The sequence below is a fragment of the Cucurbita maxima genome, unplaced genomic scaffold, assembly GCF_002738345.1.
Source record: "Cucurbita maxima cultivar Rimu unplaced genomic scaffold, Cmax_1.0 Cma_Scf00007, whole genome shotgun sequence".
Taxonomy (NCBI): domain Eukaryota; kingdom Viridiplantae; phylum Streptophyta; class Magnoliopsida; order Cucurbitales; family Cucurbitaceae; genus Cucurbita; species Cucurbita maxima.
Window position 1 is genome coordinate 5,563,949 of NW_019272023.1, and position 72,089 is coordinate 5,636,037.

Below are 72,089 nucleotides of genomic sequence, written 5' to 3' on the forward strand. Positions count from 1 at the left end.
CGTACATGGGCCGTGTGTGAAGGAGTACAACACACCCAACCCAACCCGTAATAGAAAAGCGCTCAATGCTATGTAAAGTTTATGAAAAGTTAGGTCCCGCTCATATATTGCTTTGCATTCCTAACCCCAACAGTGGGGTACTTAGTATTTCATAAAATATTCAAGCCAGTAACGTGCTACCTATTAGATAAAAGTCTGAGGTTTCCTTATTTAGATTTAGACGTTTTAATTAGTTAATTAAATATCTTCCTCAACACGTCAAATAGATTACCAATTAATTTTGTAGGTGGTCATTTTGAAGGAAATGTCATAGATTTAGTTCATAAGGGAGAGGTTCAGGAGTGAAGCCGAGGTTGAGGAAAGAGCTACTTACTTTAACCTCCAGAAATAAGGGAAGGGAATACTCAGGGGGCAGGAGAGAAGTCAGCCACTTTACCGAGTGAAAAATAAATAGGCTCATAGTAGTTAAGGATAATTAATTAAGCTTGTCCGAGTCTGATTCTTCAATCAATTCATTCTCTTTCCGTAAAGGTTCCGGTTCATTAATTATTTAAATGAGGTTCCGGTTCATGAGCTTATCTTTTTTTCGGCTATTGATTTAGTTGGCTACTCTCCAACCATTTTTAAGGTTCCAGGTTCATGAGCTTGCTACTGATTTAGTTGGTTACTCTCCAGCCATTTTCAAGGTAGTTGGCCACCCTCCAGCCATTTTCAAGGTAGTTGGCTACTCTCCAGCCATTTTCAAGGTAGTTGGCTAAGACTACTCTCTAGCCATTTTTAAGGTAGTTGGCTACTCTCCAACCATTTTTAAGGTTATGGTTCATGAGCTTCTCTTCCTTTCCGCTACTGATTTAGTGGGCTACTTAACTATGTGAATCTATTAATAAAATATCACCTTGTCCATATTGCAATTCTCTCTCTATTATTTTTTGGTATTTTTATTTTCTTCCAACAACTTTTCTTTCTCTTTCCTAATTATTTAAATATTTTTATTTTCTTCCTAATTATTTGTTATTTTTTGGTATTTTTATTTTCTTCCAACATCTTTTCTTTCTCTTTCCTAATTATTTAAATATTTTTATTTTCTTCCAACAACTTTTCTCTCTTTCCTAATTATTTAAATATGTGAATCTGTGAAATAAAATATCACCTCTTGCAATTCTCTCTCTGTTATTTTTTTGGAAGCCAGTGGTATATCATTACAGAAGAGCGCCTTATCAACAGGCAAGTTGAATAGCTGAAGTAGTTAGAGCGTTGACCTAACAACACTTAAGGTCTCAAGTTCGAGTAGAAGAAAATGCTAAGCGCGAAAATACACACATCGTGGGGTCCATCCCGATCAGGGAGACAACAAGGAGGGGTCGTCTACTCCTCATTGAGGAGGAATGAATAATAATGGCTCCTGCGGAAGGAGCTCACTGAGATCCGCTTTAAGGACGGCTGGTGAATCGGGGCTCGCCAACAGCATCACCACTCTTGGTAGGAGCATCAGTGAGACAAAAATCATGAACAAGATGCTAATCCAGTGCTCGTACTGTGGCATCCAGTGCAGCTCAACAAGGCTAACCTTGTGAGCCTGGGTCAACTTGATGAGGCCGGCTGCCTAATTTTCATCTAGCGCGGGATACTCAAAATCTGCGATGATCGACCCCCTTTCCGTCTCGAATGTCCTATCGCACTAATGAGCCGTTGAAGCTGTACACGGCGATATGAGGCTTGGTATAACAAAAAAATCCACCTGTACATCACTTTCGAGTATTCGGCTGCATCGCATACATGAAGGTAACGCGTCCCCACCTCGCCAAGCTCGATCCAAGGGGGCTGAAGGTCTTCATCGGCTATAAACCCGGGGGCGAGCTCACGTGTCTCGCAACGTCATCTTCGACGAAAGCACCTTCTGGTAGTGGAACGAAGTGATCGAGGTGACCACAACCCAAATCAATTCCCGGTGGAGTATCTTGTCACCGAGTCGGAAGAAGGAGGAGCCCAGAATTAGGAACCGTCTCTGCCGCCAGCAGGTGCACCCTCTGAACCAGTGGAGTTCGCAACACCACGGACTACGGATTCGACGCTGGATGCCAATCATGATGATGATCGAGCTCGAAGAAATGGCCGAACTGCATGCCATTAGTGCCAGATGAACCGAACACCATATGGACGTGAAGTCTGCTTTCTTTAACGGAGAGCTAAAAGAGACCGTCTACGTCGGACAACCACCTGGCTTCCTGGACAACGACAACCCGGGTAAGGTACTACGCCTACATAAGGCATTCTACGGGCTTCGACAAGCACCACGAGCCTGGAACGCGAAGCTCGACAGTACCCTACTGTCACTGAAGTTCAAGCGTTGTGCCTCTGAGCATGACATGTACATGCACGGCCACGACGAGCAATGAATGATCGTGGGAGTGTATGTCGACGACCTCATAATCACTGGAGGCAACATTGAAGTCCTCGGAAGATTCATGAGGGAGATGTCAAAGAACTTCAAGATAAGCGATCTTGGAGTACCCAGCTACTACCTCGGCATCAAAGTGTAACAGAGTACTGCCGACATCACCATCTATCAGAGTGCATACGCAAAGAAGCTGTTGGATACTGCTGGGCTAGCAGACAGTAGCCCTACAAGGACACCAATGAAGGCCCCACTCCAGCTGAGGAAGGATGGCACTACGACGGCAATCGACTCCACCAATTACCGCAGCATTGTCGGGAGTCTGCACTATCTGGTAAACATTCGCCTTGATCTTGCTTATTCCGTTGGATACGTTAGTAGGTTTATGGAAGCACCTAGGGAGGAGTATCTAGTGGCTGTCAAGCGCATCCTGCGCTATGTAGCCAGAACCAGAGGCTGGGGTGTAAGATACTGCGCAGGGAGAGGAAAGGAGAAGCTTAAGCTGGCCGGCTACAGTGATAGTGACATAGTCGGTGACGTTGATGATCGTAAGAGTACTAGCGGGATGATTTACTTCCTCTCAAGTGGCGCGATCTACTGGCAATCAACTAAGCAAAAGGTAGTTGCTTTATCTTTTTGCGAAGTAGAGTACATTGTCGCTTCGACGGTAGCAACACAGGGGGTTTGGCTTGCGCGCCTGATGGAAGAACTCATCGGAAGAGAAAGTGATCCACCAATACTTTATGTGGACAACAAAGCTACGATCTCCTTAATCAAAATTTCGGCTTTGCACGACCGAAGCCAGCACATAGAGATCAGGTTCCATTACATTCGGGAGTGTACAAATCGGGGCCTTATCAAGATTGACTTCATCCGAACAGAGGAACAGCTTGGAGACATCTTCACCAAGTCTCTGGCACGGGTAAAATTTGAGGAACTTCGTTCAAAGATCGGAGTTCAAATAATAAGGTAGATATACACAGGTTTTAGAAGGAGATTGTTAGATAAAAGCGTGAGGTTTCCTTATTTAGATTTACATATTTTAATTAGTTAATTAAATTGACCGTTTGACAAACACATATTACCAATTTTGTAGGTGACCATTTGGAAGGAAATGACACAGATTTATTTGGCCACTCCCAATCATTTTTGTATAGTTAATTATTTAAATAGGTGAATTGTTGAGAATGAAAATATCACCAAGCAAAGTCAAAATTGCAATTCTCTCTGTTCTTTTTTCGTATTTTTATTTTCTTCCAACAACTTTCATCTCTCTTCCCGTCAAACCATTTCCTCTCACTTAAAAAGGATTTCAATTGCTGATTATCTTGCAGGTCGAAAAACAACACTGCCTAAATTTTTCAGGCAAAGGCAAGGCGCCAATGTACGGTTGACTGACGTTCGAGGTGAGGACACCATGGAAGTTGGAGAGGGGATATTTTTAGGAGTTTACCTTTATTGGACTGTTTTAAGTTATAGCATTGCTTTATTTAGATTCATTTTTAAATTAAGTTATTGAAGGTTTAGGAGATAGGTTGTTTTGGATTTATGAATGTTTATGAACGACTTTGTTTTGTTTTCAAGGTTATTTATGATCATCTTCCGCGTAATGAATTATGCATGCTTGGGTGACGTCACTAATTAGGTTTAGAAAATTGGGGGCGTTACAGTTGGTATCAAAGCTCTAGGTTATAGATCTTGTAGACTGGTTTTACGATGTAGGCCTAACGTACTTCAATGGTTCTCCAGCAAACGCACCGTCACCGTCAAATACGCCTTTTTTTTTTTTTGAAGTAAATCTTCTTAGTTAAATGATGTATGCAATAGTGAATATGTATTTTGTGATGAATGACATGTTATACATGTTTTATATGTTGGCACGAGTTATGATAATTCATGTGCTGTCGGCTGGTTATGATGATGCTATAGTAAAATGTACGAGTGATTTGCATAATTACAAATGTTTATAGAATCTATTAGATGAGTATGTGACTTAGTAGTTACGTTCACTATTTAGATGCCATCTAGAACTCGAGGAGGAGGTGGTAGGGGACGACTCTAGCTTAGGGGTAGAGGAAGGGGTGGAAGGGGACGTAGTTTGGGACATAAGGGTTTTTGTAGATCAACCTCTTTCGTCACCAGCACACCTCAGGCCACACCAAACCCTACAACTGCCCAAGTAGATGTATTGCAAGCCGTGATACAAAATCTGGCTGCCAACCAGCAAGCAAATGCTTCTACATCAACCATGGAAGCTAAGTACCTACGAGATTTCAAGAGGGGTGACCCTTGAACATTTAAAGGGACATCTGACGATCCAACTGTGGCACAAATGTGGTTGAGATCCATTGAGACTGTATTTGGGTTGACCAATTGCCCTGAGGCCCATAGGGTGGAGTGTGCTACGTTTATGCTGCGTGAGGATGCGGAATTGTGGTGGCAGGCCACTCGTGACATTATTAGTCCTAAGGGAGGTGTAGTCTCGTGGGCGGAATTTAAGAGTGCCTTCACTGAAGAATATTATCCAGAGGACGTTCAGCTGCGAAAACAACAAGAGTTCACTCAATTGAGTCGAGGGGGCGTAGTGTTACTATTTACGCCAGAGAATTTTCTAAACTAAAGCGATTTGCCCCAGAGTTGGTGAACACAGATTACAGGACAACAAGACGGTTTGTGCTGGGGTTAGACACGAAGATTTGTAACACTATTGAGGCAATTGCACCTACCACTTACGCTGCCGCTCTGAGAGCAGCTAAGTCTATGGAAGGATTTGATAGTTCTAGTGAAACCCCTTCATCGTCAGTGGGACAAAAGCGTCGTCACAAATATGAAAACCAATTAGATGACAAGCCTAAGTGTAATAAGTGTGGGAAAAATCACCGAGGTCAATGTTTAGGTCACATTCGAGTCTTTTTTCGGTGTGGAAAGGAGGACCACATGGCTAAGGATTGCTCGGGAGGTGGCGCAAAGGATTTTGGGAACTAGTAGGGGAAGTTACTTAATAAAAAGAAGGGGATGAGATAAGAGAAAAGTATGTAGAGTTTTTCTGGCTATAGAGACTTTTAAGGACGAAAGTCTTTTTTAGGTTTTTTAGGAGGGGATAATGTAACGATTCAGATTTTCCATTTTTGACTTCTTAAGATTTTATTTTTATTTATATGCATTTTTTCTAGCCGAAAAATGTGCCGTTACTACCAAAAAGTCATAAATACGCTCTTATATTCCCATATTTAACTCTCCTCTTTCCTTGGAAACAACTTTGACTCTCCAAACTCTTTGGGTTTTCTAGGGTGTCTGAAAGTACGGAAAAATTGAGAGGGGTACCCAGGAAAAACGTGTGGGTTGGTTCGCTGGGTTTTCTTCCGTGAGTGGCCTGAGGGAGAATCGACTGAAGCTATCGGTGTTGAATACTGTTGCGCGTCTGTCGGAATAAGCGAGGGGTGTCGTCGCATCGTCGGAATCTGGGTTGTGACGTCGTCGTTGGCGGCGCAGCGACGATTAGGGTTTTTGCGAGATTTCGGTAAGGAAGACGAAAGAAAACGGGTTGGGTTCACGTTCGGCCTCTGGACCAGCCCACGGAACGGACGCGGGCCCTGTGCATTTCGGCCCAACAAGGACGCGCGCTGCAGCCTTGGTCTCGGCTCCGCACGCGTGCTCTCGGCTCGGCTCCGTCAAATCCCGCGGCTCGGCTTGGCGGCTTAGTTGGTCGGCTCGGCAGCTTGGCTTGGCGGATTGGTAGCACTGTAATATATCGATTCCCATGTTTTCGGCCTTTCGAAGCCGTTTCTACCCTTAGTTTTACCATCCGAGGTCAGTATGGTTCCTAAACGTTAAAGACAGATTAGTTCGGGGTTTATTTTGATAAATAACATGAGGTTTAACTAGGGTATGTTATGAAAGGGGTTTATTTTGATAAATAACATTAGGTTTAGCTAGGGTATGTTATGAAAGGTTCCTAAGTTTTTATGTGGTTATCATAACCGGCGGGATTAGCTCGTTGTGAGTGACTTCAACCAAGACCATCGGGGTAGGTGACCTTAATGTTGGAGTTAGCTTACTACGTGTTGTATAATGGTGCGTGCCCTGTGGCCCCTGCATGCACCATATTTATGTGATATGATTATGTGTTGTATAGATTATGTTGACTGTTGATTGTGTATGTTATGTGATGTATGATTTATGTTGACGATTGACTGTTTATGTTATGTGAAGTTATGAATGAGATGTTAGTAATATCTGCCATGAAAATGTTGATCGATGCCATGGATACACGTAGTATTATCGAGTCATGTCATGTGATGTAACTGAAATGAACTTTCATGTTATGTAATATGTCATGTAATGTAAGTCATATGATGTAAGAAACGTAAATGCGATGTTAACACTGCTTATGTAATGTATTGTTAGATATGTTAAGGGACCTCATACATATATGTATGTCACGTGCATCGAGATTCTTCCCCTTTATGATACGAAAGAATGAACTACGATATTTATGTTCGTCATGATATCATGCGGGCCCTTTTCTGTTCTGTGGTGTCCGGCAACGTGTAACACGTGTGCCCGACCAAGTCAGGCCCAGGGAGTTTGTATACAAGCTCGCCTAGTGGGTCCATGTACTCGGTACATGGACCGTGTGAAGGAGTACCACACACCCAACCTTACCCAGAATAGAAAAGCGCCAAAGACTATGTAAAGTTTATGAAAAGTTAGGTTCCGCTCATATGTTGCATGTGTTTGCATTCTTAACCCCAACAGTTAGATGACTTACTGAGTATTTCATAAAATACTCCAGGCACGTGCTACCTACATTTTTTAAGTAAAGGCAAGGCGCCAATGTACGGTTGACGGTGGAGCTGAGGACACCATGGAAGTTGGAGAGGGGATATTTTTAGGAGTTTACCTTTATTTGACGGTTTTAAGTTATAGCATTGAGTATTGTTCATTTTGAAAGTTTATTTTTGAAGATAGGTGGTTTTAAATTTATGAATGATTATGAAAGACTTTGTTTTATTTTCAAGGTTATTTATGATCCGCTTCCGCGTAATGAATTATGTATGCATGGGTGACGTCACTAATTAGGTTTAAAAAATTGGGGCATTACAGTTACGGTGGTCGGAAATTAAATGGAGGAGCGACGGAGAAGGACGTCGGAAGGCTTCAGGAAGAGAGAGAAAAAAAACAGATGGAAGGATGGAAGGAGTGAGCGAGGAAGAAGGATCCATGGGTCAAAACTGGGTTGGATACACCATACCCATCTGCAACGGCCCAACGATCCACAACTGCCCATGGCTCAACTGACTAGTGAACGAACGTGGCCCGCACGCCCAAGAACAAGACCCGACTCGTTCGACGACCCACACTCGTCTCCAGCTTTCTTGCACGTGCGTGTCGCGTGTCCCCTCTCGGCTTGGTTCAACTTTGGCTGGAAAAATTTATATTTTGCTTGAGTTTTAGTTTTTAGTACCAATTTCCATGTTTCACAATGAAATGTATGACATGGTAAGATAGGAAAGGAAATGAGAAGTTTTGTTATGCACATTTCCTTAATAATATTATGAGTAATTTATGAAATCTTATGCATGCATGTTCCATAGGATATTATGTGAGGAATGAAGTAGGTTGGGTGCCTGATTTGTTTAAAATGAAAAGTATAGGAACCTCATGCATGAGAATACTTTCCCTTTATAAAGACGAGTATGAACATGTACACTATCAGGACGAGAGGATCATCATGCTTGATATGGTGCACGATGGTCGCTGTACCTCTGAGCATCTGACTACAACCCAGAAGAGCTAGCCCAACGAGTAAATCCAAATGGTATATGAGCCCGCCAGGCTAGCCCATGCTCACACGTGTAGGTCGTGTTTAGAGAAGTACTACATATCCAATTTGTAATGACCCTAGTTTTCTATTCATCTAAATTTTCTACCGTTTTCCTAACATGATTTCTTATGTGGAATTAATCATTTAAAAATCTTTCTAAAACATTGTTGTGGACATATATGTTTAACAAAAAGTCTTTGATACATTCTTAAAGAAATAATAAATTAAAATAAACATAAGAAAAATAAAACAACAATACCCTATACTAACCTATAGCCTACTAAATTAAATATAACTATTATATGCATGTGTCATGGTCTTTAAATTTGCATACAGGGGTGACTTGCCTTTACCTGGAAAATAAAAGTAGCACATGGTTGAGTATTTAAGAAATGCTCAGCAAGTGATCCTGCTATTGAGGTTAGATGCAAATACATGTGATCATTAATGAGACCTATCATTTACAACCTTAGATGACTATTCTAAGCGATCATTAGATGTGTATTTACTATTCTACACACGAACCATTCGTATGAATATGGACCCACCAGTTGGTTCTTACACCTTGTTAAGAATATTTAATAATAAATTATAGTTTGCCATATATATTATATTTGATATTTTATTATAAGACAAATATCTAATATTTGCCTTATTATCATAGGTATCTTTCCATTTATTGTTATTTCTATTTATTACTATTTTCATATCCTTGTAATTTATTTGATTATAAATAAGATAACTTTCACACCATTTTGGTGTGGTGGATTAATCAAACATTCACACACCTCCTATGCCCCTTCCCTGATTGGGCTAGCATTCTCTAGTGCTATTGCCCGACACCCTGTAGAAAAAGTGACCGTCGTAGCGTCATGATAAACATAATGAACATTTTTCTTTTCGTAATGTACGCATCCGTATCCATCGTAAATGGAAAAATTCCCCGATCCATGAGGTCCCAACATTTTTCATTTACGAAACCATAAAACACAACTCCTTCAATTTTCTTTCATATCATATCATTTTTATAACATAGCTTCTAAAACATATATCAAGGTTGTATATCATATAAAAACATAAACATATATACTATATATCTTTCACATCATTCATCATATTACGTCATATCATGTACACAACATGTCCTTCAACATACCATGTCATATCATGTACGTATCATGTCACAAATAATATCCTAACATGTATAATATCGTCAAGTATATCATATCATAACATGTATCATATCATTAACATATCATCTCATAGCCATTTCATAACACAAACATAACATTTCATAAGCATCTTATACATATTAAACATATGACACATGCAAGACCACAGGTCACGTCATTATACAGAACATAACTTCTAATCATACAGATAGTAAGACCACTTACTTGGTGGGCCTTAGCCGGTGTTCTCCTTAAACTTAAATGCTTGATTTCCTCCTTCAAAGTTGTTCCAATTATCGTCGAGGCATTTCGTCCTATTAAAATATTTGCTCAATAATCTTAGTAACGTAGAGTTTCTAATTTAATTTAATTTAATTTAATTCAAATGAAGGAAATAGCCTTATAGAGACCTTAATTGGTTAAATAAGGTCAAATTCGCTTGAAGAGCTTTAAGAGGGTCCATTGAATAGGGAACGGTGCCAAATTGTTTAGACTGAGCCAGATAGCTTGAATTTTAGCCTTGGAGCCACCAAGCCGCTAACGGAGTCGAGTGAGCCAAAGGAGCCGACACGCATCAAGTGTTGACAAGGGCTAGAGCACGCGCAGTTCGCTGATTCGAGTCGGGTCGGTCTCTCGGGTACTTGCGGGTCACGTTTTGGGATTGCGTGTGTGAGTCGTTAGTAGGGGTGTACATCCAACTCAACAACCTGATAACCCGAATCAACCCAACCCGAACTATAAGGGTTGGGTTAGGTTGGATTAGCATTTCGAGTAGAGTTAGGTTCATTTTTCTGAACCCGAACTAAATCGGTTCGATTTTCGAGTTCGTAGGTAAAACTCTTGGGTTGACTCGAGTCAAACTTAAATATATAAAATATATTAAAATTTTTACCTTGTTATAGTGGTACTTTGGTCAGTTCAGGAGACCCACGACAAGTTTGAATCCAGGTAAGTACATATTTCTTTTTCTTTTTTTCTTTTTTTTTTTTTAACTAATATATATATATAGATATATTAATTTCAATTAAAATATTTATATATATATTTCTTATTTTTTTTATATTTCTTTTACTTTAACCAATTTTCAAGAAAGGTTATTAGTGGTCTATACCGTATGTTTAAATTAATCATTTTTTTTATTTTATTATATTTTTGTTTACTAACCAATTTTTAAAAAATATTAGTATTTAGCTGTTCTTATAAGAACGTTGAACTATTTTATATATATATATATATAGTGTTAAATATTATATGTATATATACACCATATCTTTATATATTTTTATTTTAACTGAAATATTTATATATATTTTTTCTTATATATTTTTTTATTTTCTTATATTTCTCCTACTTTAACCAATTTTCAAGAAATCTTTCCTCTAACACTTTTTAATTTTGTTGACAATGTTGAACTATTTATTAGTTTATCATATTTTTTATTGTTTATTTAATTTCATGATATATCTTTATATTTTTTTCTTAGTTTAACCAATTTTCAAGAAATGTTTGCATCTAGCGGTATTTAATTTTATGAAAATATTAAATTATATATATATTATTATTATTATTATTATTATTATTATTATTATTATTATTTTTTGTTATATGCCATATCTTTAAACTAATTATTTTTATTTTTTATTTAATTTTATGATATATCTTTATATTTTTTTTTACTTTAACCAATTTTCAAGAAAGGTTGGCATGTAGGGGTCTTTAATAACAATGTTCAACTATGTTAATATCAAATATTGGCATTTAGGGGTCTAAGTTAAAAAAAATTTTGACAACCCAACTTAAAAATGGAGGGTTGAATTGGGTTAGGTTTGGAAAAGTTTTGAATTTGTGTTCAAAATATCTAATCACACATTTTTCATGTTTTTGTCAAATAAAACTTGCAAGAGTTTTTATGAAGAAGGGGATAGGAGTTTCAACTTTATTGTTTAAAAGAAAAACTTTATTAAAATTTAGGAGAGAAAATAATTTTTTTTTTCTTTCTTCTCATCAATTTTTACCATAAATTTTTTAATTAAAAATAATAACTCTAGATTTAAATAATTATTGCAATTTCTATTTTTGTTGGAGATAAAAAAATAATAATAATAATAGAATGAAAGGATTTGTAAAATTTCTCCTCTTGAATCTAATAATAAAAATATACAAAAGTTTCTGTAAAAATTATTATAAAAAAAAATTTATTAATTTGTTTAATGTATTATCCGACTTTGATAATTAAACTTTTGAAGTGATTGAGAGTTTGGAAGATATTTATTACAAAAATGGTGTCATTTGATTCAAAAATATAATAATGATAACGATAATGAACTATTAATAAGACAACTATGATATGATTGAGATATACAAACAAAATCCAAAACATTTTATGTTCAACCTCCACAATTTGCTACACCAACTTGTCAAATTACCATTGGCGCCAAAAGGGTGTATTCATAAATAAAAGTTTTTGTCTTCACCCTTCAAATTTTAAATTTATTTTTAACCCTTTGTGTATATTTTTTTGTTTCTAATTTGAATACTAATTTTGAGTTGAAATCTTATGTCATTAACATTTTCCATTCTTTATTTATTGTTTCTTGTTATTTACTTATGGGTGTTCCGTAATTATTTCTTGTTTTCATTTATTGAAATTTTAAATTATTAAATTAAAAAATTGAACAAAATATGTCAATTATATTAAACTTATTTACAAATGAAGTTTCTCGTTTTCTTTGGATTTTATACCGAAATTTCATTCCAATTCTTTTTCTACTTTTCATATTATTTATTTATTTAGATTTTGATTTCAAATTTTTTTTATCAATATTTGTTATAACTTATATACCAAATATTAAGTATATAAATGGTATAAGTTATATACTCTATATTTCACATTAATTTTGGGCATAGTGATATTTTTAATACTAAAAATCAAATTACACTCCTCTAGACTTCTTCTTTCTCAATTTCCACCCCATTTTCTTCAAACTCTAGATGGTTCTCTTTTAAGTCATAGTCAGTAACATCTTGTATATAAAGTTTTATATCCCGCTAAGGAAATTCAATAACTAAGAAGATAGAGAAAGTTCTAGACCTCTCGTCAAGGTATTGTTTTTATTTTATTTTCATTCTTAATAAAATCAAATTAAGATCTAATGTTTCTACACTTAGTAATAATTTCAATAATATATAAGTAGTGTGCATTAATATGATATATTAGTTAGCGTATAATACTATTTATTCTTACTATTCTCCTTTGCATTTATATTGTCGGGGTCCTTCATTTATTTAGATTAAATTAATAAAAATACATTTAAACTTTATACTTCATCTAAAAATACTCTTAAATTTTTTAAATTTTCAATACAACCTTAAAAAAAAAAAAAAAAAAAACTTTGAATGAAAATTATTAATACTTAACCTTTAAATTTTTTTTTAATTTAAAAAAGTACCTTAAATTTTTTTTAAAAAAAATTTAAAATAATTTTATTAATAGGGTTAAAAAATTTGAAGATAATCTATAAAATTTGATCGATAGTTTTCAGTAAAAAAAATATTTAGCTTTAATAAAGTCACACAATTAATGTTATTTTTAAAATTTTAGGTGTATTTTAAACCTAATAAAGAATACTTTTAACTTTGTGGATATTTTTTAAATACTTCAATTAAGAAAACGGAATATTTAAATTATTTTATTTTATAGATTGACAAGAAAAATATACATATATATATTATTATTATTGAGATGGCTGTGTCTAATCTAAACCTGAATTATTGAGAATATATTTTTGGGCCCACGTGTCAAACATTAATGGGAAAAGATATTCTCAATTATTAAAATAGCAAAAATGTAGATATTTGTATATGGCGATTGTGATTTGTGTGATAGCCCACTGCTTAAGAGTCCTCCAAAAGAAACGAAGTTAAACCGTGTTCTTCAATACTCCATCCACTCTTTCAACAAATCTTCTCCTCTTTCTTTATAATCATCCTTTTCATTATCCCATCTCTCCCCACTTCTCGCCCACACCTCACTCGCACACCCTTTTTCTCTTCATTTCCCGCCGAAAATGCTCTGTTTTCACACCCCAAATCACTCCCCCTTTCTATTTTCCCCCCAAATCCTAAGTTTACTCTTCTGGGTCTTCTCTATTTCTCCTCTTTTCCCCTCCAATTCAAACCTCTAGTTCGAATCTTCCGTTTTTAGTCTTTGTTGAAGAGAAATTTGAGATGGCGGGTAAGGCGGCGCCGGCGAGGAATGTTCTGTTTGGAAAATACGAAATGGGTCGGCTATTGGGGAAAGGAACCTTTGCGAAGGTCTACCATGGAAGAAACTTGATGACCCACGACAGTGTCGCCATTAAAGTGATCCTCAAGGACAGGGTAAAGAAAGAGGGACTTCTTGAGCAAGTCCGGCGAGAAATTTCTGTCATGGGGTTGGTTCGTCATCCCCATATAGTGGAATTGAAAGAAGTAATGGCCACGAAATCCAAGGTGTATTTTGTGATGGAATGCGTTAATGGAGGCGAACTGTTTGTTAAATTGTCTCAACAAGGAAAATTGACAGAAGATGGAGGAAGAAAGTACTTTCAACAGCTTCTCTCCGCCGTGGACTTTTGCCACAGCCGTGGTGTCTCTCACCGTGATTTGAAGCCTGAAAATCTCCTTCTCGACGAGAATGGGAATTTGAAGGTATCTGATTTTGGTCTCTCCGCCCTGCCGGAGCAGCTCCGGATCGACGGATTGCTTCACACACGGTGTGGAACACCGGCTTATGTAGCGCCTGAGGTGCTCAGAAAGAGGGGATACGAGGGCGCTAAGTCGGATCTTTGGTCTTGTGGAGTGATTTTGTTTGTGTTGCTTGCTGGGTCTCTGCCATTTAAAGCTGATAATGTGATGAAGTTGTATAGGAAGATTTTCAAGGCGGAGTTTGAGTTTCCTCCTTGGTTTTCTTCAGAAGCTAAGGAAATGGTGTCCAAGCTTCTGGTTGTTGATCCTGAGAAGAGAGCTTCAATGGATGAGATTATGCAGAGTTCTTGGTTTCAAAAGGGCTTCACAAAGCCACTTTCATTCAATGACAAAGATGAATTCAAGAGTGAAATCTCTGAATTGGCGAATCCCAAGATGTTGTCATCTTCTCCTCCTTTCTACAATGCCTTCGAGTTCATTTCCTCAATGTCCTCTGGTTTTGACTTGACTAGTTTGTTTGAAAGCAAGAAGAAACAAGCCTCAATTTTCACTTCAAAATGCTCTGCTTCAGCCATTATAGCCAAGCTTCAGTCTCTAGCGCAGAAGCTGAACTTCAAGGCTACTAATCAGAGGGAGTTCAAGGTGAGACTGCAGGCCATGGAGGAGGGGAGGAAAGGGAAGCTGGCGGTGACGATGGAGGTTTACGAGGTAGCGCCGGAGCTGGCGGTGGTCGAGTTCTCGAAGTCAGCGGGGGACACATTGGAGTACAATAAGTTTTGTGAGAAGGATGTGAGGCCTGCGTTGAAGGACATAGTTTGGAGCTGGCAAGGAGAGAATGAGTGCCTATAATGGTGGATTGTGATGATTGAAGAAGAAAGAGAAAGCATTTTTGTGGATGATGTACAGAACTCTGATGTGTTTGGGAGGAGGAAGTAATGTATGGTTTTGGTTTAGATTAGAAGACAGTGGGAGGTGATAGCTATATGTGTTGGAATTGGTCAACTTTGTAAATACTTTTTATAGGATTTGCTGCTAAAATACTTGGCTTTACCACTTCTAGTTTGTCTTTTATGTACCTAACAGTGAGACGATGATATTGATCAGGATTTTTATGAGTTTAAATGGATTTAAAGTTGAATGGGATGGTTTGAAGTATGAATGACACGTGTCCTGTGGCTCTTGCACATATAGTGTCTTGGGATTGTTTAACGTGTGTTTATTATGTTATTGTTATGATGTGAGTATGTGATGTTATAGAACTAGATATGTTATGTTATGTTGTAATTATAAGATATACTATGTTATGAAATGTCAGGTTGACACCTTATGTCATATGGAATTGTGCTATGTTATGGAAAGTGTTATACCATGCACTACAATACGAGATGACGTGAAATTTATGAAGTGAATGACAGTATAACTTGCATCATAGATACATGTAATGATGTTAAATTAGGAGGACCTCATGCATATTGTATGTCCACGTGTATCAAGATAGTTTTCCGTTATGGTTAGTACGCATGTTCACTACGATGTCAAGTTACGGTATTATGTACACCATAATGTTATGTGTGCTCTCTTCTTATCTTGGTATACCGACAATGTGAGTGTACTGCTAGTCAAAGGTCAGGTCCATGGAATACATATATGAACTTTCTTTAGGGTCCATGTACATATCAAATTCTGCTAGAACCATAAGTGAAGACCAAGGTCATGTCATGATGTTTTATGAAATGATATATCCCAACATGATTGGTTGTGTTGCATTTCTGGACCTTAGTAGTAGAGTTACTTACTCAATATTCCTCAAAATACACCAATCACATGCAACTCTTCATTTTGAGGCAAAGTTAAGGCATGTCTTCAGAAGATGACGATGTCACAATGATGACTATGAAACTGAAACTAAGGTAGATGCATTCATGTTGTTTACCGTCTTTAGATTAAATTAGTATTTAAAATTCATGTTATTTACTTTTACTACAATGTTTTAAAGATTTTCATATGTCGTTTATAAAATGTTTTAAATGAATGTCTTCACATGTAACAGTCAAGTCATGTCATGCAGTGACAATCTTATTTTAATAGAAAAATAGGTAGTGGTAATTGATAACTTTGAATAATATTTTTGGTGAGACCACCGCAACTCTTTATATTTACACTACAACTCCCAAAAGGGACAAAGCTTTTATAGGGAATAGACTATTTTATGCAGATTTAGATTAATATTTAATGTACAAAAAACGACACTTTAATAATGTCTCTCTCAAAACAAATACAAACTTATTCACTCATCCAAATCTACTACTTTTTTTATTTGCATTTATATCCTTTCAAAACCAACTTATTCTTAACTACTAGATCATTGCATTCAAAACAACATTTATTGAAGGTAACTTAATTGAAGTGCATCATTTATCAAAAATATGTTACCATGTATATGAAATTATGTTATTTGGTTTTCGAGTTAATTTCTGATAATTTATATTAAGTTAAAAGTTTAGTCTAATAATATCGATTATGAATTTTTAATTTTTAAAATTTTATTTCTTTAAATAAATTTATATAAAATTTTAGGGATTAAATTTAATTTTGAGCTAATTTTTTTTAAAAAAAAATCAATCATAAATTAACAATAAAGATTAAATTGAAAATTTATCGGGAGCATATAAATTAAATTTGAAGAGTTAAAATTATATGGACTAAGTAGGAAAACTAAAATAATGTATAACCTTTATTAAAAAATAAATTTTGATGTATTTGTGGTCTTTTTGCTGGTTCATACACCTGTTGATTGAATGATGCAGGGGACCAGTTAAACGAAGACACGTGTGATTTGAGTCATAATTCGAGCACTGTTGGAAGGTCAAAATATCTCAAATTGTGTGAACCATCTAAACTGCAGCTTTGACCTGGGCCTGGCCCATACATATAATGGAATCATCATCAGATCTTTTCCGTTGGATGGGCCCTCCATAATATTGGGCCTAACCCAGTGGATGCTTAAATTTCATTACAATGCATCACCATACCATACAATCGGGTTGGTTCATGACAACACGAACTAACCCATTCAAATAATAGAGACCAACTTTACTCTATCTTAATTTTGGAATTATTAAGAAAATTAAAAATAAATCACATTTATAACCTATTTTTTATATTTGAATTTGGTTACTATTTTTTTTTAAAATAAAGTTGAATTGAAAACTATATTCATATTTGTTCAAAAGATTTTCACAATCTAACCGGTGTATTTATTGATGAAAAGGGTTGGAATTTTGTGTCCCCTCTCAGACTCGGTCTCCACCGAATGCGTAGAAAATGAACAAGTATTTATCCACACAAGAAATAATAAATAGTATATAAGAACAATGGACGAGTCATTTTGAACGTAAAAGAAAATAATTTAAAATATATTATGAGAAAGAAGATAAAGAAGATCCTGGAAGCTCTCCAATCTTGATGGATATTATTATTATTATTGAGATTAATAATTTAAAATATGTGAATCAAGTGCGAGTACGATGGATGGTGATAAAAGCGTGACCATCAAATCAGTTGATGAATAAATGCCAATTAACCCAATTTAATACAATCTACTAATACCTTTACTTTACTCACTCACAAGAGTATAATAAAATTGTGGAGTTTTATTTAATGTAAATAAAAATTCAGAAATTTGTATGTAATAAAATTGGGTGAATAAATTTGGATCAATCATTCAAAGTAAAGAAAAGCAGAGAATAATGATGAGAGTATTCAATTTGTTTTCCCCATCTTCCAGACACAGTGAATGGTTCATCATCAACCCTCCATTTGCGAATCATCGAATTTAATATAAAAAAAAAGATCTCGGTGGTCCCCGCAGAAAGTATAATGCCCCAGTTTCCAACCGTCTTTCAACCTCAACATCGGAACTTTGACTTAGTTTGTCACTGCTCTGAATTGTACTTGCGAAGAAGTGGCACCCAGTTGGGGTAGCTTTTGGTGACGTGGCGACACGTGGGAGGATAGCGGAGTGCGTGATGCATACGGCCGCCACACGTTAGGAATTATGCTTTTTCAGTGAAATTTAATAGGATAAAGGGAGTGAGAATCAGGTGTTTTCGTTTCCCATATACCAGATGATCTGAGCCGTACGTTTGTGGGCCCGTGGGTTTGATGCTTACCTCCAATTGGGCGACGGAATCTCCTTCAGAAAGGACATGTAAAAAGGGTTCACAAAATGGTTGGGGCAGGAAAAGAGGATGAATTTTAGACCAAGGGTTCATAAAAAGGGTTCACAACATCGTTGTGGAATCCACCATTTGCTTCGTTCTTTTTTCACTTTGTTTTTCGATTGTTTTCTAATCGCTCATATTTTGTCACTTATATTAATTAAATTAAATCAAATGACAACGTGCACTGACGAATGCTTTTCCAATATATATAAGAATTGAGTTCATAAAAAATATGAGAAATACAATACATCAATCTAGTTCGACCTTTATAGCCCTACAACTCATGTGTGCCTTTGCCTCGATTGCTCCATCATGCCTCATCGAAAAAGAAAGTTGAAGTAACAAAAATGAATATAAAAATATACTTAGTAAGCAGTTTGTTGGTAGTTCTTAATTCGTTCTTAAATCTTATCATAATCATTTTGTTCAATGTTTTATTCTTAATTGGGAGTTCATTCCCAAGTTTAAGTTCTTCCTTGACTACTTTCTAAATTTATTTGTCCTACTTAAACTCAACTTAGGTTAATGAGCGGATGTTATTAGCTTTTGGTTTTTTGGTCCTATTTGCACCTCTAGCCTTTGAAGTTCATCTTGGGTTCTTGAGGTATCTCAAATCATTGTTCTACTAGTCTCTTTCATCATTATAGGTCCTCAAGTGCAACCTTGGTATCATTTCTAACCTATAAATCAATGTCTCACAAAGGAGGCAGCAACCCTCAATTATTAAGTTCTCATTTACCTATGTGGACTCCACTCTCATCCGCACAAGATTATGATTAGATGGTAGTTGGAGACCCCCTACCTGCACCCATAAGGCATTCATTTCATGAGCATACCTTAGTCATATCATTTCCCAAACGTATTCCTAATCATATCGTTTTATGAACGTATTCTAGTCATACTGCTATTGGAACGTATCATACCATATCGTTTTATCAATCTATCATAATCATATCATTTTCTATACATAACTTAACCATATCGTTTCATGAACCTATCTTAGTCATATCATTACATTACGTTTATCGCAATTTTCTCGTATTCTATTTCAAACATATCATTGAATACATCATACCGTAAGAGTTATCATACCATTCACATATCATATCATAGTCATATCGATTCATAAACAATTCACATATATCAAATATATGACATGTGCAAAACCACAGGACACGTGTCAACACACAACATCAAATATAAGTTTCTTGCCTTATCATAATTACTCTCTATTATCATTTAATTCTTTTCATCCACTCTAATCTATATTCTATTTTATCTTTTAATTAGGTTCTCAAAATCTTCTTTTTCATATGTTTTATCTTTTAATTCGGCTAACCAAATCTTTCATTTTCTTCATCCCTTTCATTTTTTTAATTCTATTCACTCAAAATCTTCCTCCTCCTGTGTTTACTTATATTCTTTTATCTTCTAATGACGTCTTTACCTATCTTTTTGTTTTTGTTTTAACTATGGATTCTTTGGCTAATAATGATGTGGTTTACTAGAATTTATATAAAATTATTGACATTTAATTTCTAATTCAAATCTAAATAATTAAACACGGGTTAACTATTTTTTTTTTTTTTTTACCATTTTTGTTTTTCAATCTGTCTAACTGGTAAAGGCCATTTTTTGTTTTTTTTGTTTTTTTATTTTAGGGATACAGTCTTAGACTCTCCACAATCGACCTAGCTAGTTGGTAAACCTTTAATTGTTACCGTATAATTGCATGAACATTTGATGCATGAATAAATCATTTATAGGGACATAACTAGTGATGTTAACCATTTCGACAAATCAAGAGTTCAATTTGCTGATTTCTCATACAAAATGTGTATCATGAGAGTTCAACATGCATTTCATAGATAAAACCACAGTCAATTCAGGTTCAAATTTATATAACAATAGGCTTCTATGCATGCTAAAAGTGTAACTTAGTCTAAAGTTATAGTTATTGCCTATGAAAGTTCATGAAAAATCCTTCTTCCCTTGAATCGACCCATAGACGCCCTCTACTACAACCGATGACATGCTTTTTGTCACAATTGTACTCTTGCAAAAACGAGACAACGATTGTGCGACATTTGTTCTAATCTAGCGAACAAGTCACCCTAAGAAATTCGGACGTCACATACAGCGTCGGCGTATGCTCGGGACTCAAGTCAAGTGTCGGAAATACATTTGAAAATGATTTGAAAGAATTGAAGAAAACAACCTTATATGGCTATAAGTAAAGAAAGAAACACCACGAATTAAATAGCATATAACTTAGGATAAGAAAAATTGACTAGTAATCCCATACCCCTATAGTATATTTTAGAGCATTTTAGATTGGGTGTAGATATGATTTTGGCGAATGGTCATGCACCCTCGTATTGACACAAAATAAAATAGTAAAAGCCTATCTAAGATAGAAACATGTGAAAAGGGGTTTGAAATGAACATGCGGCCATAGACAACCAGAACAAACATGACTGAGACATCCGACATGCGGCCATAGACAACATATCTTGGACAAGTATGACCATAACACTTCTCACGCGTTATTTAGTTATTTTTAATTAATTAATTTATTTCTAGATTAACACTATCATTAACCTTCCAAAGTCTAGCTGAAATTGTTAAACTAAGAAAAAGTATTAAACGCACATAAATTAAAAAATTATTTTAATGCATACTTATCTTAAAAGTAGAGAGTAAATTTTGAGGGGAGAGAAGCTGCCGAGAAGAGAGCTTTACAGAAAAAGGGTGGAGAGAGAAATGAAGGTAGGGAGGCTATTTAAGGGAGAGAGAACTCTGAGAGAGTGAGCAAAGAGGGAGCTCTGGCCACTAGCTTATCTAACACACCATCATCCACGCCATATCATATTCTCGATTAAGGTTTCCTCTTCAATTTTATTTTCTTTTTGGATCACTTGCCCCAATTCTCTGTTTTGCTTCTTGGAAAATGTCGCAAAAAAATTTAGCGAACTGAGATCTGTTGCGCCCCCTTTCCCCTTTCTTTGTTTACCCAAAATGCGTTCAATCCCAGTTCTTCGATTAGATTTTCTCTACATGATTATATTTCGAGTTTTTGACCTATTCAGCTATGGAATAACGAAACAGGGGATCATTTTTTTGTTCTGGATATCCTAAATCTGAGTTCGCTCTTACTCTATTTTCCTTCAATTTCTGGTTTAACTTGATTTCTGATGGAGATAGCGAGTGGATGTGTTTGTTTGTTTGTTTGTTTACTCCGGGCATTCTTTTTAGCTAACTTCAGATTTCATTTCGTTTCAAGAAATGGCGGCTGGAGGGTCTAGTTCTGGGCAGCCACAGTTCATTGCGAGGGCTGGAAATGAGAGTTTTTCACACGCACCATTGATCGAGAATCCGGAAACTGGTCAGATTGTTGTTCCTGATGTGAGCCTTAATCTTTGTTGTTCTGATGATGTTGGATAATTAGTCATTTAATTGTACTTTGAATGAGACATTGCTAGAGTTTAACAACTTGTAAGCTATGAAGTAATGGGCATAGACAAAAGTGCTGAAGGAATTTTATTGATTGAGAGCTACTGTTGCGTGTTATGTGCAGAAGAAAAGCTGGAAGAACCTTTTTGCATATATGGGCCCGGGATTTCTTGTATCCATTGCATATATTGATCCTGGGAATTGTAAGATTTGAAGTTTCTCTCATTTGTGGTTTTTTCTTTTATTCCATTGTGAACGGATTCTGAAGATTTTATATGGTTATTCTCAGTTGAAACTGACCTTCAATCTGGAGCTCAGTACAAGTATGGGGTACGTAAGTGCTCGTTTCTCGTTTTGATGTAGTTCCCTTACTTTTAACAACTAAAAACACATCATTTGGTGGTAACATATTTCAATCTCTTGTTCCCACACCCTTGTCTATGGATGGATTCGTTTAATAAACTGCATGCTGCTATGAAGAGCTGTGATGATCCATTCACCATTTATTAAAATATTGTGCTATAGATTATATAAACATAGAGTTTTTGTCCATGTTTTCAGTTATGTAATGTACTGAGCATTCTGAATCGGCTCCAATTTAACAGAAAATTCTACCGTGTCATTCGAATTGCACTTGCTCGTTATATTCATCGTCGACCTGACACCTAACATCGTTTCTCTTGGTATAGTTGCTTTGGATCATATTAGTGGCATCCTGTGCTGCCCTCATTATTCAATCCTTAGCAGCAAATCTAGGGGTTGTCACAGGTAAATCACTACTGCTTAACCTTTTCTTCTTGTCGAAATAGTTCCTAGTGTTTTTAGACATCTTTTCGTTCTTGTTTTTTTTTGGTACGTGTAGGAAAACATTTAGCAGAGCACTGTAAAGCTGAGTACCCCAAAGTGCAAAATTTCATCCTATGGGTTCTTGCTGAGATTGCAATTGTTGCATGTGATATTCCTGAAGGTAAAGTATAGAAATCCTATTCGATAGTAATCAAATAGTTGAGTGAAAAATAGTCTTGGTCATAGAAGAAATGAGAACAACTGTTGCATGGTTAGGCTTTTTCATTTGTACTCATGTTGGATGGTTTATTTACAATGAATTTTCTGAGATTTGTACAAAAGCTTATGAGTGGAGATTTATATTAGTTGCCGATACGAATGCGTCGTTAAAGCTAGTATTGTTAGCATCAGTAGGTGGAGGAGAAGGGGAATATCATAACCACTCAGCAAATGCTGTTAAACGCTGATTACACGTCCATTGACCAACTGTGATGTTTGACATTGATACGATCAAGTGTACTAGCCAAACCGAAAAGCATATCTTGAGTTGGGTTAAATTATAATTTTAGTCCATTTGTATCTATTTGGTCTCGAACTTTCAAACTTACAACTTTAGTCCCTAAATTTTAAAATTTAAGATATTCATTTATCTAGTAGACATGAAATGTAAGTTTAGTGTTTAGATTTTCCATTATTAGAATTCTTGTTTGTTGTTGAAGTTATTCTTATGTCTCATCCTTTATGCTTCCAGTTATAGGAACCGCTTTTGCATTGAATATGCTCTTCAGCATTCCTGTATGGTGTGGTGTTCTTCTAACAGGGCTTAGCACACTCTTCCTTCTTGCACTGCAGCAATATGGGGTATTTCCAGATTTACTTTTTTCTGCATTTTGCTTATGTTGCAGCAATACAGTTTTAGAGATGAGCTTTAGCTACTTTACATGCTCACCATGATTGCTTTTCTATCAACCATGCAGATTAGAAAGCTTGAATTCTTGATTGCCTTTCTTGTACTGACCATTGCGATTTGCTTCTTCCTGGAGCTGGGCTATGCAAAGCCTGATGTTGGAGAAGTTTTTTATGGGTTATTTGTCCCTCAATTAAAAGGAAGTGGTGCTACTGGTCTTGCTATTTCACTTCTTGGTGCTATGGTTATGCCGTATGTCGTTTATATCCCTTAATAACATTCATAGCATTCGTTTCAATATTCTAAGTCGAACTACCTGCTGCAGACACAATCTCTTTCTTCATTCGGCACTCGTGCTCTCTCGGAAAATACCCCGATCCGTTTCTGGCATCAAGGTGATGTTTCTTACCTCATCGCTTCACAGAAGCATGCTTCAAAGCTTTGGTTGCTGCTTTATTATTTAAGTTGCAACTCTACGTTCTTTTGTACTAACAGTACACATTTTCGACACAGGAAGCTTGCAGATTTTATATGATCGAGAGTGGATTTGCTCTCATGGTGGCTTTTCTGATTAATGTATCAGTCATTTCAGTTAGTGGTGCAGTTTGCAATTCACCAGATCTAAATAAGGAGGACCAAATGAGCTGCAATGATTTGGACTTGAATAAAGCTTCATTTTTATTGAGAGTATGAGTGATCTAGCATCTTTTTACCATATCCATATTTGCCTCATGGGATTTGGTTCCTCCCTCATCAATGTTGTGCCAGTTTTTTACAGAGGTTTTGTATACTTTTTGCAGAATGTATTGGGTAAATGGAGTTCAAAACTTTTTGCCATTGCTTTATTGGCATCTGGTCAGAGTTCTACCATAACAGGAACCTATGCAGGACAGTATGTTATGCAGGTATTATACTGCTGCTCTTTTTGCCATGTTAAAGCTCTTCTTCCTTTCATTCTCTGAATTATGGCTCTCATCCATTATGTATTTTAGGGGTTTCTCGATTTGAAACTGACGCCATGGGTCCGAAACTTTTTAACCCGATGCTTAGCAATTGTTCCTAGTTTGATTGTTGCAATCATTGGTGGGTCTTCTGGGGCTGGGAAGCTCATCATTATTGCGTCTGTAAGCGATATACTTCATATGAATGTAATATAGCTTAAGGTTGAAGGTCAAGCATTTTAACTCTCTGCAATCTTCTTTTTTCTGCAGATGATTTTGTCATTTGAACTTCCTTTTGCTCTCGTTCCTCTTCTGAAGTTTACAAGCAGCAGGACCAAGATGGGAACACATGTCAACTCCACTGCGGTAATTTCCAATTGACCCAAGTAGCTAACTCTATAACACTTCATTTTTTCTTTTCTTAGATGATTCCAGACAAAGGTCGAGTTAAACATCTTTCAAATCCTTATAACGAAGGCCTGTTTGATAACGAGTTCGTTTTTTAAAATTGTGCTTGTTTCTCATCATTTCCTTAGAATGACTTTCATTTTTCTTAAGAAAATATTTGAGTTGTTAGCCATATCCCAAAAACTAAAATAGGTTTGGTTCTAAACTTAACTTGAATTTTGAAAACATCTCTAGAAAGTAGAAAACAAGACAAAGAAACCCATGTGTGAAAGTAGTGTTTATAAGCTTTTATCTTAAAAAAAAATAAAAAACTAAAAGTTGTATCAAATTAATTCTGTGAGATCCCATATCGGTTGGTGAGGGTAACGAAACATTCTTTATAAGAGTGTGGAAATCTCTCCCTTATACAGTGTTTTAAAAACCTTGAGGTGAACCCCGAAAGGGAAAACCCAAAAAAGACAATATCTGCCGTAGACTTGGATCGTTACAAATTCCTATCGTCCACAAATATCATGAAGAAAATAACACCTTTCTTTATTTCTTGAAGTGGGTCTTATCTTGAATGCTCATTATAGAGTTGAATTTGACGCCTTTTGAAATTTTACCTCGATTATTATACAAAAAGTAAATGGTTATTTTAATCTTAGAAAAAGGATCATAACATGTTATATCATACTAATCCTATAACGAAGGAAAGGTTAGATTATTCTGCTTGAAATACATTCTTCTTTTAGTTTTTATCTCAAAGGATGAACTGATGAATGTCATGAAGCTGATCATCATAGTTTTCTTTCTGATCACTTGATTAATTTTCGTTCGAAATGCAGATTACGGTATTGACATGGATTATTGGGTTCCTCATCATGGCTATAAACATATACTACCTCATGACCCGCTTCATCCACGTTCTCCTTCATAACGATCTCCAACTCGTAGCAGTCGTCTTCATAGGGATACTTGGATTTTCAGGGATGGCAATATATTTAGCAGGAATAGCTTATCTGGTTTTCAGAAAGACCAAGGAGAGCACTCATCTGTTGGCACTAACAACAGAAGAAAGCCAACAACTGAGCAACACACCGAGTAAGAGATCAGGATATGGTCTCCCAAATGAAGATTTAACAAGTAGAACTACAAGTGATGATGTAAACTGACAAATTATGGCTAAAAACTTGAGCCATACAACAAAGGCAGATCCCTTGGGTTTTGGTTTCATTTGTTTGGAAAAACAACACACAGATGAAACTCAGAAGCACAGCCAAATGGGTTTATAGTTCAATCAGCTTATAACCCAATTCTACCTATATATCATCATCACCTGCATTCTGCCTACCTACCTAAAACCTAACTGCTTAGAGTTTTGCAGTGTTCATTTCAGATTTTTAGGGTTTTAATTAGCTCAGAAATAACAAAGTACTTACCTTTTTGCTCCTCTTTTTTGGTCCTCTCTCTTACAAATGACACTTTATCACTATTATATTTGGGTGTTAACTTTTAATCTAACATTATCTCGTTGGGTCAAATTAGTTCATAGGTAAAAAAATGCTCGATTTTTGTTCACGAATTAACGAAATCTTTAGTGTGTAATAACTTAGTTTTTATAATGATTTAATCTTGATACTTTTTATCATGCAATAATTGATATATTTTAATTAATCAACACAATTTGTGCACTTTACGAGCTACGTGAACCCAAACCATGCATTTTACTAGATGCTAACGTATTAAATTATTAAACCCATACACCAAATATCAACTTTATTAATCCACAATCTTGGTTTCTTTTTTTTTTTTAAATCTTTTTTTTTTTTTTTTTTTATGGATCCAAAGACAAAAACCCAATAAAATCACGAAGAAACATCTCGAGAACTATTAAATGAACTATTAAATCATTCAAGAAAGGAATATTACAATCCCACCAAAATGAAGGCCACATGGTTTGCTTTCTATGATGGAAACCAGTATGGACCCATTCTATAAGGGTCAAACTCTTGTAATAATAACTATGTAAATCTTAAATGTTGTATTAATAAAACATTTTAACATATTCCTCAAAATAGTAATAATAATAATAATAAAAAAGCATTTAGATCAATTTCCATTATGAGTCAAGAAATGTTAATAAAAATAATTTTCGAAATTTCTAAGAAGCTATACCTATATAAATATCTTATTCATCGTAATGTATCTATTATCATAATAATTATGAATAAGTGGAAAATAATTTTTTATTTTTTAATCCAACACTTTATATAAGAAAGTTGAAAATAAAATAAAATAAGTTTATGCATAGCACAATCACCATGTAGGCTCTTATAATTTGAAAACACCAATAAAAAACATGGTAAATTTTATAGTGGAGAATAGGTCTAGAAGGTGTATCCAATCCACCCACCCACTCAGTATGGGTTAAATAAAAGGGGGCCAATAAAATTGGAACTCGTATGCTTTTGTTCTCGATATGAATGGCCGACTCAGAATAGAATATAATCAAAGTGTGGCCTTTTCATTTAAACTGGTTTCTATTCCATTCTTTTCAACCCATCTTAATTTCCTCTCTTTATTATTATTTTTTTGAAGATAATATTTAGATTAATGAATGGAACTATCATTTTATTAAATATTTGATATTCGAGAGCGATATAAGAAAAGTCTTCCACTCGGTCTTATATAATTATAAAGTTGTTGATCTTTGAAATTCTACTAATATTTCTTTTTAAATTTGTCGGCCACTAGCAATATCTAATTAAATCAATAAAATTGGTATAACTCTTTGAAAAATAGTGAAGGAGATAACTGATTATGATTCGAGAATCGGTATGCTTCTTAATGACTTTAAAGTGTTAGCCTATTCTAGTAAACTTCACAAATAATTTCTTTAGTTTTTTAGTGAATGATTTCTTTTTGTGAACACACAACTCCCACTACTCCCATCTTCGATTAACTACGCGGTTATCATCTTAAAAAAAAAAAAAAAAAAGGTAAGAATTTGTATGGGTATAAAAATACTCGATAAGTAGTTTATTGATTAGCTTATAATTGCATTTATATCCTAGTTAAGTACAACGATCTAAGTTCTTGACTCTCAAAATTCAGCCGAGGTTCTATAAATTACATAAGCTTCTGATAGGTACTACTTAGTCTATGTCTTGATCATGCATATCCATGAATCGTAAATGTCATAATCTGAAATTTTAGGTTTCAAATATCGGTAGTGATTAAAAAAAACCAAAGAAAAGCAAATAAAACTAAAGTGAAGTAAAATAAATAAAAACTAAAATACGGTAAAAATTGAGGAAAGTTAAAAATAAAAAACACGAAAAATAATAAATCGAAAATGCAAGAACAATTGCAAACTGGAGTTATTTGAGTTCATTACAAACAATGAATGAGTTGGGGATGCAATTTCAAACAAAATACAAAATATTCACAACATGCAAATGGACTAACGCCCCAGAATGAACCGCTATGTGACTAAATAGCTTCTGAACACTCCTCGACCTCGATCGAGAGTCAGCAAGCACCTGAAAAAGAAATGAGGAATGAGGTGAGTATAAAAATAATCAATAAACAACCTACTTGTAAACTCTCATAATATCTTATCCTAATAAGTTACCACGAGGTTTTCTCTAGGATTTAGAAAATTCGGGCCTAGTTCTATAGCTAGCTTCTGGGAAGATTTCAAAGTTTTGGATGATAATTTTACTTCTTATGAACCCACTTTAGGTCTAGACACAGTTCACCCATTTCTAGCATTGCAAATTTACTAGACGGCGTGTCATAGCACATGGTGAACTAACTTTACAGTTCTTCTGACTATTCAGCTTGCATGGCCGTAACAATGAACGTCCGACATCCTTGGTTGAGATGTGACCTCAGAAAATCTATCAAGATGGTATGACATCTAGCTGGTCTAAACATCATCTATAGAAGGTTAGTTGGTGACCCTTCCACTGGAGTCATAGGGACCCCATACCTGGCCAACTACAAGGTTACTCGCATGGTCCCACTCCACCTCTCATGACGGGTTTACAATGCAGAGGTCCTGTTCAGAAGACCCCATACCTAGCCTCAACGCACTACCCTATCAAGTCTAGGCCTAGCTTGACTGTACCTCTCTTGGGGGCTTACCGCTTCACAGAGAAGCTATTGCGTTTGATTTAGGTAGCTGATAACGCTACGAGGTGTCGGAGAGAATAGAGGGTCAAAAACTCTAATGACACTGTTCACACTGATATTAAGCATTATTAAGCCTTTTTAGTTGTCTTTTCTATGGAGGTTTACTCAATTCTTAGGGCATATAGGTGGTTTATTTTCAGGATGCTCGAGACTAGCTCTTTAGGGGCTAATTCAATTGCTTGGAGAATTAAAGTCTGTACCATTGATCGACATGTTTTCCCGAGCATGAGTTTTTGCTTGCTAGGTGTTAGGTTTTGACAGAATAACTAAGCCAGAAACATAAACAATTGAAGTTTGAAGTGATGATAGTATTGAATCCTGATCTTAGCTTGTATAGCTTTACAAATAACTATAAATCTTGTAAACAAATCTTGGAAAATATTTAAACTAAATACCTAAAAATACTCTAATGTTTTGACCTAATCAAATTCTTCTAACAATCTGTTAGTTAACCTTATTCTTTTATTTCAAAGTCAGAAAAATTCTGCACACCAAGTTAGGCAATTTCCGAAATGCTTCTAATTTTAGAGGCTTTGTCAACAAATAAGCAAGTTGATTTTGGGTACCACAAAATAATAAATTACTAATTCTTTCTTTTGTAAGATTTCTAAGAAAGTGAAATCTTACTCTTATGCGTTTGGAACGTCCATGTAGAACTGAATTTTTGGATAGCTTAATAGTTGAAGTATTATCACACATTAGCTTTGTTCCTTCTATTTGAGAGTGACAAATCTCTTTGAGTATCCTCCTCGTCCAAACAACTTGACATGCTCAGGCACTAGCAGCAACAGACTCAACTTCTATGGTTGATAAGGTGACTATAGGCTGCTTACAAGAAGACCAAACTATAGCTTCTCTACTCATCATAAACACATAACCGGAAGTACTCTTGCTATCTTCCATGTCTCTGACATAGTCACTATTAGTAACTCCAATTAAATCACTAACTCCTCCCTTTCTATAAAATACACCATAATCTACTGTACCTTTCAAGTACCTTAAAATCCTTTTAGCTTGCTGCAAAATGTTGTTGTTTTGGACATGCCATAAAATGACTAATCAAACTTACAACAAGCATGAGGTCAGGATGAGTAGCTGTGAGATACATTAGACTTCCCACTATTTGTTTATACAAAGATATATCTACTTTTGCACTATTTTCATCTTTGCCAATTTTCTATCCTAGAACAATGGGATTACAAACATAATTGTAATTCTCTATGCCAAATCGATTTAAAACTTCAGCAATATACTTTCTTTGACATATAAAAATATCATCTAATCTTTGTATTACCTCTATTCCATGAAAAAATCTCATCTGACCTAAGTCAGTTATATCAAACTCTTTCTTCATGGAACGTTAAAACTCCTCCAATAATTCTTCATCGTCACCAGTAAATAAAAGATCATCAACATAAATGCTTACAATAAGAATTTTACCTCTCTTCCTCTTGATGAAGAGTGTCTGCTCACTGGAACTTCTTTTGAATTCTTCCTAGATGAAGTAGGATTCTATGTTGTTTTTCGACAATCGGCAAGGATAATCGGCAACTGAAATCCTTTTCGGTGAGAGGAAAGCGTTTGACGAGAAGTTGTTGGGAGAAAATAAAGATGTGAAAAATAACAGAGAGAGATAATTGCGGAAGACTTTTGCTTAAAATGAGGTGCTTGTATCTACTAAACAGATTTAATATCTAACTCATCCTAAAAATGGCTGGAGAGTGGCCAACTAAATACACTTCCTACAAAATTGCCATTCTAAGTGTTTGTCAAATGGTCAAACGAATGTATTCAATCTAACTCATGACAACGTGTAATCTAAATAAGGAAAATCCTAAAAATGGCTGGAGAGTGACCAACTAAATCTGTGACCTACAAAATTGCCATTCGACGTGTTTGTCAAATGGTCAAACGAATGTATTCAATCAACTAATGAAAACGTGTAAATCTAAATAAGAAAAATCCTAAAAATGGCTGGAGAGTGGCCAACTAAATCTGTGACACTTCCTACAAAATTGACATTCGACGTGTTTGTCAAATGGTCAAACGAATGTATTTAAACAACTAATGAAAACGTGTAAATCTAAATAAGAAAAATCTCAGGTTTTATCTAACAATCTCCTCCTAAAACCTGTGGTATATCTGTCTTATTTTGTTTGAACTCCGATTTGAGCCCTATGGCTCGGTGTCCCTGGCGGCATGTCTTCCAGACTCCATGTCTTGTTTGGCGAAATCGCGGTATAAGAGACGAGAAAATCGAAGGAGGATGAATAACCAAAAAACAGAGAGCCCGAGCTCAAAGACAAAGAGCCCAAATGGCCGGAAAAGCAATTCGAGGTAGAAAGAAGAAAGAGGATGAAATTTGAAGAAGAAAAGAAAGAGCTTGAAACAAAAGTTCAACGGTTAGAGAAGGAAGTTACTGAGCTGAGTAAGAGTTCCTTCTATCTAAAACAGGAGAAGGAAAAGAATGAGAAGACAATCTTCGATCTTACGAAGAAAGCTGAAGAAGGTGCGGAGAAAGAGAAAGTCCTACTCATGGAGATTGAAGCCTTTGTAGATGAGCTAGTACGGGAGAAAAAAGATATAGAGATACTGATTCAATAGAGAAACTCACTCGACGTAAACCTGAATCAAGTTCAACAGGAGACAGTGAATATCCGACATACAATTGAGATACTCACTCATGATAAAACCAAGATGAAGGAAACAAGAATGCTAGCGGTAAAAGTCGCTGTGGACTTACGAAGGGAACTGAGTAAACAGAACGAAGCCGTGATGTTTGAGTCAAGCGTAGCTGAGAACTGGAAAAATGAAGAGGAGGATTGATTAGGGCAAAGAGGTGGACGTGAGAGCTCAATAGAAGGGAACTTCCATTGACGAACTGCAACAAACTGAGATAACTCTCTATTTCCTTATTCTCTTTTCTTATTCCATCAATTTTACGTGATGAAGATGCAAATTCCTCTGTTTAATTCAGTTTGTATGGAGAGATAAACTTTATAGGGGAGGTGAGAGAGTTTTATATAGTTTAAGTATGTTGACGGTATGATTTTAGTTTATTAAAGAGTTGTTAATGATTTACATGTGTGTTTAATTAACTACTTTACATACATAGTTATTCTCTTATTCGGGAGAAGAGAGAAAGCAATGATACCCTCTTTAATACTCTAGTTCCATAACAGGGAGACTTGAAGGGTAATGAAGGGTTAGGAATAATTCTTCTTCTAGAGCCTTGTTAACAGAAATTACAACGATTATGGAAATAAGCACCATTCATGACCCTCGGAAGTTGGCTTGGGAATCTATTAAAAGGAACAAAAATCTACCACAAAACTCAACAACTTATCTATTTAATCTCTCTTAGCCGAACCTTCCTCATTATAGTTGATTTTCTCAATCATTTTCTGTTTTTTGACAGAAGTGGCACTCTGTTTTAGTTTTGTTTAAGTAGTTAAAATCACCCACACCCATTTAAATGTTACCCAAAAACTCATTTAATTTCCAGTAATAAAATTAACCAAAAAGAGAGGTTCCCTATGGAATCGATAATTTACTTATTACTTGCTACTTGTAATAGTGTATACTTGCATTTTTTCTTGTGAATTTTACATCATTTTATTATATACATCCACAAGCGATCAAGTTTTTGGCGCTGTTGTCGGCGAACCTAATTTGGTTATTTTACTTGGAGATTTTCATGAGTTGAAGCCAAAAAGAAGCCATAGTAAGCTGAATTTTATGCTGCTGAATTATATTTACTGCTGCTGAATTCTGTGTATGAACCCACCTACGGGTTTGAAATTTATTTTTGATCCCGAAATAGAGAGAACCTTTAGATGAAAGTTGAAGGAGAAAAAGAAAATGACAGAACATAATATACAGCAAATGACCCAACTGAATCGGGAGTTTGAAAATCCAATGATGATGGCTAATCAAGAGAGAATTACTGCTAATGCCATTCATTTAGTAGATGATAGGGAAAGAGCGATCCGAGCATATGCACACCCAGCTGTGGAAGAGCTAAATTCGTGCATTATTAGACCCGAACTGCAAGCAACCACGTTTGAGCTAAAGCCCGTGATGTTTCAAATGTTGCAAACCATTGGGCAATTTCATGGATTACCGTCAGAAGATCCCCACCTACACCTAAAGTCATTTTTGGGAGTTAGTGACTCATTTCGATTTCAAGGAGTGGATAAAGACGTGATTATTTTGAGCTTATTTCATTATTTCTTGAGGGATGGTGCGACATCATGGTTGAATACCTTAGCACCGGTAACAATTGATTCTTGGAATAGTCTAGCAAAGAAATTTTTGATCAAGTATTTTCCATCCACTAGAAACGCACAGTTCAAAAATGAGATTGTTGCTTTTCAACAGTTTGAAGATGAGACATTAAGCGAAGCTTGGGAAAGATTTAAGGAGATGCTTAAAAAGTATCCTCACCATGGGCTACCTCATTGTATACAAATGGAGACTTTCTACAATGGATTAAATATTGTTACTAAACAAGTAGTTGATGCTTCCGCCAATGGAGCTATTTTGTCAAAGACATATAATGAAGCATATGAGATTTTAGAGAGAATATCATCTAACAATTGTCAATGGGCCGATGTGAGAAGCAACCCAAGAAAGAAGACCTGAGGAGTACTTGAAGTTGATGCTTTATCTTCTATCAACGCTCAACTAGCTTCAGTGACTAATATTTTACAATATCTAGCGTTGGGACAAGGCTCAATGACCAAAGCACCAGTCCATACTGCTGTAATGACCCAGACAGCAATTGAATCTTGTGTATATTGTGGAGAGGAACATACTTTTGACCAATGTCCAAGCAATCCGGCCTGAATTTTTTATGTGGGGAATCAAGCTAATCAAGGCAACCCAAAAAATAATCTCTTCTCAAATACTTATAATCTGGGGTGGAGAAACCATCCAAACTTCTCATGGAAGGGAGAAGGCTTATACAACCAACAAATGCCACTTAAAGCAAATTACCCTTCGGGTTTTGGATTACAAAATCAATTGACATATGGTTCTCAACAAGCCACTACCCAAGGGAAAGGAACTAACCAAGCTCAACACATACTGGGAACATCGCTTGAGAGCTTAATAAAGGAATATATGGCTAAAAATGATATTGTGGTACAAAGTCAACAAGCATCATTGCGAAATGTGGAAGTTCAAGTAGGTCAATTAGCAAATGAGTTACGAAATAAACCTCTTGGTAAGCTGCCAGCAGACACCGAAATGCCAAAAAGAGAGGGAATGGAACAATGTCAAGCAATAGAGTTGAGAAGTAGGAAAGAAATATCCAGAAGAGAAGAAAAATTAAAGAACACAGTGATAGTCGCTCTCAAGAAACTGCTGGTACACCGTAGAAAAAAGAGGAAACTGCTGTGCAGGAAGAGCACAACAAAAATTATGCAGAAGCTGCTGTACAAAAGAACACAACAGAAATTATGCAGAAATTGTGTAGCCTCCTAAAATGCAAACAACAGTAGTCAATAATGGACAAGAAAGCAGAATATACACACCAACACCTCCTTTTCCACAAAGAATAAAATGAAAGAAGGAAGAAGTCCACTTTGAGAAGTTTATGGATATATTTAAGGAAATTCACATAAATATACCATTAGTGGAAGCTTGGGAGCAAATGCCAAATTATGTGAAATTCTGGAAGGATGTGCTCAATTCCAATATCAATAGGAGGGAAGAAGTTAGGTCAAGCATTATGTGATTTGGGATCAAGCATTAATCTAATGCTGCTGTCTATTTACAAAAAGTTAGGTATTGGTGAAGCTAGACCAACTATAGTCACTCTTCAACTAGCAGATCGATATTTCACTCATCCAAAAGGAAAAATCGAAGATATCTTAATTCAAGTGGACAAGTTTATATTTCTAGCTAATTTTATCATTTTGGATTATGAAGCGGATCATGATGTGCCAATTATCTTGGAGAGACCATTTTTGAAAACTGGAAGAACATTGGTAGATGTCCACAAGGGAACAATAATGTTGAGAATGAATGATCAACAAATAGAATTTCATATAAATGACAACATGAAATATCCAACAGTAGTAGAGGAATGTTCAGCAATTTATAAATTGACAGAGAATCAAGCAACTAATAGTTGGAAATAGCAACAAGAAGAGGACAACAACTGAAATAATTGCACTACACAACAAGCAGAAGTGGAGAAAATGGTAAGAATTTTTGGATCACTAGAATTAGAGGAAAGAATGAAGCATCAATGAAGTTATCTATTGATGACACACCCTTGAACTACATCTTAGAAGAACTATTTGATATATAGGAGATAGACTTCACGAAATTATTCCCACCCACTTCAAGATGGAGAGTTCCAAAGGGGCATCACTTCTTTGACATTGGATAAAAAAACATGAAAAGTGGAAGAGGGAGCTAGTCACAATTTGCAAGAAAATATATGAAGCTCCGAGTAAACCAAGTTAGTTTTTCTTTTCTTTTTATTTATGCACCTATATAGTTATTTTTAAATAGGTATCTTCACTTTCCTTAGAATGAGTTTTTTAAATTTTATTTTACTTGTTGTCGTGAATAACTCACATGTCCCAAGGAAGTTTGCCAATTTTGTAGATGAATTAGGGGGATTTAGATGTGGTTAGAAATGCTAATTTCAACATATAAAGGAGACTAATTACACTTGGTGCATGCTAGGATGTGATTGATGACAAATATTATTCTCTTGTAGTGCACTTTGCCAAATAGTTGTCTTGTCCATTTTCATTTGCATGTGGTTTTATTTCATTTTAATGTTCACTTCCTCATCCACTATACTCATCCACTATATGCCAAGGCACCACCACCAAAGAAAATTTTTTAGGAACATCCTAAAAGATTTTCTAATCCCTAAGGAAAGAAATTTTTATGGAAAAGAAAAATGGACAGAAAATAATCCTTATACATTTTCGGGTAAGCTTGAAATGTTAAGAAAGGGGCTGCTAGACATCATAGTTCACTTGCAACAGCAAACATACAGCAGCAGCACCAACAGCTAGACTGATAGCAGATTTATAGCAGCAGTATTTCCAAGTTTCTAGAGAAAATTTTAAAAGAATGGAGCCGCAAAGAATCTTCACGATGCCTAAAGATAAGGGAATTCTCTCAACACACCCTTTACAATCTTATTATCTTATTTTGAACCATGCATCCATATTTTGTTGTCTGTTTTTGTTTTGTTGACTGCATATAATTTTGAAAGATGTTCATGTAAGCACCCTAGAAACATGAGCTTTATTAGACAGGGCAATATATCATGCATCTTTTAATATGCAATAGGGATGTTTTTTCAAGAACTAGGGATCTAATATAAAATGTTTCAATAGGATAAATAAAAGAGTAAGGAGAGTGGTGTGTTTCTCTAGGAGAACAAATGGGTTAAGGAAATTAAAGCTCAAATGGAATGGAGTATTCATCAAAATTAAGGTGAGGATCCAATCTATCATAATCCACCTTAATCAGAAAGAATTCCCATAATTCACCCAAAGAATTCCCATAATTCACCCAATCTTTAGACCATTTTCCCAACAAAAACAATAACCAAGAGCTTCTGTACCTCAATCTACTTTTAAGAATGATTCCACACTCACACTAATGCTTATTGAGGACAATGGCTAGTTTAAGTTTCGGGTATTAAAGCAATTCCATCACCCCAAAATAATAATAAATAAATAAATAAAAAAAGAAAAAGTGAAGAAAAAAAATGAAAAAAAATTCATACCCGAGACCCCTCCTCTTCAACCTTAGGTGATTTGCACCACAAGTGGAGGCACCCAGAGAATAGAGGGATGAATTGAAGGATTCTTGGGAGAAAAAAATTTGTTGGGATAAAAGAAAGTTAATGAAATAAATTATGAAGCCAAGTCACAACCGCAAATGTAAAAAGAATGGTAATCATTTTAGGAGTGTTTTGAGGAATAGGGTGGAAGTGAGGAATGTGTTATTTTTTGAGGTAAGATTTGGTTATAAGTGTAAGGTGAAATGTGGGGGAAAGTTGAATTGAGGAAGAAATATAAGGAATGTGATCTAAATCATGCCTGTGATAAATACTCTACCAACCTAAATGTAAATAGAAGAAAAATTTTGTTATTGAAAAAAAAAAAAGAGTGGAGTGAATAATTGCTTAAGGATGAACAATCTTTTAAGTTTGGGGATGTGATAACTCTCTAAAAGTAAAGTTATATCAAGTCTTTTTGTAATTAATATTGCACGCTTATTCATCATTTTCTTATTTATTATCCCATTTATTCTACTTAGTGAGCATGAAATCATTTATTGCAGTTCAACATGAAACAAATATGATTTAGTGTAAATCGATCTTAATTGTACATTTAATTGAGTTATGTGGTAAAATTTCAGACATTTATGGTGAACCATGAAGGAGTAGCAAATTTGGAAACAAATGGGGGATGACATGGAAATTTTAAATCCACATCATCAGTCAAAGTCAGTCAAAGTGGTCATTGACTACCCAATGAGGAACATTCTATTTGTACAACTTATTCATTTTCAATCTTAAAGGAAAACCCATGCTCAATATAAAAAGAAAAAGAAGACCAAGACGAGAGAGCCACACTTTGGGAGAAAAATCGAATTACACAGCAACAGCCTCTATTGTTGTGAAACCAGAGAAGAAAAAGAAAACCCTAATCCATCAGCTGTTGATAGCAAAAGGAAAAGGAGACCAACAAGGATTGATTAGGATAAAGAGGTGGACGTGAGAGCTAAAGAAGAGGGAACTTCTATTGACGAACGACAACAAACTGGGATAACTCTCTATTTCCTTATTCTCTTTTCTTATTCCATCAATTTTACGTGATGAAGATGCGGATTCCTTTGTTTAATTCAGTTTATATGGAGAGCTAAATTTTATATGGGAGGCGAGAGAGTTTTATATAGTTTAAGTATGTTGACGGTATGATTTTAGTTTATTAAAGAGTTGTTGTTAATGATTTACATGTGTTTAATTAGCTACTTTACATACATAGTTATTCTCTTATTCGGGAGAAGAGAGGGAGCAATGATATCCTCTTTAATACTTTAGTTCCATAACAGGGAGACTTGAAGGGTAATGAAGGGTTAGGAATAATTCTTCTACTAGATTCTTGTTAATAGAAATTACAACGATTATGGAAATAATCATCATTCATGACTCTCGGAAGTAGGGTTGAGAATCTATTAAAAGGAACAAAAATCTACCACAAAACTCAACAACTTATCTATTTAATCTCTCTTAGCCGAACCTTCCTCATTATAGTTGATTTTCTCATCATTTTCTATTTTTTGACATAAGTGACATTCTGTTTTAGTTTTGTTTAAGTAGTTAAAATCACCCACACCCACTTGAATGTTACCCAAAAACTTATTTAATTTCCAGCAATAAAATTAACCAAAAAGATAGGTTCCTAGTGGAATGATAATTTACTTATTACTTGCCACTTGTGATAGTGAATACTTGCACTTTTTCTTGTGAATTTTACATCATTTTATTATATACATCCACAAGCGATCATGGACCAACTTCTTTGCTTTCATTACTGATAGCACCTTTGGAATAGTACTTAGACTCATGCCTTTGAATTTGAATCTGGTCCTGGACAGTGGTGTGACTTCTTTCTTGTAACAATCTATACTAGCATAATTTTTTCGCTAACCAATCCATTCCCAAAATTACATTATACACATACATATCAAGTCTACTTCTATTTTAACTCTTGATACTAATACATTACTATCTTTTACTCTATAAGCAGTAATCATATCCCCTGCCAGGGTGCTTACAGAAAATCCATGCAATAAAGGCTCTAACACAAACTTTGTCTGACTAACAAAAATAGTAGAAATAAAGGAATGCGTAGATCCTGAGTCAAACAATGTCGAAGCAAGGTGCTCAAGAACAGATAGTGTACCTGTCATCGTTACATCAGGGTTTTCAGTATCCTTGCTAGTAGAGGCATAAGCTCTTGCTGGCGGACGGTTCTGAATGGGGTTGTCCGCGATGTGTAATGGTCTCTGTTGATTTCCAACATCAGTTGTACGACTTCCAGGACAGTTCTTGGCCAAATGCCCTTCTTTTCCACATAAAAAATAGTCTCTAGATCGAGCCAAACACTGGCCCCACTTATTCTTACCGCAATCCTTACACTTGGGCCTACTCTCTGACCTGTTCTCACCGCCCTACTATTCATGCCTATAATCCCGGCACTGTCTATCAGATCGTCTCTATGTTTGTGAAAACGACAATTCATTTCGATCAGTCTGGTTGTGGCGTCGCTTCTGTCCCATTGGTGATGAAGGGGGTTCACGCGAACTATCAGGACCTTCCGTAGCCTTAGCTTCTCTCACGGTGGCAACGTAAGTGGTAGGCGCAATCACCTCAACAGTGTTACGAATCTTCATATCTAACCCCAGTACAAATCATCGGCCTATCTTGTAGTTCGTGTTCACTAATTCTGGGGCAAAACGCTTCAGCTTAGAAAATTCTTTGGCATAGGTAGTAACAGTACGCCCCCTTAGACTCAATTAGGTAAACTCCTGCTGCTTTCGCAGCTGGACATCCTCCGGGTAATATTCTTTAGAGAAGGCATCCTTGAACTCCACCCACAAGATTGCACCGCGCTTAGGACTAATAAGGTCGTGGGTGGCCTGCCACCACAATTCCGCATCATCACGCAGTATAAACATAGCACACTCCACCCTATGGCCCTCAAGGTAGTTGGTCAACACAAATACTGACTCAATGGACCTCAACCACATTTGTGCCATCGTTGGATCTTCATATGTCCCCTTAAAAGTTCGAGGGTCACCCCTCTTGAAATCCCGTAGGTACCTAGCCTCCATAGTTGATGTAGAAGCATTTGCTTGCTGGTTGGTAGTCAGATTTTGAATCACAGTTTGTAATGCATCTACTAGGGCAGCTGTAGGATCTGGTGCAGCTTGAGGTGCTGCTGGTGGCAGAAAAGGCTGATTTAGAGAATCCTCTTGTCTCCCATTATGTCCCCTTCCTCTTCCTCTACCCCTAAGTGGGGGTCGTCCCCTAAGACCTCCTCCTCGAGTTATAGGTGGCATCTAAACGGTGCACGTAACTATTTAGTCACATACTTAACTAATAGATTCTATAAACATTCGTAGTCATGCAAATCACTCATACATTCAACTATAACATCATCATAACCAGCCGACAGTACATGACATATCATAAATCATGCCAACATATAACACATGTATATCATATCATTCACCACAAAATACACATTCACTACTGCATACATTATTTAACTAAGAAGCTTTACTTCTTAAAAAAATGGCGTACCTGACGGTGACGGCGCATTTGCTGGAGGACCATGGAAGTACGTTAGGCCTACATCGTAAGCAGTCTACAAGATCTATAACTTAGGGCTCTGATACCAACTGTAACGCCCCTAATTTTCTAAACCTAATTAGTGACGTCACCCATGCATACATAATTCATTACGCGGAAGCTCATCATACATAACCTTGGAAAAACACAACAAAGTCTTTCATAAAGATTCATAAATCCAAAAGAAACCTATCTCTGAAAATAAAACCTTCAGTAACTGAATTCAAAATAAATCTAAATAAAATAATATTCGATGCTTTAACTTAAAACAGTCAAATAAACGTAAAGTTCTAAAAATATCCTCTCTCCAACTTTCATGGTGTCCTCAGCTCTGCCGTCAACCGTTCATTGGCGCCTTGCCTTTACCTGAAAAATGTAGGTAACACGTGGCTTGAGTATTTTGTGAAATACTCAGTAAGTCACCCCAATGTTGGCGTTAGGTATGCAAACACATGCAACATATGAGCAGGCCTAACTTTTCATAAACTTTACATGCCTTGGGCGCTTTTCTATTCCGGGTAGGGTTGGATGTGTGGTACTCCTTCACACATGGCCCATGTACGCGTACATGAACCCACCAGGCGGGCTCGTATACAATACCCCCTGAGCCTAACTTGGTCGGGCACAATGTGTTACACGTTGCCGGACACCACAGAATAGAAAAGGGCCTGCATGATATCATGGCGAACATACATATTGTATTTCATTCTTTCATAACATAAAGGGGAAGAATCCCGATGCAAATGACATACACATATACATGAGGTCCCTTAACATACTTAACATGACATTAAATAAGCATTGCGAACATCACATATGCATTTCTTACATTACATGGCATATCACATGGCCTACATTACATGACATATTACATAACATGAAAATATATTCCAGTTTCATAAGCATTTCATGACATGACTCGAGAATACTACGTGTATACATGACATCGATCAACATTTTCATGACATATATTACTAACATATCATTCATAACTTCACATAACATAAGCAGTCAATAGCCAACATAATCCATACATCACATAACATAAACAACCAACAGTCAACACAATCTATACATCACATAGTCATATCACATAAATATGGTGCATGCAGGGGCCACAAGGCACACACCATCATACAACACGTAGTAAGCTAACTCCAATAGTAAGACCAATTACCTCGATGGCCTTGGCTGAAGTCAATCACAACAAGCTAATCCCAACGGTTAAATACGTTCTATAATAACCACATAAAAACTTAGGAACCTTTCATAACATACCCTAGCTAAATCTCATGCTATTTATCAAAATAAACTCCCAACCCAATCTGTCTTTGACGGTTAGGAACCATATACTAAGGGCATAAACAGTTTTGGAATGGCTGAAAACCTTGAAATCGATATATTATAGTGATATTGAGTTGATAAGTCGAGCTGCAGAGCCGATCAACTAAGCTGCCAAGCCGAGCTGCGGGATTTGATGGAGCCGAGCTATCGTACACGTCAAGCCAAGCCGAGATCGAGGTTGCAGCGCGCATTCGTGTTGGGTCAAAATGCATAGGGCCCACGTTCGTCCGTGGACTGGTTCAGAGGCTTAAAACCGACCCGACTCTACATCTTCTTTGCTCGAACCCTCATGAAAACCCTAATCTGATGTGTCGCCACTACCGACGACACAATCTCCTCCGCTTCTGACGATAGTCACGTGGTGTCCTCCTCCTTCGCTTCCGACGGTTTTCCTTCTTCGATGCAGCGATTCCGACGTCGACGCTCACTTTCACTCGACTCTTCCTCCAAAACAGCAACACAATCGATTTCGAGAACTCACCGAACGAGAAAACTACTCAGTGAACCAACCCACACGTTTTGCCGGTTAACACTCTCGCTTTTCCTGTACTCTCAGACACCCTCAGAAACACACAAGTTTGGAGAGAAAAAATTGTTTTCGAGGAAGGAGAAGAGTTGAATATAGGAATATAAGAAGTTTCATAACTTTTCCATTAAGGTAGTAACTTCCTTGTTGGAAATCGTGCACATTTTCCAGCGAGAATAAATGCATACATAATATCTTTTCATTTTGGCAACAAAAATAATATCTCAACATAAAATCTAAAAGAAATAAAATCCGAACTCTTACAATGATGATCATGATCATGCCTCGCATGGCACTCAAGGGTCTTCTGACTTTTGGACGTCGCTACGGGCAGCTAGCTTGACTATGATGGGTCTAGATAGGTGCGAACTTCCTGGGGATCCACACTCGCACGTGTTGGTCGTGTGCAGGGAAGTACTACACATTCAATTTTTGTCCGGACTAGAGGTCACCACTATGATGGTTTTCAAATGATAGGTCCCTAGGTCATGAGTTGCATGTGTTTGCATATTCTTGTCCCCAATAATAGGTCACTTATGATTATTTCTTAAAATACTCAAGTCATGTGCTACATCTTTTTTAGGTAAAGCAAAGACATCTTTGTACAGCTAATGATAACATCAAAATTTGAGACCATGACACATGGATAGGGTAGCTATACTTATTTTCTTAGACTTATATTAGAATATGGTCTTTTTAATTATAAGATTATTTATTTCATTTAGTATTTTGTTGTGTCATATTAAGGATGTTTTCGAATACATAAGTCCATGATACTATTTTAAGATGAAGTTTATGTATTATGATAAAGTTTTTAAATATTTAATTCAGCATATGAGTACACATGAAGATGACAGTAGAGACTCTAGGTAAGTAGAAATTTAGGGTCGTTACAAGAATCTTCGCCTCTTTTCTCCTCTGGTACGCCCTTAGTGCTAGTAGTACACTACCAAGTAGTAGTTGTTCAGGCATTTTCGAGCTAGGCCTAGGCTGAATTGAGTAGTGTGTCGAGTCGAAGCATTCTTTAGAAGGGTTTGAAAACCTCTCCCTAGCAGATACGTTTTATAAACATTGAGGGGAAGTCCGAAATGGAAAATTTAAAGAGGACAATATCAACTAGCGGTGGACTTGGGCTGTTACAATGTACATCATATAACATCATCACATCATCATTTAACAACATCACATCATCATATAACATAATTACATCATAATTTAACATCATCACGTCATCATATAACGCCATCCCATAATCATTTAATGACATCATGTCATCATATAACATCATAACATCATCATATAACGTCATCACATCATCATATAACGTCATCACGCCATCATTTAACGTCATCACGCCATCATGCAACGTCATCACACCATCATACAACATCATCACTGTGAATGTTTGATTAATCCACCACACGTAAATGGTGTGAAAGTTATCTTATTTATAATCAAATGAATTACAAGGATATGGAAATAGTAATAAATGAAAATAACAATAAATGGAAAGATACCTATGATAATAAAGCAAATATTAGATATTTGCCTTATAATAAAATATCAAATATAATATATATGGTAAACTATAATTTATTACTAAATATCCTTAACACCCCACCGCAAGCTAAGCGTCGGATTTAAACGAACGTGAAGCTTGAATCTGAAAAATTCAAAGAGGTTGAGAAACACTTTTCTTGAAGAAGTCAACAACCTGGTTCAGAGGAGGCGTAGAGAAACACTTTCTTGGCCATCGAAAATTGCAGAGGAATCGCCGCTCAGCGGCAATGCTGTCTTGGCTTCGGCGAGAATATGTCTAACCCATTAAGAGGGATTGTCGCTTAGCGACGATGCTGCCTTGGCTCTGGTGAGAATATTTCTAACCCCAGAAGTAGAAGGGGAAACCTAGAGCAAGGGACAATGCCTTGGCTCTGGTGAGAATATTTCTAACCCCAGAAGTAGAAGGGGAAACCTAGAGCAAGGGACAAAGACAATGTTGAAGCCGGAAGAGTCGCCACATTGGGCGAAGGAGCCAATTTTGGCGAGAAGGACAGTCGGAAGAGTCGCCTCATCGGGCGAAGAAGCCAATTTTGGCAGGAAGGGCAGCGACAACTTGGTTGGCGAATAGGCCAGTGCGGCACCCAGATTCCGAAGGTAAATCTCTGCAAAAGGTTGATAGGTTTAGGTTAGGGTTTATGTGAAGGATGAAGGTTGATTGGGAAGAAAATGAGAGAGACTATATTGGCCAAGGGGAAAACCGATTGGGTTGGAAAAGGTGAGGTTGTATGTACAGAGTATGACGAAAGGTGATTTGGAGGTCAATAGGGTGGAGCCGAAGAGTAATCAATCGGCTCCGACTACGGCAGCCATGAAGACTGCCCCTGCGGCGTCAAAACCAGCAGGGGTGGTGGAGAAGAAGATTAGAGGATTCAAAAGCCATTGAAAAGAAAGGATCGGGGTTGTTAAACCGAGAGGGCTCTGATACCATGTGAATGTTTGATTAATCCACCACACCTAAATGGTGTGAAAGTTATCTTATTTATAATCAAATGAATTACAAGGATATGGAAATAGTAATAAATGGAAATAACAATAAATGGAAAGATACCTATGATAATAAAGCAAATATTAGATATTTGCCTTATAATAAAATATCAAATATAATATATATGGTAAACTATAATTTATTACTAAATATCCTTAACACCCCACCGCAAGCTAAGCGTCGGATTTAAACGAACGTGAAGCTTGAATCTGAAAAATTCAAAGAGGTTGAGAAACACTTTTCATGAAGATGCTAACAACCCGGTTCTTGGCCATCAAAAATTGCAGAGGGATCGCCGCTCAGCGGCGATGCTGCCTTGGCTTCGGCGAGAATATGTCTAACCCATGAAGAGGGATTGTCGCTTAGCGACGATGCTGCCTTGGCTCTGGTGAGAATATTTCTAACCCCAGAAGTAGAAGGGGAAACCTAGAGCAAGGGACAAAGACAATGTTGAAGCCGGAAGAGTCGCCACATTGGGCGAAGGAGCCAATTTTGGCGAGAAGGACAGTCGGAAGAGTCGCCTCATCGGGCGAAGAAGCCAATTTTGGCAGGAAGGGCAGCGACAACTTGGTTGGCGAATAGGCCAGTGCGGCACCCAGATTCCGAAAGTAAATCTCTGCAAAAGGTTGATAGGTTTAGGTTAGGGTTTATGTGAAGGATGAAGGTTGATTGGGAAGAAAATGAGAGAGACTATATTGGCCAAGGGGAAAACCAATTTGGTTGGAAAAGGTGAGGTTGTATGTAAGTATGACGAAAGGTGATTTGGAGGTCAATAGGGTGGAGCCGAAGAGTAATCAATCGGCTCCGACTACGGCAGCCATGAAGACTGCCCCTGCGGTGTCAAAACCAGCAGGGGTGGTGGAGAAGAAGATTAGAGGATTCAAAAGCCATTAAAAAGAAAGGATCAGGGTTGTTAAACCGAAAGGGCTCTGATACCATGTGAATGTTTGATTAATCCACCACACTTGAATGGTGTGAAAGTTATCTTATTTATAATCAAATGAATTACAAGGATATGGAAATAGTAATAAATGGAAATAACAATAAATGGAAAGATACCTATGATAATAAAGCAAATATTAGATATTTGCCTTATAATAAAATATCAAATATAATATATATGGTAAACTATAATTTATTACTAAATATCCTTAACACCCCACCGCAAGCTAAGCGTCGGATTTAAACGAACGTGAAGCTTGAATCTGAAAAATTCAAAGAGGTTGAGAAACACTTTTCATGAAGATGCTAACAACCCGGTTCTTGGCCATCAAAAATTGCAGAGGGATCGCCGCTCAGCGGCGATGCTGCCTTGGCTTCGGCGAGAATATGTCTAACCCATGAAGAGGGATTGTCGCTTAGCGACGATGCTGCCTTGGCTCTGGTGAGAATATTTCTAACCCCAGAAGTAGAAGGGGAAACCTAGAGCAAGGGACAAAGACAATGTTGAAGCCGGAAGAGTCGCCACATTGGGCGAAGGAGCCAATTTTGGCGAGAAGGACAGTCGGAAGAGTCGCCTCATCGGGCGAAGAAGCCAATTTTGGCAGGAAGGGCAGCGACAACTTGGTTGGCGAATAGGCCAGTGCGGCACCCAGATTCCGAAAGTAAATCTCTGCAAAAGGTTGATAGGTTTAGGTTAGGGTTTATGTGAAGGATGAAGGTTGATTGGGAAGAAAATGAGAGAGACTATATTGGCCAAGGGGAAAACCAATTTGGTTGGAAAAGGTGAGGTTGTATGTAAGTATGACGAAAGGTGATTTGGAGGTCAATAGGGTGGAGCCGAAGAGTAATCAATCGGCTCCGACTACGGCAGCCATGAAGACTGCCCCTGCGGTGTCAAAACCAGCAGGGGTGGTGGAGAAGAAGATTAGAGGATTCAAAAGCCATTAAAAAGAAAGGATCAGGGTTGTTAAACCGAAAGGGCTCTGATACCATGTGAATGTTTGATTAATCCACCACACTTGAATGGTGTGAAAGTTATCTTATTTATAATCAAATGAATTACAAGGATATGGAAATAGTAATAAATGGAAATAACAATAAATGGAAAGATACCTATGATAATAAAGCAAATATTAGATATTTGCCTTATGATAAAATATCAAATATAATATATATGGTAAACTATAATTTATTACTAAATATCCTTAACAATCACATCATGATATAACATCATCCCACCATATAACATCATCACATCATCATATAACATAATTACATCATCATATAACACTATCACATTATCATATAACATAAAGCATAAATGACAAGTGCAAGGGCCACTGAGCACGTGTCGTCATACATAAGATAAGTCTTCCGGCCGAGCCGATAGTAAGACCATTTGCCTAATAAGCTTAAGCTGGTGTTACTAATTTATCAATAATAAAAATTCCATTTTGTCCTTTGAAATCCAAGTCAACTTATGTGAGCCCATGAGTCCATGACATCAATTTCAATTTTAAACTTTTGTCCAACGATTTCACTAAATTTTATATAGGGCAGACATTGGACACTTAGCATAATTAGAGTCTTGGAATATATATATATATATATATATATATATATATATATATATATATATATATATATATATATATATATATATATAAATAAATAATTTTTAGTAAAGATCTCATTTTCTAGTGCGTCTAGGGATATAAACGTGCTAATGATCTTCCCTCCTCTTTCTCTTGTTTCCTACTCTTTTTAATTTTGTACACGGTTATTTATTTTATTTCATTTTATTTTGTTTATTTTGTTTATTTTGTTTTATTTTTTTTTATTTTTTTTTTTTTATTTTTTTTTTTTTTTTTTTTTTTTTTTTTATTTTGCCAATTTTAACCATTCTTACCTTTCTCTTAAAATGGCTAATGATTGATTTTCTAAAACTTATGGAAAATTCTTTAAATGCTTGTCATTTACTTTCTAATCGAAGACTAATTAATTGCAACCAAATTAATATGATTTCATCAAAGAGGAAAAAAAAAAAAAAAAAAAAAAAAANCTAATCTCTTCAAATGACATCTCTCCTTCCATTTATATAAATTTTATTGCATAAACTATATTTAAGATTTTTTTTGTTTTTTGAGAGTGTGAGGAGGAGTTGATTGAATATTTTCTACGAGGAGTTAGTGCAAAAGTTTGAGGAGGATGAGATTAGTTATTATTAATTAATTAATTAATTCTATTTTTGTACTATTGTTGGACGAATGAGACGACAAAAGTTGACACAATAGTTACCTAAAACGCCAATCATTCATTGCGTAAGTACCAAAGTCAAATAACAGAAAGGTTGGAAAACCTTTACACACCCCTAGGCGTAAGATTTAGCGTAGAGATTTGGTTGGAACTTCGAGGCCTCCCTAGATGCTTAGATAGTAGTAGAGACTAGACCTAAGCTTCTTAAAACTCAGAAAAGTCCATAAGTACCTACTAGGTAAAGGATGTAACGAGAGTCTACAAATAGGTTACTTATAGAATATTTTTATACTCACTCATTTTTAGATACTCTTTTTTTCATTCTTTTTTTTTTTAAGTTGTTCCATCAAACTTTTCTAAATAAATGTATACTAAACTCATAAAATTTGAATAACACAAAACTGCTTCCTCCCAGCAAAACTAATATTATTTGTTGAGAAAAAAAAAAAAAAAAAAAACCTCTAACTTCTAATGCAAGAATAAACATAAAACTTAAAAAAAGAAAAAAAGAAAAAAAAAAAACTCAATAATTAGACATAATTCTCTCTCCGACTCCAATTAAAAAACAAAAAACAAAAAAAATAAATTAAAAAAAATAAAAAGAATAAAAAGTATGGTTAATTCATGTGAATTTGTGTACACGAATCTCTTGAAATTAATAATTTATAAACATATAAATATTTTATAGTACTTAAATCCCATCGTTATCTTAATAATTTCTTTACGAAAATGGTCTCAGTTTAGGTCAGATTTTTTTAAAGGAAATTATGCAATTTTTATAATAATAATAAAAGAAAGAAGTATTCGAATATTTGTATAATTTTCTAAAGTCCATTTGCTTACACAACGATGGGTAAGATTTTTCTCCACCAACTCTTTATCGTGGAAACTAGCCAACTTTAGCTGACCCACCTACCTAAGGCCACCTCTTTTAATTTTTAAATGCTTGTATTTTATATTCTCCACTAATTTATTTTCATGGCTTATTTTTTAAATTGCAATCTCTCCTTCCAAACGGAAACTAATAAACATAGAAAAAATGGTATAATTCTATCGATGGGTTAAGTTTTAAATAAAATTAACTTTTAATTTAGTCCATAATAGACATAGGACCTAATTACCCATTGAATCATTATTTTGACTCAACTCATATCCTTTATTTGGTCTAAGATTTGTACAGTGTCAAGTCAACTATGAATTAAATAATTGATTCATATATAATAAATATTAATTGATTTGACGTAATTTTAAGAGTAGGTTTGAAATTAATATTTTATTTGCAGTTGTGTAAGAATGAAAGACTTAATTTTAAAGTCAAATTTCAATTATAAAAAACCGATGCCATTTTCTTTGGTGGGTAATTGGTGTAATGTGCATTGTCATACACAACTCAAATATGGCGCAACCACAACGCATTTCCAAGGAATTGCATTTACTATATTTGGTAAAAAAAAATGCATCTTACAATATTTTAATTAATTTCCCTCATATTCTTTTTTAAGGTAAACTAAGATTATTTTAAGTGTCACAAATTTTGGATATTAAACTTATGGGAAAGATCAATGCTGAAGTTGGGAGGGAAGCGGTAGATGACCCTTTTCTTGTAAGCTCTTCACTGTTTCATATATGCATTGTTTGATTGGTGTGAACTCCATTCCCAATGACTTCAATTTCTCAACACTGTATTTATAAGGCTTCTTTCTGGGATTCACCTCATCTGAACACCTACACAAATTTCACCAAATACAACACATTATTCTCGACAATCAAAGCGCCTCCAACATGCGAGTATCTATGAGGAATCGAACTTACTTGGATGGAAGTGGATATTGAGGGAACAACTTAGCAAGAACATCAACCAATTCTCCACGATGAAGCATGCTCTCAACGCATATATATCTGCCTGAAGCTGAAGGAGTTTCATAAACCAAGACATGGGCTTTCGCCACATCCTTCACATCAACATATCCTTGAACTGCATTTACATATGTCTTGGCTGACCCTGTTAAGTACTTCATTATGTGAACCACGCTCGCATTCACACCCTCTTGCAATAGAGGCCCCAATACCAACATTGGGTTCACCACTACTAAATCCACTCCTTTTTCTTCTGCCACTGCCCATGCTGCCTGCTCTGCTATTGTCTTGGCATAGCAATACCAATTCTGTACATAATTTCCACACTTTAATTTCAGGTATTTTTATAAATTTGCCAATTTTTTCTTAGTTAATTAAAGGGTTGTTATGTTACCTTGGTGTTCTTGCAAAAGTCAAGATCACTCCAACAAGACTCATCCACCACCGTGTCGGGGCTACGGTTAGGGTTCATGTAGACGGTGCCGATGGACGATGTGAACACTACTCGTTGAACTTTTGCTTCCGCTGCGGCGGTCATGACATTCTTAGTTCCAATTATGGCTTGTTCCACCTTTTCCTATTAATCAATGTGAGTTATTAATGTTATTCAACATGGACAATGCAACAATCCAAATCCACCGCTAACTGATATTGTTCTATTTGAACTTTTTCTTTTAAAACTCGTCTAAGAAGTTTCTACCCCTTCATAAAAAATGTTTCATTCTTTTCCCGGATCTCCCCAAAATGAAATAAGAAACGAATTTCTTATAAGGCAAGAACTTAACATTTTTTAGTTTAATATTAAACCATAAAGAGAGAGAAAATGATGAAGTGAAGTTCTTACGGGGTCATCGGTGACTGGAGAGGCAGTGTGGAAGACACCATTGCAGCCCATAATAGCTGCTTTGAGGCTTTCAAAATCAAGAAGATCAGCGCTATACAAAGACAGACGCTCATTAGCTCCATCCAATTGCTTCAAATGAGCATTCTTTTGATCATCTGGGTTTCTAACAGTTCCTCGAACAGTGTAGCCCTTTACAAGAAGAAGCTTTACAAGCCAAGAAGCAATGAAGCCTCCAGCGCCGGTGACACACACAATTTGGCCGGAAACTGCAGAGGTATCGATCGGCATAGTGGTGGATATGGAAATTGATTATTTGGGTTTAGATGGATGCACAAAAAGGAGTGGAACTTGGGCTGCTTTTAAAGGCGAGAGGAGTTCACCTACCTCAACTTACAAATTGAGCACATGTTGATGTTAATTTAAAATTGATACTTCGGGCTCCTATTTATTGACTATATTTGGGTCAAAGTGAGACCTCAACAACCAACTTGCTTCAACAAACTTCCATGAATCCTCTCTCTCTATTATAACAATTTGAGAACTTTATTGAATGATTGTCTTGTAGTGCCTGGAATTTCTGTGAAATTCATTCATACATATTCAAGATATATATTGTTTAATTTTTCTTTCATGCATTTTGAGACTAGTTATTTTCTCAATTGGATGGTAGTGGGTGCTCTGATTTTGTATAAAATATAGTCTTTTTTGGGTCATGTGAATTTCAATTACGTTAGATATAGTCTTTCTTTTTAATGTATAATATATAGTCATATATTTGAATATATTCTTTGCCCCTTTCTAAGATAGATTTGTAGTGCAGTTATTATGATAATTTCCAGGTACCACATTAGCAATTATCATGACATAAACCATTAATGTAGTATCTCCTCCTCTCTCAAATAGTTATATTGAATTACAGATTTGTCTTTCGTCCAATTTCTATCCACGATAGTAACTCTTCAAATTGCTATAATGCGTTATCATATTTGACTTTGGTCAAGCTTGATGATACGAGTTTCAAAATACCTACGGTTTGCTGAGGTACTACTAGATCTGATTTAGGTCAACAAATATTGCTATGGAGATATTAGAGTAAGTAGGAAGCGGTGTGACTCTGGTGGATACCGTTCATATTTTTCATGTGTTCGTGGGCATATTTTAAGCATTGATCTCTTCTTCCAAAACTTGAAATTCAGTCCCAACAACACCTTTTGCTCCGCTTAGTAAAACTGTTCAAGTTAAAATTAAATTGAAACAGTTTGGAGAATTCATTCTTGTCGAAGATCGGGTGTCACAAAATTTGAGCTACGTACTCAACACCTTTTGCAGGCTTCTTCTAGAAGTTTGGTGTAAGCCTTTCAAGTCTTATGGGTACGCTGATATCATCGGTACCAAGGATGCTATTCTTTCTGTTCGTCTGACACCTATCACACAGGCTAGCTTGTTAAACTCTAGATCGTACTCTTCGACCGTTTTGTCTCCCTACTTCAAATCCAGAAATGCAATTTTGTTCTTAGTAATTCAAGAAGTATGGTGTACATTATCCGGGTTGGGAGATTTTTTTGACCCAACCCAAAAGTTCTGGTTGGTTGGATTGGTAACCCAATCCAACCCGAAACTTTTCACAACCTAACCCAATCCAACCCTCTATTTTCGGGTTGGGTTCGAGTTGGGTTCGGGTTGAGTCCAGGTTTGTTGTAAAATATATTAAAAGTTTCCAAACAAACACAAAGGAAAATTTGTAATATAGTTCAACATTGACCTAAAGACAATTAATTAAATACCGACATTTCTTGAGAATTGGTTAAAGTAACAAAAATACAAGATAGATCCTGAAATTAAATAAACAATAAAAATGGTCAGTACAACAGTTTGGAATATAACAAAAATAAAAATATATAAAAATATGAAATATGTTGTACTAATAGACTAATTTGGGTTTACAGAGTGAACCTCGTAAATGACTGTGGAGACCATTGTAGTAATTGCCTTGGAAACTTGGGTTGCGTTGGTGGCACCTCTGAAGTTGACGGGTGCCTAGAAGATCTCTTTAATTACTTCTTGGGTCTATTCTGCTTAGCCTAAGGATTCTGTATTGTGGTGCCAATCACAACCTTCTTTTTGCCTCTTTCGAGCTCTGGATTATCGATCACTATTTTTCTCTTTTGAGCCACTGTCTATCAAAAGACAAGAAGCTCGAATTACCACTCATCCTAGCACGTATTCACTCAAGAAAGTCTAAATAACAACCCTAAGGTTCTTAGAGTTACATTCTCATGAAACTTACAAATCGATCAAATTCAGACTACGTACATAGTAACAAAGGTAAGTTTGTCCTTTAGCTAGGCCATAGAAGTTGCACAAAATTTCACCTAGATTAGTCTATATAACTAAAATTGATTGCATTGATGTCAATTTGTCACAACTCGATTTTTGATGCTTTGATCTTAAAATGTGATGAAAAAGACATAAAAGTACGATAAATTTTGCACATTTAAAAATCAAACAACATCATATTTAAAAGACAAATTGAATTCAATTACACATAAGTGTTGTTCAAAGTTTATTACAAAATGGAGACCAAAGAATGAGATACAAATTTTAACGATAAACTCTAAAATACATAAAGGACGGATGCCTTGGGACAAGCCCTTCTATGAATGCATACCTCCCTAATGCTTCTCTACCTTGACTAATAGTCGGCAAACACCTAAAAATAAAAAAATAGAATTTGATGAGTATAAACATAATGAGCAAGCAACACTTTAAGCACTTATCGCATCCTTATCTTAGTAAGTTACCAAAAGCTTTTCTCTCGGCTCTAGAAAGTTTGAGCCTATATTTCTATTACTATCAAAGCTCTTGAGAATGACTCTATGTTCTCAATGATTCTCCCGCTTTACACAAACTCCTTAGGTTATATGTTAGGGTGTGTGGGACTTATGAGATAAATTTACTTAAAAGTTACGAAAATTTAATAGTTAAGTAATTTGATGAAGTGTAGCCTAACTACCTCTTCTATTTATTTTCTAAGATAGAGTTTTATCTATTCTCCCATGTAATTTCTACAAAAGAATTTTATTTATTGTCCGATTTATTTTATCTTACCTTATTTGTAATTTCTTGAATTCTTCTATAAATAAACCCTACCCACTCTAGAGTTTTTCATCCTAGATGTGCACATATTTTTCTTGAAGTCTTCTATAAATAAACCCTACCCACTCTAAACTAACTTTTTTCAGTTTTGACATCTTCTCATATTATAGGACAATATGGTGTCTCTCTAGACATATATATGTAAGCTTAGCTAGCGACCCTTCCACAATATCCACCATAGAATCATAAGTTTAGAAGCAACTCCACGTGCCACCCAGCTACTAAGTTTATCAGTGTAGGCTCTTGCCCTCTCTAAGGACAAGCTTACAATGCACAAACCTCGTTCAGAGAGCCTCTTACTATTTTCACATATCATAACTCATTATGAGCTCATGACCTTGGCTCTCAACACATTTCTATCCTTAATAGTTATTTATAAAATAGTCACAACATGCCTTCCTATTTTAACCTTAGACAAGCTCAACCATACTAGTTCTTGAATAACTACTGTTTTGGCATGGTCTAAGTCACCAAATAGTGCTACGGAGGTACCGGTTAACTTTGGTCGATACCATTCATACGGCTAGTGGGCATGGTAGACTTTCTTAACTTTCCTTAGATGTCATGGAGATTAACTAGGTTCTTAAGGCATCTAGACGATTTAAAACTCGATCTGTCTTCTCTAATGCAGCGAAACAAGTTCAGGGAGATAACATCTATCGATCACATGGAGTACAAGTCACAATAGCCCATCCTCCTCTCTAATGCAGCAAAAAACATATAAAACAACATTCATCATAAATCACATCATAACATATTCATCCATATTGCCAAACTTGTATTCTTGTCATGCATATTCTCTTTCTAGTTTTGTATAATACATAAAGCAACATGCTTTTCGGAAATCTCAACCCAAGGTATAACTGTAATTTTACTATAACATACTACCGTACATACTCATCCAAAAACATCCTTCTGAAGTACTTAACATGCCTTTTCTAACCACCTAAGGTAACAAATGCTCGTACATTAACAGTTCCTAGCAATCCCTACAGGTATTACTTGTCTAAAGTCTGTGTAGATACTTAGATGATGTGTGTCGTACCAAGCTAGTTTTTACGTGTGTTATGGTGTAACGCTTAAAAAAAAAGTTGGTCAAAGTTAGAGAGGTAAAAGAGGCATTTAGACTCTCAACCAGGGGTTTTGAGGATTTTCCACAAAGCACCTACAAAACAGAAAAGAGAAAGAAAAAAAGTTGAGAGAAAAACTTAAGAGGAGAAAAGTAAACAGCCGGACTTCTAGTCCGAAAACCATCATTGAAGTTCACTCTCGACCAAGACTTACGCAACGGAACTTCTTGAAGAAAATGAGGACTCGTGTAGTCGAAGTTTCATTTTCCATCAAAATCCGAGAGGAATCCGCAAGGTAAGATCTCCTAATGTTTTTCTTCAGATCGGAGATCTTCCTTTGTGAATAGAGTGCTAAAGTTTTGATATCTTTATCGAGGGAAGATCCACAGCTGATTTTGTGATGAAATTTGGCCGGAAACGTTGAGATTTGAGAGTTCTTTCAAGAACGGTAAGAGTGCTAACGGACCTCCTTCCGACCCTCGTAACTCGTTGTATGATTAAGCAAAAATCAAGAATACAAATACTAGCATATAGTTTGTAGTACGATCTTCACTAAGTATAGACCTAACCCTTCCCCTAGGAGCCTAACAAACCACCACGACACACGAACTGGCAGACCGCCCTATGGTGGCACTACTAATGGAGGAAGAGCCCCAGGACAGAACAAGAATTATTGTCCTAAGTATCAGCCCCCTCACCAGGGGGAGTGTCGAGCAAGAACTGATGCATGCTATAGTTGTGGTCAAATGTTAGATAAAAGCTAGGGTTTTATGCACACATTTCCTTCCTCGTTAGTTGTTTTTTCACTTTTGAATATCTAAATTAAGCTCCCAAGATAGTATTTTTTGCTGGCCATTTTGGCCAACTTTGAGCTCAAGGTTTGTGCCCCAAAATTTATGATAGATTTGTTATTTAAATATGTGAAAGAATCAAATAACAACCATTTGGTCTTCAGCAAATATTTCTCTTTTTCTTTTATGTTATATTTTTTCTTCGAAGAAGTTTTCCTTCGGCCGGTTTTTACTCCGTCGACATTTTCCTCTCAATTGCCAGAAGTCAACACCAAACAAGTCACTTTGCAGCAAACTGTGCTCAAAAGAGAGAGAAGTCACTTTGCAGCTGTGCTCAAAAGAGAGATCAGAACATTGACAGTTAGGTTTTGACAAAAAAATAACTAAGCTAGAAACATTTAAGTTTGGAGTGATGAATACTAAACCTAGCTTTTATAGCTTTACAAATAACTATAAATAAAAACAAATCTTGGAAAATATTTAAACTAAATACCTGAGAATACTTTAAACCAAATCAAATTCTTCTAACAATCTCCTTCTTGAACTTATTCTTCTTTGTCAAGAATTAGTTTGAAGAAGTAGTTCAAGTCAGAAAAACTCCGCACACCAAGTTCTTCACGCAACTTCCGAAATGCTTCTAATTTTAGAAGCTTTCTTCTATGTCAAGAATTAGTTTGAAGAATTAGTTCATGTCAGAAAAACTCTGCACACCAAGTTTTTCACGCAACTTCCGAAATACTTCTAATTTTAGAAGCTTAGTCAACAAATCAGCAAGTTGATTTCGGGTACCACATTTCGGGAACCACAAAATAACATATTAACCGTTTCTCATTTTGTAAGATCTTTAAGAAATTGAAATCTTACTCTTATGAGTTTGGAATATCCATGTAGAACTGGATTTTGGGATAGCTTAATAGTTGAAGTATTATCACACATTAGCTTTGTTCCTTCTATTTGAGAGTGACCAATCTTTTTGAGTATTCTCCTCATCCAAACAGCTTGACATGCACAGACATTGATAGCAACAAACTCAACTTTTGTGGTTGATAAGGTGACTATAGGCTACTTACGAGAAGACCAAGCTACTGCTTCTCCACTCATTATAAACACATAGTCTGAAGTACTCTTGCTATCTTTCATGTCTCTGACATAGTCACTGTCACTAAATCCAATTAAATCACTAACTCCCCCCTTTCTATAAAATATACCATAATCTACCGTACCATTTAAGTACCTTACAACAAACATGAGATCAGGACGAGTAGTTGTGAGATACATCAGACTTCCCACTATATGTTTATACAAAGTTACATCTACTTTTGCACCATTTTCATCCTTTCCAATTTTTTGTCCTGGAACAATGGGATTACAAACAGAATTGTAATTCTCTATGCCAAAACGATTTAAAACTTCAATAGCATACTTTCTTTGACATATAAAAATATCACCTAATCTTTGTATTACCTATATTCTAAGAAAAAATCTCATCTGACCTAAGTCAGTTATATCAAACTCTTTCTTCATGGAATGTTAAAACTCTTCAAATAATTCTTCATCGTCTCTAGTAAATACAAGATCATCAATATAAATGCTTTCAATAAGAATTTTACCTCCCTTCCTCTTGATAAAGAGTGTCTGCTCACTGAACTGCTTTTGAATCCTTCCTAGATGAAGTAGGATTCTATTTGACTAAACTAGGTTCTAGGTGCTTGTTTTAATCTGTAGAGAGCCTTTTGAAGTTTGTACATCATCTCCTCACTTCCCTTTTTCTCATAGCCTTTTTGTTGTTTAACAAAAATATCTTCTTTTAACTCACCATATAAAAAAATTGATTTGACATTTAACTGATAGAGTTTCCAACCTTTTTGGGCGGCAAAAGTAATGATCATTCTCACAGTATCCATTCTGGCCACAGGTGCGTATACTTTTGTATAATCAATTCCATGCTCTTGTGAGTAGCCTTTTACAACCAATCTTGCTTTGTATTTATCAACTTCTCCAGACTCATTTAGCTTAGTTTTATAAATCCATTTCACTCCTATTTTATTTTCTCCAGCCGGTAGAATCACCAAATTCCATGTTTAATTTTTTTTCAATGGATTTGATTTCTTCATCCATAGCCCATCTCCATTTTGGGCTTTTGATAGTTTCCTCAAAATTCACAGAATCTGAAATCATTAAGAATGCCATATTTTCTTCATCCTCTTTAGATAAGCCTTCACCGTAATTATAATATGCTAACCATACAGGTGGATGTCGATTTCTCCCCTCCCTTATTGTCAAATCTAATGCAACAGTTACTAGAAAATTATTTTCAGCAACTAGTTCAATTGTTTCAGCAACCGGTTCAGTTGTTTCCTCTATGATTTCTCCTCCTTCGGCTTTGTTCTTATCAATTTCAATATTTTCCCCAGACCAATTTTGTTTCACCTTCAAAAAATTTCAAATCTTATTCACGATCTTTCTCGAAAGCTACATTACGACTTATTATAATTTTATTTCTAGTTGGATCAAACATTCTATCGCCTTTGGATTCGCTGCTGACTCCAAATAAAGCACATGTTACACTTTTATCTCAAGTTTGCTTCTCTTGGCATCTGGAATATGAACATGTTCCACACATCCAAAAACTCTGAAATAATCTACTGATATGGTTTCACTCCGCTCCAAGCCTCTTCTAGTGTCATGTCTTTTACTACAAGAGTGGGTAATTGATTCAAAATGTGAATCGTCCACCTGACTGCTTCATACCAGAAAGTTTTAGGCACTTTCTTCTCTGTCAACATAGCTCTTACCAAGTTCATCACTGTGCAATTTTTGCGTTCGGCTACTCCATTTTGTTGTGGGGTATAGACTGTGGTCAATTGTCTCTTCACTCCATGTTGTTTGCAAAAATCGTTGAATTATGCAGAGTTGAATTCTCCTCTTCTATCTGTCCTCAAACATTTTATAGGCATTCAAATTTCTTTTTCCACCATTGTTTTGAAACATTTGAATGGTAAAATATTTCTAATTTTTCTACAAGAAAATAATTCCATGTCTTCCTTAAAAAATCATCTATAAAGCACAACAAGTATCTTTTCTGGCCACTTGAAGCTGGTGAAATTGGACCACATAGATCGGCATGAAAAAGACCCAGTTTTTTCGTTGCTCTCCATTTACCCATTTTTTGAAATGGAGTCTGATGTTGCTTGCTTTTCATACATGCCTCCCAGGTGGTGTTTGGAGCAACAATTTGCGGCAGACCTTTCACCATGTTTTTGTGTTTCAATGTGCACAAGCTTTTGTAGCCGAGATGAATGATAAAATATTTCTAATTTTTCTACAAGAAAATAACTTCACGTCTTCCTTAAAAAATCATCTATAAAGCACAAGTACCTTTTCTGGCCACTTGAAGCTGGTGAAATTGGACCACATAGATCTGCATGAACAAGACCCGTTTTTTTCGTTGCTCTCCATTTACCCATTTTTGGAAATGAAGTCTGATGTTGCTTGCTTTTCATACATGCCTCCCAGGTGGTGTTTGGAGCAACAATTTGCGGCAGACCTATCACCATGTTTTTGTGTTTCAATGTGCACAAGCTTTTGTAGCTGAGATAACTATAATGATGGTGCCAAAGTGTTGACTGGTGTGTATTAGAAACTTAGAGGCATCTTCCTTCATTTGTTGTGGTAGATGGTTTAGTATACAAAATAAATAGCCAATTTGCGCTTATAATTGACTCTACTATTTTTCCTTTTTGTGGATGATAAATGCTATATACATATCTTTAAACAACATTGCTACTCCTCTTTTTGTAGTTGTCCAATGCTCAAGAGATTATTTTTGAGTTCAGGTACCCAAAACACATTACTAATAGTGCAACGAACCCCATGCAAAGTTAATTTCACTGCACCCTTTCCCATAACTTTCATACTTGTATTATTTCCAAGTTTGACGATGTGGGAAAATGTCTTGTCTAAGCTTGAAAACATACCTTCACTTGCACACATATGGTTTGAGCAACCAGAATCTAAGAACCAAGTATCACTTCTTTTTGCTTCATGTCTTTCCATATGAGCCATTAACAGTATTTCATCCTCTTCTTCCAGCTCCATAATTCAATTCCTAATTCATCTTTAGACATTCATATTGAAAATGACCTAAGTCATGACACCTATAGCATCCAACAGTTGCTTTGTTGAAAGTTGATCTTCTTCTTCTACGTCCTCTGCCCCTGTAAGTTCCTCTTCCTCTGTTACTTATTTTCATTCGTCCTTCGACTTTTAGAACTTGCTCCGCTCCATTAATGCTGGATCTTCAAAATTTTTGTTCATGCACCACTAATGAACTGTGTAATTTATCAATGGACATGTTATCAGTATCTTTGATTCCTCAATGCATACTACAACATAAGTAAATTTTTGAGTTAGGGTACGCAGAATTTTTTCTACAATTTTCTTGTCTGGTATATCTTCTCCATTGCTTCTTATCTTGTTGGAGATTATCATCACTCTTGCAAAATAATCTATGATACTTTCATCCTTCTTCATCTCTAAGATCTTAAGTTCTCTCCTTACTGCATTAAGAAGAGATTTCTTCACTTTTTGGTTTCCACCAAATTTTCGCTTCATCAAGTCCCAAACAATCTTGGTTGTGCGACGATCCAAGATTTGTTGAAAGATAGTACAATCAATTGCCTGGAAGATGTAATGTTTTACTTAGTGATCTTTGAGTGTAGCATCATCGAAGTAGTACTTTTCCGCCTTAGTCAGCATTGTTCCTTCCTTTGGTTCTGAGAAACCAATGTCCACCACACTTCATAGACCCTTTACTCTTATCAAATTTTTCATTAGCTCACTCCAATGATCATAATGACCATCAAAGTGAGGGATCTTCGCTAAAGTTTTGTCTTCACTCATACTCTCTCTATTTGATCACTCAAAAAATTGTAACTTTGATACCAATTGTTAGGTTTTGATAGAATAATAACTAAGGCAGAAACATAAACAATTTAAGTTTGAAGTGATGAATTATTGAATACTGAACTTCGCTTTTATAGCTTTACAAATAACCATAGAAACAAATCTTGTACATAAATCTTGGAAAAAAATCTTGGAAAATATTTAAACTAAGTACATAAAAACACTCTAACTATTTTGACCTAATCAATTTTTTTCTAACACTAACGGACCCGCACCACAAAATCAATGAGGTTGGGTGCCCAATAGCAGCAGGGGCGAGCTGTAGCCCATGCAACTACAGCCAAGCAAGCCGACGTGCCTGACGCAATTATTACAGGTACACTATACGTCTTTGGTTATTTGGATTTAGTATTATTTGATTCGGGTTTTACACACTCATTTGTGTCTGAGAAATTCGTTGAGTTAACTCACCTAAAAAAGAAACCCTTCGGGACCATCCTATCAATGTTCACCCCTACTAGCGAGCTATTAATGGCTACTCATAGGGTTAAGGGAGGTAGTGTAATAACGTCAGGACATGTCATATAAGCTATATTAATAGTGTTAAGTATGCAAGAGTTTGATGTCATCTTGGGTATGGATTGGCTATGCGAGAATCGCGGTCTAATAGATTGTGAAACGTGAATAGTGACTTTTCGACTCCTGTTAGGGGATAATTTTACATACAAGGGAGCCACTTTCATGAGAACCCCAAGTGTTATGACAACACTGAAGGCTAAGAAGATGATTCAACAGTAACGAGCAGCTAGTCTCATCAGTACACATTTTCAGGGAGTTCGTAGATATTTTCCCAGAGGATCTGCCAGGTTTTCCCCCAGTCAGAGAAGTTGACTTTCGGATCGACCTAGAACTAGGGATTGCGCCGATCTCCAAGGCACCCTACAGAATGGGACCTACAGAACTCAGGAAATTAAATGAACAATTACGGGAGCGGTTGGATAAGAGTTTCATTCAACCCAATGTATCGCCATGGGGATCCCCTATTCTGTTTGTCAAGAAGAAGGATAGATCTCTGCGTCTGTGTAAAGATTATAGGGAGTTGAATAAGGTCACCATAAAGAATAAGTATCCCCTCTTGCGAATCGATGACTTGTTTGATCAACTACAGGGAGCAACGATTTTCTCCAAAATTGACTTGAGGTTAGGGTATCACCATTGAGGATAAGAGATGAGGATATACCCAAGACGACCTTCAGAAGTCGCCATGGACATTACGGGTTTCTTGTCATGTCCTTTGGCCTGAATAATGCTCCAACAGTCTTCATGGAACTAATGAACAACGTGTTTAACGAATTCTTAGACACTTTTATTATAGTTTTTATTGACGACATTCTGGTGTACTCGAAGTCAGAGGCAAAGCATGAAGGGCACCTGAGGAAAGTTCTGACAATACTGAGAGCCCAACAGCTGTATGCCAAGTTCTTCAAGTGCGAGTTTTGGCTCTCTAAGGTAGCGTTTCTTGGTCATGTAGTGTCAAGTAGAGGGATCACATTGGACCTAGCTAAGATAGAAGCAGTGATGAGGTGGCCAAAACAGACCACAGTCACTGAAGTGCGGAGTTTTCTGGGGCTAGCTGGATATTATAGAAGGTTTGTCCAGGATTTCTCTAGAATATCTTCGGCGCTGACTCAGTTAACCAAGAAGGGCAAGCCCTTTGTTTGGACACCATCTTGTGAATAGAGTTTCTAGGAACTCAAGGAGAGGTTGGTAACAACACCAGTCCTCACAGTTCCTGATGAGTCAGGGAATCTTGTGGTATACAGTGACACATCAGCAAAAGGTCTATAGTGCGTGCTCATGACAAAGGGTAAGGTGATAACATATGCTTGTTAGGTTTTATGTCCTAAAACTCATAGTTTTTAAACAAAAATATATTCTATTTTCAATAAAGTTATTATTGATGTTTATTCAGTAAAAATTGTTATTGAATAAAGTGAATTTTATGATTATTAATCTAAATCCAATAAACTAAGAACACTCTTACTATAATATGATTACTTGAACTATATGTAAAGACATAAGAGTGGATCAAGTTCAAGTATATAGTCAAAATTATCTTTAGTATAGGGATAAAGCTAAGTACCTTATCCTCAGACACTATGGATGCGGCCCACTTTTGTATATGACATAAACAATGTGATCACTAAATTGTACATGCGAAGACATGTGAGTGGGGGCGTCCTATGCAATTAGTATTGCATAAGATCGGACCATGAAGAAAATCACTCTCACTTTATAATGTCGTTTACTATTGAGACTGATTTTCTTTTCATTCGATGACCTAGGTAACTCGATCTTAATCCTGAGCTAACCATGAACTCCTGTTTATTCGGAATTATCCTTAGATTTGCATGGGTGAGAGTGACTCAAGTTCTCGTCGACTCAATAGGCCTCCCATTTCATGGGTAAGACTGGGTGAATGGCTGAGGACGTGGGGTGCAAGATGGAATTTACTCCAACCCACTTTTAGGGATAGAAGAGAGGTAATTCCCTTAAGTACTGACTCTAGGTCTTGAACAAGGGGCCTCACCCTCTCATTAGCCTGAGAGGGATTTGGTTTACTGGTTGGACCACAAACCAATTGTTCATTAGAGGATCAGTGGGACATATGGAACAAGAAGTAACTTCAGGGGTAAAACGGTAAATTAACCCAGCTCTAGTTACGAACAACCTGTAAATGATCGACTTACTAATCATGGTTATATCAAATGGACAGAAATATATCTATAGTGAGGCGAGTGCAACTACTAAGCTATAGTGGAGTGTCCTAGTAGTTAACAAATGTTGGTTAACAAGTTTAATGAGTTTAGCCGGTTAATCTTGGATCGTTGGAGCCCATGATATATAGGTCTATTATACGATATATTCGCTACATATATACGATATATTTAACCGCATTTTGTTTTATTTACGAATTAAACAAAAATAGAGAATCTGAGATATTTAAATAAGATTTAAATATTTTTATCAAATATGTGTCCGAATTGATTGGGATTGACATTTGAATTAATGTTAAATATTAAAAATAGTTTAATTAATAATTTAATATTACTTTAATTTAAAATTAATTATTCAAATGAATTGTTGAATTAAAATGAAGAAAGTCAAAATGTTGACTTCAATTAATGGAAAAATCCATGTTTGAGTTAGTGGAATTTTGATGTGTCAAAATTTTGCTTAATCAAACTTGCATGCTTGCTAAATAAATCCCACAAATTTTAGTGGAATTTTGAGTGATAAAATTTGGTTAACTCAAACTTGCATGCTTACCACATAATCCCACACATTTGTTCCCACACATTTGTGTGAAATTTTGAGTGTCAAAATTTGGTGATCTCAAATTTGCATGAACATGCAAATATGACTCTATAAATAGAGTTAACAAGGTACTTGGAACATCTTTCTTGGGAAAAACTTTGAGAAAGACTCTCACAAACTCTCTTCATATATACTAAATCCCTTTCAAGTTTAGTTACTCACCGGATTTCACAATCTCGTTTTAAGGCTGAAGAATAGTAAAGAAGACACTAGTGGTGGTTCGAAATCGGTTCGTGAGGAAAAAGGAATTTGAACTACAAAAGTTTAATAATCAAACTCCTTGAGTTTTAATATTTATGAACATGCTAATTATTTGCTATAATTGATGTTCTAGGAATTCCTAATATCCAAATTGCTTCCGCATATGTTATATTAACACCACCAATGCTTCAGACAACTAAAGGAATATGAATGAAACTACCTCACTCATGACCTTGAGTTGGCAACAGTGGTATTTGCACTGAAGACATGGCGACACTATCTGTATGGGGGATAAAATCCATATATTCACTGACCATAAGAGCCTCGAGTACCTACTTACTCAAAAGGAGCTCAATATGAGACAGAGGAGTTGGTTGAAACTGGTAAAGGATTGTAGCATCGAGATCTTGTACCATCAAGGCAAAGCCAATGTTGTAGCTGACGCATTGAGCAAAAAGGCTGTTCATACTTCCACGATGATCACCAAGCTGGAAAGAATACAAAATGAGATGAAGAGGGATGGAATCGATGTTATAATTAGAACATAGATGACAATGCAACGCACACTACACAAATAAGTTATTGACGCCCGGAAATCTGAAGAACACCTCAATAAAGTGTGGAGTCAGAAAGAGAGAGAGAGACTAGCAGGGTATTCTATCTCCTCAGATGGGGGCCTACTGTGGCAAAACTGCTTGTGTGTTCCCCAAGATGAGAAATTCTTAAACATATTATGACTAAAGCCCAAGATACTTCTTACACGTTCCAGCCTAGAAGTACAAAAATGTATCAGGATCTGAAAGAATGTTATTGGTGGCTAGGGTTGAAGGACATAGCAAATTTCATAAGCTGATGCTTGACCTGCCAGTAGGTGAAGGCCTCGAGACAGCGCCCAGCAGGATTGCTATAGCCCTTGAATGTTCCTCAGTGGAAATGGGAAACATTTTGTATGGATTTTATCTCGGGTTGTCCCAAGGCCAAGCAGGGTTTCAACGTAATTTGTGTAGCTGTAGACAAACTTAACAGAACGAGCCACTTAATCACAGGAAAACCCATGTATTGAGTGGATCGGTGGGCTCAGTTGTATATTAGAGAGATAGTATGCCTACATGGGGTGCCGGTTCCCATAGTATTAGATCAGGACACCAGGTTCACCTCTCAGTTTTGGAAAAGCCTCCATAAAGCATCGGGAACTCAGCTATAGTTTAGTACAACGTTTCACCCTCAGATAGACGGACAGATTGAAAGACTGAATCAAATCTTAGAAGATATGTTGCGAGCCTATGTCATGAATCTTGCTAGGTGATGGGACGAACATCTACCTCTGAGGAAATTTTTCTACAATAACAATTACCAAACAACCATCCAGATAGCCCCTTTTGAGGCACTGTATGGGCGTAGGTGTCGGACACCAATATTTTGGTAAGAAGTAGATACGCAGCAACTGCTGGGACTAGAGTTGGTTCAGGTCACCAATGCAGCAGTGCAGAAAATTAAGTAAAGAATTCTCACCTCATAGAGCCGACAGAAGAGCTATGCAGATTTACGTAGAAGGGACCTCGAGCTCGAGGTGGGTGACCATGTGTTCCTGAAGGTAGCCCCTATGAGGGGGTGATGAGGTTTGGAAAGAAGGGAAAGTTAAGCCCAAGGTTTATATAGGCCATTTTGAGATTTTAGAGAGAGTTGGGACCGTAGCTTATAGATTTGTTCTACCACCAAACCTCGCCGATGTACACAATGTGTTCCACTTTTCTATGCTACAAAAGTATACCCCAAACCCTACTCATGTGATCGAACACGAAACGCTTCTCTTCGAGAAGATTTGTCCTACGAGGAAAGAGCTAGCAGAATTTTGGCTTGAGACACTAGGCGACTGTGCAACAAAGTTAATTCCCTTGGTGAAGGTCTCATGGGGTAACCACCGTGATGAGGAGGCAACTTGGGAATAGGAAGATGGCGTAAGGAGAGCATATCCCGAACTCTCCCAAGAGATGCAACTTTCGAGGAAGAAAATTTCTAAGGAAGGGAGAGTTTGTAACGCTTAAAAAAAAATTGGTCAAAGTTAGAAAGGTAAATGGAGCATTTTGCCCTTTCAGCCCAATATAGGGGTCTTGACGCTTTTTTCTATAGAACAACTGCAAAAGAGAAAAGAGAGAAACAAAGTTTAGAGAAAAACTTGAGAGGAGAAAAGTAACTAGCCAGACCTCTCATCGGAAAATCATCATCGAAATTCACTCTTGACCAAGACTTACACGCAGGAACTTCTTCTTGAATGAAAGGAGGACTCGTGTATTCAAAGTTCCGTTTTTTCGTAAAGATCAGTGAGGAATCCGCAAGGTAAGATATCGAACGTTCTTCTTCAAATCTGAAATCTTCCTTTGTGAATAAAGTGCTAAAGTATTGATATCTTCATCCAAGGAAGATTCCCCGCTGATTTCGTGAAGAAATTTTGCCGAAAACCTTGAGATCTGAGAATTCTTCCAAGAACGGTAAGAGTGCTAACGGACCTCCTTCCAACCCTTGTAACTTGTCGTATGGTTAGGCAAAAATCAAGAAAAAAGTACTACACATACTTTGTAGTACGATCTAAAACCATGATGAATAAATGCTTTCAGTTTGGATTCAAAATCGAGAGATAAAAAATGTGAAGGACGTAGGAAAACTAATCGAAAATCTCATTTTTTGTTAGGAGGAGAGAGAAGGCGACGACGTGCCACGTGTCAACCGGTGAGAGGCTCCGCACACGCCGGTAAACACCAGACATGCGTCGAACGCCGCCTGGAGCGATGCTACTCCATTCGTTCAGTGACAGGCATCCACTGCAGCACCAACTCGACCCGCACGACGAATTGAACCGGAGCGACCCGCAGTCCATCTGATATGCCTTATACAAACAAAATTGACGACCCTCGACTACAGAAAAGCGCACGTGTGGCACTCATGCGTGAAACCTGTGAGTAGACTTATCCCGGCGCGTGGCAGGCGCTTGTAAGCGAGTTTTTGGCCCGTTCGATTTCTATTTGCCTGATTTTCAACCTGATTCCAATTCTAACCAATTTTTATGTGATTTAGGACCTAATTGGGCAAAATCAGTATTTTTGGACAACCTATTCGTGTAGGAACGCTAATGTAAGAGCACGCGTCAACCAAGTAAGTCACCAAACGGTATTTAGGAAGAGATACTTATAAGATTTGTTTGGTTTGCATGCATACTATAATATTTTCCTTGAATTTATTTAGATGAGTTCATTAATATGAGAATGGATGTCATATGCGAAACATTATGCGAACTGTCTGAGTGTGCAAATATGCTTTAAGCTTTCACTATATATATGAATATATTAATTCATGCTGAAATTAGTATGAGAATTTGTGAACTCTATGCTCCGAAAGCTTGATGGATTTTATGGCCCCGTTGAGCATGTTTGTTTGTTTTTGCATGAATTATGTATGATGATGAGAAATACACTTGCATGCACACTTAGTTAGCTTTCATGTACCAGTGTAAGGATAAGTCTAGGGTTTTGTGATTAGATTGACAAGTCATAAGTATAGACCTAACCCTTTTCCTAGGAGCCTAACAAACTACCACGACATACAAAACAACCTCTAGAGTACCCTTACGCTGCATGTGTGTGATTGGTGTAATAGCTTCGTGGGGGACTAGGGGGTTCCTTATCAGGACTCGACTGCTCCTAGTCGTTTTAGCATGGGAAACGTGAGATCCACGTTGTACAAATCATTTAGATGGAAGGGTTAAGGGGGGTAGCCCTCCCCGAACAAGGGGAATATCATGGACTTAGGGGATTGCAGCTCACTTCCTATGTAAGATACTAGGTAGTCTCAGAGCCATGCCGAGGTAGCTACTCGTAGGGCACCAGTCATACACAGGTCGGCATAAGGGAACTCTTAAGGTTTAAATGAAAGGACGGAGAACCAAAGAAGCTCCAAGGGGCAAGCTCCAAGGAACTAAGACTAGAATTAGACGTCCTAGAGCAAAAAAAAAAAGTATATAAGAATCAATTAAGCTTAAGATGCGATAAGGGTCTATAAGTAGGTAGCTTACCAGTAGGTGGCCTAGAGTCTACAAGAGGTTCCCACAAAGTTGAGTAAGAGGTAGGCGCGCTCATGCCTTACCATGTATCACTCCCAGGAAGGTTGTCACGCGAGTGTTCTCCCGTTTGAACCCCAGAAAGGACGCTTTTCTTTTATTTTTCTCTGATTTACCTACCGTCGCCGCATGTCCACCGCTCACTTCCGACACGTTCTCTCAGCCTTTCATCGACACATATCAGTGGTTGTTGCTGACGCGTGTCCGTCTCCCTCAAGCAACCTGCGTCATGCGATTTCCAAATTCATTCATGTCTTTATATTTTCTTTTGTTTTACATATTTTGTTTCCAATTTCATTCATGGATTTCCAAATATGCTTGGTAGGTTTTTAATCTATCTTTACAATGATATTTTTCTTGTAATTTTAGGATAATTAAATAAGGAAATAAACACGTCTACCTTTCGTCTAAAATTGTAAAAATTACAATCTTGCAAATTCTTGATGTTAGTCAAAATCGAACTTTGGAGATTTATTTGGGAGTCTTGAGGATTAATCTTCAATGACTCATGAGAGAAAATGCTCATGACACCTTGAGGTAACCAAGAAAAAAAATGGGTCTAAATCAATGGCGGGCAAAATGGTTGAGGGGTCTAATCACTCTCATTTGGGCAGATAGGCAATTAGAAAGAGAAGGGAATAAAGTGATAGAAAATGAGAAAGAAAAGATTAGTTTTAAGGTAAGTGGAGAAGACTTAACAAAAAACCAACACCGGAGATTTGAGATCCTCAAATGGACGTGACATTTCCACCTAAACTTCAGCAGTTCAAGACAATATGCTCTCATGAATCGCATCTTGCTGTTGAAAGGAAAAGAATGAACTCTTCATCCACCCGAGAATAATTTTGATTTTTATTAAAAATTATAACAAAGCAATAAATCCGAGAGCAAAAATTCTACCTTTATAGAAACCCTGCAAGACTTCTTAAGTATTCCAACCATGCAAACGTTCTTCATCATTCCACACGATCTTTCTTACTATGACTCGAACACAAGGTTAAGATTTGTGGGAGTCTCTTGAAAGAAAATCTCAAAGCGATTAGAGAAAAGAGTTTCAAGAATTCTCTGTAAATGTAATTCAATTAAAAAAGTGGGAGAGATTCTTGTGTGTTTGACTTAACTCAGGGTTCTATTTATAGGAAACTCATTGATAATTTTGCCAAATAATATATTTGCATATTTAATATATTAAGATATAATATCTTATACAAATCATTTTAAATATTATAAGATATCCTAATATATATTTAAATCATTTGAATCTCTTTCAAATTTTAAATATATTCTTATTTAATATATTAAATACATTAATTGATTTAATATTTAATATTTAATTTCATCCCATACAATAAATATATTTTTCTTTAATACATCTAATATATTAAATATTAATTTGGAGAGGTTTCTCCATTTATATTTAACCTATTTAATATATTAATATTAATTTGAACTCTTTAAATTAAATATTTCATTTCTATTTATTTAATATATTTAATATATTAAATATTAATTTTACTTTCAAATTAAATTTATTTTCTCTTTTATATTTAATATATCTAATATATTAAAAATTAATTTGAACCCTTCAAATTTTCTTTCAAATAAATTGAACTTTTTAGCGTTACTATGAGCTACCAAGGGGACTTTATAGACCTACCGATTATAAGCTCCAATGATATAAAATTAATTAATTAATCAGTTTTCATTTATTAACTATAGTCACTCCAGTGTAGATCTAGAATTACACTCTTAGGTATTGCAGGGCAAGTTATGTCCATTGATATAATCATTACAAGTAAGTCGATCATTCACGAGTTGTTCATAATTACAGTTGGGTCAAAAGTCTGTTTTACCCCTGTAATTACATCTTTCACCTTAAGTATCATTGATTCTATAATGAACCGTTTGTTTATAATCCAATCATAAATCAAGTTCCTCTTGGGCCAATGAGATGGTGGGGCCCCATTGTTTAAGTCTCGAAATCAGTACTTAACGAACAACTCATCTAATATCCTTATATGGAAAAAAGTGAATTCCATCCCATGATATTATGTTCCCAACTCCCTATTTGGTCTAAGTCCCCAAAATGGTAGACATATTGAATCGGCTAAAAGAGACATTCTCACCCATGTAAATTAAAAGACAAACCCTCATAGCAGGAGTTCATAACTCACTCAATTAAAATCAAGTCACATATGATCATCATGTGAAATATTAATCTTCTCAATTATCAGATTTATAAAGAGAGATTAAATATTTGTTGGTCCAGTCTTATACAAACTCATTGAATAGGATACCCCCACTTACATGTCTCCACATGAACAATTTGGATCAAATCATTTGTAACGATTAAAAATGGGTCGTATCAATATTGTTACCAGGCTAAGGTCGTGGAAGTCTAGTTAAAGATGCTTATCGAGTTTTTTTGTGTTAGTGGCGTTTTTGTGTTGATTCTGGGACTTATACCCTCAGTAATGTGATCTACTCAAGTTTCGGAGTGAAGTTGGCCAAGATTCACGTTGGAATCAGAGTTTCAAGAAAATGCGATTTTTGGTAAGAATTCATGTTTTTCCACAAATTTGAACTCCAATAATAAAACCCGTGACTAAAAAAAAAAAAAAAAAAAGAAAATCCAAGTTATATTATAGGAGTAGATATGAGATCTAATGTTCGTGAAGAAACTTTATTGATTTGGATTAAGGATTAGAAGATAATTTTTTTTTTTTTTTAAGAAGAAAATAGATTGCTAACGAACATTGTCGGAATCTAGGTTCATTTTGAGCAAGGTTGCCGATGGAAGGACGCAGGTCGACATACTACTGGAGGAAATGTCTTGGCTCATCAACGAATACGTGTCAGTCGTCTAGTGGAACGAAGTGTCGAGCACACAACAAGGCCGCAACACAACCTGCCAAATCGATCCGTGACTAACCTGTGGTCCAACCCGATGGTCTCGACACTCCTTGTGTGCCACATGTCATGCCCACAAAATTTGAAGGGTAAGTCTGCGTTCACTGGGATTCGAAGCGCGCCATTGCCCACGTTGACCGCGCATGGGGGCACGACGCATGAAGCTCCTTATTTTTACTCGTTTTTTACTTGATTGTCATTTTTTCACCCCAATTTCAATGCTAATGTTGTTTTACTGTGAATTAGGTGTCTGCAGAGGAATTCGATAATTTTTGGACTCCTCTATGACTAATCAACAAAGAATTGGGAAGGCACACATCAGACAAGTAAGTAATCATTTGGATTCCCACAAGTAGTACTTGTAGGAACCGCATGGAATAAACATACATTCTATCAAACTGATAAATCTTAGCTAGTCGGACCTAGCATATTAGTACATAGACCATGGAAAAGAAATAAATAAGAAAACCAATGGTACCTAGAATCGATTGTATATGAATTCACTTTAGAATGATTGTGATATTATATGCATGATAAAGGAAGAAGGCAAATTTGTGAAATTTGTGCTCTGAGTGAAGATAGACATTATCTTGCCGTCGAGCATATTTGTTAACATTGCATGAACTACTGCATGTTAACTCGAGTGCATGATTGCTTGTGTTGTTTTTCTTGTTGACAATAGGAAGAAAAGACAAGCCTAAACTAGGGTGTTTGAGACTGAGTAGGCTAAACAAAAACCTAGAATGGGATATCTCTAGAATACCGTGCATTTAGGCTTGTGAAAGGATGACCAGCGAACCTAGACCCCAGTGTTCCAAACCACGGTAAGCTTGAGAGACCTTGCACAAGAACCCTAGAAATGAATAAATCAA

The 72,089-nt window shown here is 36.2% G+C and overlaps 3 protein-coding genes and 1 non-coding gene across 4 annotated transcripts; 2 read left to right on the forward strand and 2 right to left on the reverse strand.

Annotated features, from left to right (window-relative positions):
• Positions 1–13,304: 13,304 nt before the first annotated feature.
• Positions 13,305–15,223, forward strand: LOC111481539 (CBL-interacting serine/threonine-protein kinase 25-like). The gene has a single exon (XM_023127013.1). It carries the CDS (start codon positions 13,622–13,624, stop codon positions 14,927–14,929), a length of 1,308 nt encoding a protein of 435 aa, XP_022982781.1. The 5' UTR covers positions 13,305–13,621; the 3' UTR covers positions 14,930–15,223.
• A 5,811-nt stretch (positions 15,224–21,034) lies between these two features.
• Positions 21,035–26,232, forward strand: LOC111481537 (metal transporter Nramp6-like). Its single transcript, XM_023127012.1, has 14 exons — positions 21,035–21,186; positions 21,587–21,708; positions 21,881–21,959; positions 22,046–22,086; positions 22,446–22,524; positions 22,619–22,723; positions 23,294–23,403; positions 23,520–23,701; positions 23,775–23,844; positions 23,963–24,136; positions 24,250–24,354; positions 24,442–24,573; positions 24,661–24,756; positions 25,626–26,232. The coding sequence occupies exons 2-14, from the start codon at positions 21,589–21,591 to the stop codon at positions 25,950–25,952; spliced, it is 1,620 nt and encodes a 539-aa protein (XP_022982780.1). The 5' UTR covers positions 21,035–21,186; positions 21,587–21,588; the 3' UTR covers positions 25,953–26,232.
• A 7,093-nt stretch (positions 26,233–33,325) lies between these two features.
• LOC111482544 lies at positions 33,326–33,431 on the reverse strand. The gene has a single exon (XR_002718234.1). It is a non-coding gene; the product is annotated as a Plant small nucleolar RNA R71 (small nucleolar RNA).
• Positions 33,432–49,409: 15,978 nt separating this feature from the next.
• Positions 49,410–51,039, reverse strand: LOC111481543 (cinnamoyl-CoA reductase 1-like). Its single transcript, XM_023127018.1, has 4 exons — positions 50,696–51,039; positions 50,246–50,428; positions 49,807–50,159; positions 49,410–49,719 (listed from the first exon to the last, which is right to left on the reverse strand). Exons 1-4 carry the CDS (start codon positions 50,981–50,983, stop codon positions 49,554–49,556), a joined length of 990 nt encoding a protein of 329 aa, XP_022982786.1. The 5' UTR covers positions 50,984–51,039; the 3' UTR covers positions 49,410–49,553.
• Positions 51,040–72,089: the final 21,050 nt, after the last annotated feature.

What these genes read in the sequence shown, in the direction of transcription:
- LOC111481543 (XM_023127018.1), bottom strand. Translation starts at nt 50,983, where the DNA reads ATGCCGATCGATACCTCTGCAGTTTCCGGCCAAATTGTGTGTGTCACC. An exon ending in CTCCAGTCACCGATGACCCC is followed by an intron (nt 50,429 to 50,695) that starts GTAAGAACTTCA and finishes ATTGATTAATAG; the next exon opens with GAAAAGGTGGAACAAGCCAT. An exon ending in ACTTTTGCAAGAACACCAAG is followed by an intron (nt 50,160 to 50,245) that starts GTAACATAACAA and finishes AATTATGTACAG; the next exon opens with AATTGGTATTGCTATGCCAA.
- LOC111481539 (XM_023127013.1), top strand. Translation starts at nt 13,622, where the DNA reads ATGGCGGGTAAGGCGGCGCCGGCGAGGAATGTTCTGTTTGGAAAATAC.
- LOC111481537 (XM_023127012.1), top strand. Translation starts at nt 21,589, where the DNA reads ATGGCGGCTGGAGGGTCTAGTTCTGGGCAGCCACAGTTCATTGCGAGG. An exon ending in GATCCGTTTCTGGCATCAAG is followed by an intron (nt 23,845 to 23,962) that starts GTGATGTTTCTT and finishes TTTTCGACACAG; the next exon opens with GAAGCTTGCAGATTTTATAT. An exon ending in AGCTCATCATTATTGCGTCT is followed by an intron (nt 24,574 to 24,660) that starts GTAAGCGATATA and finishes TTTTTTCTGCAG; the next exon opens with ATGATTTTGTCATTTGAACT.